General features: G+C 40.5%; 1 protein-coding gene across 2 annotated transcripts; it reads left to right on the top strand.

Annotated features, from left to right (window-relative positions):
* The first annotated feature begins 13,480 nt into the window (after positions 1–13,480).
* Positions 13,481–69,700, top strand: CDC5L (cell division cycle 5 like). Of its 2 annotated transcripts, XM_070418492.1 has the most exons (16): positions 13,481–13,630; positions 16,442–16,545; positions 17,846–18,007; positions 19,075–19,202; positions 20,798–20,897; positions 27,088–27,306; positions 29,210–29,354; positions 30,990–31,178; positions 35,652–35,800; positions 39,067–39,229; positions 41,326–41,490; positions 43,132–43,212; positions 43,498–43,740; positions 47,247–47,444; positions 59,430–59,642; positions 60,352–69,700. In XM_070418492.1, the coding sequence occupies exons 1-16, from the start codon at positions 13,586–13,588 to the stop codon at positions 60,454–60,456; spliced, it is 2,409 nt and encodes an 802-aa protein (XP_070274593.1). In that variant the 5' UTR covers positions 13,481–13,585; the 3' UTR covers positions 60,457–69,700. The 2 variants fall into 2 exon arrangements, with proteins under 2 accessions (XP_070274593.1, XP_070274594.1); XM_070418493.1 differs by lacking the exon at positions 47,247–47,444.
* Positions 69,701–72,089: the final 2,389 nt, after the last annotated feature.

Here is a 72,089-nt window from a genome sequence, read left to right as displayed (position 1 = left end):
CCATGATAATAGGCAGTTCTTGAATGAGGATGGAACGCATTCCAAGGGTGACTCCCAGGTCCCGGGGCGTATGACTCCCAGCCAGGTTGGTATGTCCTTTCTTTGAACAGAAAGGGCAATCATAGTTAACAGTATAATTAATACTTCCCATAACCATAACTAGTCATCAATGTTATGTTTTTCCCCATAACACTGGGAGGAACAGATCTGTAGAAGTACCCTCTAGCAGTAAAGTAGGGGCAGTCCTGTTTTTTTTTTTTTATAATATGTTTTATTGATTTTTTACAGAGAGGAAAGGAGAGGGATAGAGAGTTAGAAACATCGATGAGAGAGAAACATCGATTCAGCTGCTTCCTGCACACTCCCTACTGGGTATGTGCCTGAAACCAAAGTACATGCCCTTGACAAGAATCGAACCTGGGACCCTTCAGTCCACAGGCCGATGCTCTATCCACTGAACCAAACCGGTTAGGCAGCAGTCCTGTTTTTATAGAGAAAAATAAAATAGTACTTTCACACTGAGTTATCCCTCTTACAAAATTGGTCAAGAAAATGCTTTAGGTAATAATTGGCTTTAAAATCTTATAGTTGTTAAGATATAATAAATAGATGTAACTAAAATGAGGGACTTATGATAAAGCTTTTCAGTAATAATTATAAATAATGTTAATAATAAAAGCCCAGTCACTCAAGAAGAGATTGACTATGCTCTCTGTTGGAGGAAAGGGCCAGTCATCCTTTTCCCTGTAAAAGTAGAGAAGCCTAAAAGAGAACAAGGGCAGACAGAGAAATGAGATCCCTTGTCCTGCCTTTCCCTCCCTATGTGACCGGGGGACAATCTGAGGGAACATCCAAGATTTACAATCCCAGCCTCCCCCTCAGGAGGAGGGCTATCCTGATAAGGCTCCAACCAGCCCTGAGGCCTCTGCACCAGCAGGAATCAGCTTTTCTAGGTTGTGAAAGGAGTTGGAGCCGTGTAAAAAAAAACAACACAAAACAGAGTTAAAACCTCTGCTGGAAGACCCACGTGGCCTAGCTGACCAGCTAGACCCAGTTTTGGGCCCACAAGTGTATACATAGACCCGAGTCAATGTCTATCTTGGGAATGCTATTCTCAGGAAAAGAAGGGGGAGTGATTTGAAGGTCGGGTATGTCTATCTGGGAAAGGGAGCATATGGGTCACGGGAAAAAGGAAGGGACCCCTCACTGAGCCTTTAGATCCCAAGGCCACATTCTCACCCGCTTCCCAAAGAACATTTCTTTCCTTAACAGTTCGGCTACTATCAGAGGCCGAACTCATCACCCAAACCTCAGCATGTTATCTCTAAGGAAAAATGTGGCAGTTTTGAATCCAGGCAGCTAGAGGTCTGGGAACTGGCTGCGGGGCCTGGGGCCTGCTCCCTCCCCCCCCCCCCCCCCCCGCCCTTTTCGCCAGCCTCATAGGGTATATACATAATTTTCCGAAGTCTTTGATAACTTAAGGCTTTGTAGCATTGCTGGGTTAAATGATAAACATCTAAATATTTTGAAATAACAGGATATTGAAACATTAGTTAGTCTGAATTTGCCTCTTAGTGAAAATATAGAGGATGGATTTGAATCTATTAATGAATAAATCTATTATTTTATTTGAAACTAGAGGCCCGGTGCACAAAATTTGTGCACAGGTAGGATCCCTAAGCCTGGCTGGCAATTAGGACCGATCTGTGGGGTGACCGGCTGGGAGATTGGGGGCACCCGCCTTGGCCGGCCTGGTGCTGCCTGCTCACCAGCCCCACCCCCTGCTGCCACTGCTGGTCGCCTCCCTGTGCGGGGTGACCGGTGGGGCAATCTGGGGGGCTCCCACTGGCACCCGCCTTGGCTCGCCTGAGGCCTGACGGCTGGGGGAAGCTCCTGCATTGAGTGTTTGCCCCCTGGTGGTCAGTGTGCATCATAGTGACCTGTCGTTCTGCCATTTGGTCTATTTGCATATTAGGCTTTTATGATGTAGGACTAGAGGCGCGATGCATGAAATTTGTGCAAGGAGTTCGTCCCTTGAAGCCCCGGCTGGCCCTTGCAGCCCTGGCTGCCTCAGCTGGCCCTCATATCCCCGGCTTTGTCCAGAAGGTCATCCAGATGGTCATCTGGAAGGTCGACTAGACAGTCATTCTGTTGTTTGGTCTAATTAGCATCTTAGTGCTTTATTATATAGGATATCTCTTAAAATGTGAATGTATTGCTAATCTGAGGAATATTAATTACTTACATGCCACCTAAAAATTAAGTTTTTAAGGGTTTAGAATTCTAAAATTATGGTTTTGGTACAATAGAGAAAGCATGAGGCATGAAAATACATTTTGAAGGAGAAAGAAAGTGGTTTCTAAAGCTGGTTATTTAATGTGTGTAAAAAAAATGTTGAAAAGAAATTGCATAAATAATACAGGCCAGTAAGCGAGGATAAGTAGAATAGGGAAATTGAAATAGTTAAACAGCAATTTGGAGCCATCTAGTAAATCCTATCTTCCCTAAACCAAGGACACTTAAGAGTAAATGATTTGCATTTTGCCTCCCTAAACAGAGAGTAAATAGCTTATATCAATGTACTCAGGGAGACTGATAGCAGAAATCCAATTAGTGTCATTTGCTGACTGCACCCAAGGACAAATGAAGTTAGAAAATAAACCTTATTTTGGTTAGTCCTTTTCTGAAGCAAAAGTTCTATAAATTATTATATGTTATATTAATCAGATATTTTTTAAAAAGTAAGCTTAATTGGGGGAACTGGAGTTTTACTAGCTTATGTTTGTGTTTAATACCCTCTGTCACTTTGAATGCTATATAATCTTTTGGTAGAATGGGTTTGACAATCTTCCTAGGGTTTAAATTTTAGTCAAAGTTTTTTTGTTTTTTTTTTTTACCTAGAGTTGGCTGCAGTTGATTCCCGTGGGCTCCGGAGTGACTCAACATCTTCCTACAGTGGAAACTAAGGACTAAATTTCTTAAGAACTATGTACTAGGTATCTCTTCTACTTTAATCTCTCTCAGGTTCGAAGGCCTCCTGACCCAAAGCCCTCTTCTTGAGTTTCCGGTTCATCACCATCGACCAGAAGACTATGTTTGTTCTAATCAAGACTTGGAAGGGAAGCAAGTTGGAACCCTCCTGGGAAGGACCCTACCTGTCTTGCTTACCACAGAGTCTGCTGTTTGGACTGTAGAGTGAGGTTGGACCCATCACACATGGGTTAAGGGCGAACACAACTCAACTTGAACGGCCATACCAGGACAATATCCCCTTGAAATTGATTCTAAAAACTGTGAGCTGTCTTAATAACCATCATGTACTGAGTTCTATTTGCTTTAGGGATCTGGAAAATTGCAGGGGCTTACAATGTGGGCTGGAGAAAGGTGTACAATCTGAACCGTGCTTACCCAGTTAAATTAATGGTTATAGATAACTTTAATGACTTGAATATTTCAGCTCTTAGGTCAAAAGATTGGCTAGGACTAGACTTAGGAATAGATGTCACAGGACAAGATCCCCTAGACCAGTGGTCGGCAAACTGCGGCTCTTTGGCCCCTTGAGTGGGGCTCTTCCACAAAATACCACTTGCGGGTGTGCGCGTACAGTGTGATGGAAACTTCGTGGCCCATGCGCAGAAGTCGGTATTTTGTGGAAGAGCCACACTCAAGGGGCCAAAGAGCCACATGTGGCTCGAGAGCCACAGTTTGCCAACCAACCACTGGTCTAGACCACTGCCACCGCCATGCAAATAGAAGTAGGATATACGGGAACGAATGCCTGGGTGGAATGGATTAAATATTCTCTACGTGCCCTAAATAAAAGCGACTGTTATGCTTGCGTGGCAGGAAGGCTAGAGGCCCAAGTGGTCCCATTTCCACTCGGATGGACCTCAGACAGTAATGGGATGGAATATGTGGTTGCCTTGTACCAGGAGGAAACTGCCTGGGGAAATGCTTCCTGTAAGACTCTTGCCCTGTTGTTCCCATTCAACAGAGGTAAAGAGCAAGGACCCCCAAAACGATTCGGTCCTCATCCTCCCACGTAAACTATAACTCCTGCCTCTCAAGGGGTGGGGGGTGTGTGGGGGGAACAGTATTCGGAGTTTATGAGAAATTTATCCAGATGCGTAAATAGCCAAGTATCCTCAGAAGCCAATCATGCTGCACTGTCGATACCCCGTGCTGATGTCTGATGGTGTTATGGGGGACCCTTACTTGTGGCTTTGCCCAGCAAATGGAGTGGAACTTGTGCTCTGATACAATTGGCTATCCCTTTCACTTTGATATATCGTAAACCTTTTTCAATGGACAGACTAGGAAGAGGAGAGAGTCCAGGAGGCTCCTTTGATCCCCATGTATACACAGATTTCATTGGGTTTCAAGGAGGAGTGCCAAAGGAGTTTAAGGCTAGAAATCAGATCACTGCAGGATTTGAATCTGTCCTGTTCTGGTGGCCACTGTAAACAAGAATGTGATTGGATTAATTATATTTACTACTAGAGGCCTAGTGCACAAATTCATGCACCAGTGGGGTCTCTCGGCCTGGCCTATGGGATTGGGCTGAAACTGGCTCTCCAACATCCCCCGAGGGGTCCCGGATTGGGAGAGGGTGCAGGCCAGGCCGAGGGACCCCACTGGTGCATGATTGGGGTTATGGAGGGATGGGGGAGGTTGGCCAGCCGGGGAGGGACCGCAGGAGGGCTCCAGGGTGTGTCCCGCCCGTCTGACTCAGTCCCAATCGGCTGGACCCCAGCAACAAGCTACCCTACCGGTCAGAGTGTCTGCCCCCTGGTGGTCAATGCATGTCGTAGTAGTGGTTGAGTGGCCTTGGCATATCATTAGTATATTATGCTTTGATTGGTTGAATGGATGACCGGACACTTAGCATGTTAGGGTTTTATTATCTATAATAATAAAAGCATAATATGCTAATTAGACCAGACGTCTTTCCAGATGTCCTTCTGGACGACCTTCCAGACAAAGCTGGGGCTGCGAGGGAAGGCTGGATCCCGGGTGCCAGAGGGAAGCCAGTGCTGGCAGCCGGGGGAAGGAAGGCCTACTCTTGCATGAATTTTGTGCATCGGGCCTCTAGTATGGGCTTGTTACTATACTTGAGACACAGTTAAAGGCATAGCTGGACAGCTAGATGCCACCAGCAGGGTGACCTGGGAGAATAGGTTGGCCTTGGATCTGATTCTGGCAGAAAACAAAGGAATATGTGTAATGTTGGGGGTCAGTGTTATATAGTCATCTTGACAACACAGCAGACGGACCATCACTGAGGCCCCACATGCAATGGCAGCTTTAGGCTGACGAGGGAGCTGGAGCTTGGGATTGAGGATCCTTTCTCTGATTCACTAGAGCCGTGGTCGGCAAACTGCGGCTCATGAGCCACATGCGGCTCTTTGGCCCCTTGAGTGTGGCTCTTCCACAAAATGCCATGTGCGGGTGCACACGTACAGTGCGATTGAAACTTTGTGGCCCATGTGCAGAAGTCGGTATTTTGTGGAAGAGCCACACTCAAGGGGCCAAAGAGCCACATGTGGCTCGTGAGCCGCAGTTTGCCAACCACTGCACTAGAGCGATGATTTGGAAAGTGAAAGGGAGTGATGGTATCCACGTTCACCCCTGTGATTAGGATTTACAGCGATGGGATATTACATCATCCCATGTATTATCCAAAGGTTAATTGAAACTGTATTGACCAAACAGCAACTTAGTCTTCTCCTACACTGTAGAACAGGGGTCCTCAAACTTTTTAAACACGGGGCCAGTTCACTGTCCCTCAGACCGTTGGAGGGCCGGACTATAGTTTAAAAAAAAACTATGAACAGATTCCTATGCACACTGCGGTGGCAAAAACACCCAGCGGGCTGGATAAATGTTTTCGGCGGGCCGCAGTTTGAGGCCGCCTGCTGTAGAGCATGAAAGTCAATGAATGTTAGGTGAGTTTGAAGAAAAGAGTTTAAATAAAGAAAAGGGGGAGTTGCAAGAATAAACAAGTCATCTTTTCTGTCAAAGAACAGTTTAGACAGCTGCCATTTTGGCCGCATGACTTGCAGCTCTGTTGGGGGCCACCATCTTGAAACGGCTAAGGCCAACCCCTCCCTTTGAATTAGCCAATCGAGAAAGACTGTGCTCCTGAGCTCCAATCAAGAGTGAGGAACAGGTCACATGCGTCAGGATTAAAAAGCCGAGCAGACCGCCTGCTCCGTGTGCGCGTGCTCCCAGACCACCTGCTGCACATCCTCCTGCAGGAGTGAAGGTGTTTGCCTTGCTGCCTGGCTCCTGAGTATGCTTTGTGTTCTACCAGGACCCCTGGATTGGGGGGCTCGCCTTATTTCTTACACTAAGGCACAAAGGCCAAATGGGAAAAATATGTTATAGCTGTTCCAGCCCTTTCTTCTCCTTTTTAAAAATCCTCACCCAAAGATACTTCTTTATTGATTTGAGAGATGTGAGAGAGAAACATCAGTTGCCTCCCATATGCGACCCAACTGGGGATTGAATTGGAAACCTGGGTATGTGCCCTGACCAGGAATCAAACCCATGACCTTTTGGTACATGGGATGACACTCCAACCAACTCAGCCACACTGGCCAGGGCCCAGCCCTTTCTTCTATCTCGGCACAAAGAGGTTGAACTTCATGGATACGAAGATCCCCTTCATCTCACTTTAGGTTCTTTGATAAATAATAATGTGTGTGCACAGGTGTGTTCATTTTTACTTTATCCAACTGAAGTTTGGAGGTTTAATAAAAACAACCTTTATAGGACATTGACAAGTAAATTCATTAGGATACTTACATTGCACATAAGGTATTCTACTTTCAGATCCTGAGAAAAATGAAAAAAATGGCCTCTGTAGATTAGAGGGAAAATTGTTATACAGCTGGTGGCACCAAAGTCCAAATAAGCTAAAAGAAGACAATTCCAAGACTGATTCTATAGTCTCTGCCAACTACATTTTCAAAATATTAAGTAATTAGGGTATTAAACTTTTAAAATTCCACAAATGACTTAGGGATATTCTGCATGAGTCCATTGTCAATAGTTCTAGTTTCAGGTATTCAGTTTAGTTAGACTGTTTCCTTCTGCTCTTAGGTGTTTGGCCAGGTAGCTCAGTTAGAGCATTGTCCCGGTACACCAAGGTTGGGGGTTCAATCCCCAGTTAGGGCAAATGCAAGAAACAATCAATGAATGCATCAATAAGTGGAACAACAAATCTCTCTCTCTCTAAAAACCAATTTAAAAAAGCAGGTAGGTAAACGCCTTGTTTATAGGATTTGGGTCGGTGAAGTATTTTAGTGTTGGATACTTTAAGATCATGGCAGTGGCTTACAGAGTTCCTTTCCTGGCTGAACAATCAGGAGCGAGTGATACCTCGACAATGTGCCAGACATGGGTGATGCACCTTTAAGGGGGATACTGGCCAAGTTCCCAGTGGGCTCTGGGAAAGGATGTGGGAGCCTCTTTGAGATGCCTGGTGTCCTTTCCATGTTGGGAAACTCCAGGAGGGGTTATAGCCTGACCTCACACTGGGGGAGGGGGCCCTGGCTTGAGGAGCCAACACCTGGACTTGGTACAAAATACATACATGACAAGTAAACATTTCCTGTGCATGGACGGACTCAGCCTCATATCAAATAAGAAACCCTATACCCAATGACTTGTTTTCTGAGGAAATGTATAGAGAGGGACCCTATACATTTGTGTAAGTGGTTCACTGCACAGGAGACAAATGGAGTTGAAGTCTTGCACACTGCTCACCAAGTGGTACATCCAAGGGACTGCCTGTCTACAATGTGAATTGTGTCCCCTCGAGGCATGCATTGTACACCCACTTCCTCATTCACCCAAATACGTTCCTCAGAACACTGGGATACTCCATTAAAAATGAACAAGTCTTGCCCTAGCCCAGTGGTCTGCAAACTGCAGCCCCTTGAGTGTGGCTCTTCCACAAAATACCACGTGGGGGCACGCATCCAGGGACTCCCACACAGCCAGGACCTGCCTGTCTCTCTGTACCTGTTTAAGATATAGTTTAAGATATAGTTATAGTTTATAATGTTCGATTCCGGTCAAGGGCATGTACCTGGGTTGCGGGCACATCACCAGTGGGAGATGTGCAGGAGGCAGCTGATCGATGTTTCTCTCTCATCGATGTTTCTAACTCTCTATCTCTCTCCCTTCCTCTCTTTAAAAAATCAATAAAATATATTTAAAAAAAGAAAAAAATAGTTTAAGATATATAGTTTATAATTTATAGTTTATAAATTATAAACTATAAATTATCAACATGGGATGATAATCCCCAGTTGGGTTGCATATGGGAGGCAACTGATGTTTCTCTCTCACATCTCTCAAATCAAAATATAGAGAGGGTGTGGGGGCAGCTTCCAGTGGTGGTGGTGTGAGCATGGGTATGATCATCCGGCTAGAAATGTGTTCTGGCTGCATGCAGTGTGGGCGGCAGTAAAAATTGGGTTTCTCTTAGAAAGGGAGGACAATGAATGCATGAGGCTTAACTGTGCTAAAAATTATTTGTTTATCTGAAGTTTAACTGGGAGTTCTATGTTTTAATTTGCTAAATCTGGCAACTTACAGCCGAGGTGGCACAAAGGAGAGGGATTTGATGGCTAACGAGGAGGTAAAAGTGGCTAGACTCGGAGATGGCTTGGATATGGGTGGGGGAAGGTATGGGAGAAGGAGAAGTGGCCAAGGTGGATAGTGCTGTTGCCAGGGCAACACGTGGAGTCTAGCCCATGTGGTATCTTTTAACCTAGAGAAGGATGCCCTCTATGTGGACAGTCCCTTGGATATACCACTTGGTGAGCAGTGTGCAAGACTTCAACTCCATTTGTCTCCTGTGCAGTGAACCACTTACACAACCTGCAGCCTTGAGCTATTCACTGAAACAGGAAATGCTGTGGGGAAATACAGGTTTTCTTGGGGGGGAGGGGAGCTCAATTTTGGGAAGTTGAAACTGGGGAAACTGTGACACACACAGGTGAACTGTCCAGGATGTCGTTGGGCATCTCAGTCTGGGGTCTCTTACATGCATGTGAAAAAAGTCTCCTGTGAGAAATGAAATCCCAAGCCTGTACCATGTGGATGCAGGGTCTAGATGTAAATTGCCTGACTGGAATATCAATCCCAAACTGAGCTCAAAAAGACACTTAAACTTCTGAGGGAAAAGCATATTCTGAGAAAAAGCAAATTCTCTTTGGGAATGCTCCCTCCCTCCCCCATCTCCCCTTCAGGGCTCAGTGGACTCCTTAGAAATAATACCCATGAGCTCTAGCTGGTTTGGCTCAGTGGATAGAGTGTTGGCCTGTGGACTGAAGGGTCCCAGGTTCGATTCCGGTCAGGGGCACATGCCTGGGTTGTGGGCTTGAACCCCAGTAGGGGGTGTGCAGGAGGCAGCCAATCAATGATTCTCTCATCATTGATGTTTCTATCTCTCTCTCTCTCTTTCCTCCCCAAAATCAATAAAAATATATTTTAAAAAAAGAAAGAAATAATACCCATGAAGATAAGTTTCTGAGAAAAAAATTATAAACTATAATTGGACCCACCACAAGGAAATCTCGGTAGCTGAACTGCAAGCCAATTAACATGACTAACCACGGTTAGTAATATGATACAAATTACCAGCATTTAGAGTGCATGAAATTCCATTTCACATTAATTTCTCCCAATACTAGCTGAGGAACTTCTAAGTGGGAGGGAGGGGTTGAGGGGTGGCAATCTGGTAGATGGGGTGGGGGCTAGAAGACGTGTTTTGAAATTCTATTTGCAAAGCAGCATAATGTTGCTACTTAAATTCCATCTGTTTATTGGTGGGGGAGGGGCATGGAGGTTAAGATTATAGGGGTGGCTGACCCCAGTCCCTAACCATGCCTTTTTGTCACAGGTTTTTGACTCTAATTTTAGCCCTTTCTTGGACAGTTTCTTGATGGCAAAAACTGGATGAAAGGGAAACTAAATTTTGTTGTTTTCTCAGCTAAGCGTAGTTAGCTCAGTCAGAACCAGCTCCCCAGAAAGGGATGAGGGGTGGGAAAGTGGGGGTAATGCAACCTACAAAACCCTCCCGCTTACATCTCTCCTTACCCCTTATAAACTGATGGGCCTCCAACCTCCTTTCTCTGGGCCAGAGCTTCCCAAACTGTGTTTCCTGCATATCAACAGATATAAGAAAAATGGTTTCCAGGGTCAAATGAGCTTGGAAATGTTAAATTGTAAAGGGAGTGTATTCATTTCTTAGGGCTGCTATAATAAAGTACCACAAACTGGGTGGTTTAAGACAGGATATATTCATTCTCTCATAGCCTTAGAGGCTGGAAGGCTGAGATCAAGGTGTCAGCAAGGTTGGTTCCTTCTTGGAGTGCATTCCATGCCTCACTCTTAGCTTCTGGTGCTGCTGGCAATCCTTGGCATTCCTTTGGCTTATAGACCCATCTCCAACTCATGCCTCCTTCACATACTGTTCTCCCCATGTGTCCACGTCTTTTATCATTTTCTTTAATTAAAAAATATTTTAAATCTTCACCCGTGGATATTTTTCTATTGATTTTTAAAGAGAGGAAAAGACAGAGTGAAATATCGATGTGAGAGAAACATTGATTGGTTGCCTCCTGCACATGCCCCGAGCTGGGCGGCGAAGAAGCCTGCAACCGAGGTATGACGTGCCCTTGATCGGAATCGAACCCCAGGCCCTTTGGTCCACAGGCCGACCACTGATTCAAACAGTCTAGGGCAGTGGTCGGCAAACTGCAGCTCGTGAGCCACATGCGGCTCTTTGGCCCCTTGAGTGTGGCCACGAAGTTTCAATCGCACTGTACGTGCGTGCCCCCACGTGGTATTTTGTGGAAGAGCCACACTCAAGGGGCTGCAGTTTGCAGACCACTGGGCTAGGGCAAGACTTGTTCATTTTTAATGGAGTATCCCAGTGTTCTGAGGAATGTATTTGGGTGAATGAGGAAGTGGGTGTACAATGCATGCCTCGAGGGGACACAATTCACATTGTAGACATGGTAGATCCAATTTTCTTGTAATAAGAGTGTCCTGTTCTCAAAACAATATTTTGTGACAATTTTCCCGTAGGTGTCAATAAATTGCCTTGAAGAAGGGGCACCTTTTCTAGTTGATGCAAAGGTGACATATGGTCCTGAGTGGGATGGAGAAGCCATCATCATGGACTCTTGGATGTTAGATCTGAAATGGCTCTTGTGAGATGACTGGGTTTGTTGGGAATCTTGCTTACGAATAATAGAAACCCAACTCCAACTGGCTAAAGCCAAAAGGGGAAGTAATCATTGAACTTCAGAACAGGCATGCATCCAGGGACTCGCACACAGCCAGGACCTGCTTGTCTCTCTGTACTCCCCTCCCTGCTCCTCTCAATGCATCTGGCTCCTGCTGTCTTTCCTTCCTAGCTGACATAGTCCAAAAGATTTCGGCAGATAGCTCCTGGGTGTCACACAGTAGAGATTCATAGGCCAGCAGAGCGAACAGCCTCTTCCAGGTTCCGGTGTCAAAATTCCTGGGAGGAGACTTAATTGGCTCAGTTTTGATCAGATCAATCACATGGCCAGTATGTGTGTGTTGAGAGAAACACATAGCAACTGAGTGATGTTGGGGATGGAGTGGACAAGAGGTAAAGGTCATACATCCTACAGGGGGTTTCTGGCACAACCACGGATCACTGAAGGTTGCCATTAAAAACAAAACAAGACACCTTTCTTTAAAAAAATTTTTTTAATTGACTTTAGAGAGAGAAAGGGAGAGGGATGTTGGGGTCCATCCCCAGCAGGTCCAGGGGTTCCCAAAGGTGTGGATGGAGTCGGCAAAGAAGGAATGACACGGAGGCAGCTTTCAGTTGATCATCATAGCCAGGTTCCGTGTTTATTGTCCTGTTACATCTGTATTTATACCAGTTGATTTTATTTATTTATTTTTTAAATAAAAATATATTTTATTGATTTTTTTACAGAGAGGAAGGGAGAGTGATAGAGAGTTAGAAACATCAATCAGCTGCCTCTTGCACACTCCCCACTGGGTATGTGCCTGCAACCAAGGTACATGCCCTTGACTGGAATCGAACCCGGGACCCTTCAGTCCGAAGGCCAACGCTCTATCCACTGAGCCAAACCGGTCAGGCTGATTTTAATCCTATCCATTCTATGCCAAAGGTTAGGGCCTTTCTTATCTCCATTCCAAGGTTACTCTATTGTTCTATTAAGCTACAAGGAAGTAACTGAAGGAGATTATCCTAAGTAAAGATTATGTAGCTTAAGCGTGATTGTTCGTAGTTAAAGTGATTAATTACCCGCCTTGCACTTAGTTAAGGGGTTTTACGGATTTATTCCCTTCCTTATTTCTGTTAATCCTAACTCCAGGGAAAAAATCCTCAACTGGGGAAACAACCTTTCTTGGGGAGGTGGGCTTGTTTAAAACACATAGCGCTAAGAGGGGGAGCAAACATATTAAGAACAGTATGCCATATACTCCAGGACCCTTGAAACATAAGCTGTGCAGATGTTTCTTCCCTGCAGCGACTGTGTCAAGCAGCAAGGGTGGACTGGCTTCCGGCAAATTCCCCCATTTTTACTTTTTAAATGACAACGCGTATAAATCAGCGGCCACCTCTCGGATTGGGTTGTTTAAGATTCGGAAGAAGACTTGTTTGTGACTTTGCCAACAGGTCAGTCCGAGTCTTAACCCTATATTGGCTCCTCACTGGGGAGGGGGGGGGCGGGGGGGGGGGGGGAGAGAGAGAGAGAATTGATTGGCTGCCTCCTGCTCACTCCCGACTGGGAATTCAGTCGGAAACCAGGCATGTGCCCTGACTGGGAATTGAACCGTGACCTCTAGGTTCAGGGGTGGACTTCAACCACTGAGCAGCACCAGCTGGGCTACAGCTGCCACATTTTTTTTTTTTTTTTTTTTTTAGCAGTTATTATGTATCAGAGACTGTGCTTGGTTTATGAGATTTAATCCTTAGGACAATCCTATGAGGTTGGTACTATTATCTCTACAGGTTAGGACATTTAGGCTTCAATAAGCGACTGCCTTTTCCTGAGTCTTCTGTGCATACATTCCTATTAGTTAAACGCTTAAGCAAGTGCTAAATGGATCATTAACAAAGATCTTTTTAAACCCACTGGGCTGAAACTCCACGCGCGTGAGGTTCCCACTCTGCCATTAGGTGACGTCACGACCAGTCCACCCCTACGTCCCTTGCCGAGAGCCACGGCTGACCTTTTGCTACCTCCGCGTTGTCCGCCAATCAGTTTCGGGTGTGCGCGCGGCGTCCCGCGCTGCAGCCGGAGCGGCCTCACGGTTTCCTGCCGTCCTCCCGGACTGCCGCCTGCACCAGGCTCCGACTTTCCTTTCCGGCCACCCGAGTTCTCGCGATACTGGCCGCTTGCTGCCCCGCCCACCGCCTTGCGCCTGCGCAGATCTTCAGATAGCAGAAGGTCGCGCCTGGAGAAAGTGGAGGCCTGGCTTCTCGTGGCCGCGGCGCCGTTGCTACCTCTCGGAAGCTCCCCTCGGCCGCTTGCCGAGACACCCGGCCGCCAAGATGCCTCGAATTATGATTAAAGGGGGCGTGTGGAGGAATACCGAGGTGAGTCCCCCTTTCCCGCCGTCCGCTGCCCTTCGCCCCCGCCGGCAGCGTGTGCGCAGGCGCGTGGAGGTCGCGGAGGCGCGGAGACCTTGCAGGGTCTGCGTGGGGGCGGCGCCGGGCGGACCCTCCGCGCCTTTCCCGGTCCCCGACCCTGTGTTGTCTGAGCACCTCCAGGACAGGGACTGTGACTTAACCACCTGGGTACCTGCCAGGCACTTGCTAGGCCCCCAGTGAACATCCTTTGAGTAGAGGATGCACCCCCCGGCCCCCCAACACGGAACTCAGTCTGGAGGGGGGCGGTAGGACCTCAGCGAGAGTTGGTCTTCTGGGGGGCACCGTGCCTTTTGTTGATGCTCAAACATAAAGTGCCGTGGCCACAACTTTGTTTCTATTTTGACTTCCGTGCAGAGGGGAAGCGGCTCGAATGCCGGCTTTGAAGAGCCCGTTTGTCTCTCTTGTTATCTGTTATCTAGGCGTAACTTTGCCAGTCCTCCCGACAGACCCCAGGCGTGTCTCGTCCTGTCGTTCCTCAGCCTGGAAAGAAGGCAGATGGGATAAACTGATGACAGTAGTTTCGTTGCTTCCAGAAATGTAGTGGATCATGCCCGTGGTGAGCCCGTAGAGCAGCGGTTCTCAACCTGTGGGTCGCGACCCCTTGGGCGGTCGAACGACCCTTTCACAGGGGTCGCCTAAGACCATCCTGCATATCAGATATTTACATTACGATTCATCACAGTAGCAACATTACAGTTATGAAGTAGCAACAAAAATAATATGGTTGGGTCACGACATGAGGAACTGTATTTAAAGGGCCAGAAGGTTGAGAACCACTGCCGTAGAGGGAGAGGAAAAGAGAAAGGAGATGTCAGTGCAGTTTGTGTTCAGAGTGCACGAAATTTGCCCGTTTCTGGAGCACATCGTATCTTTTCATGAGCTGTGTATTTGTACATCTTGTGCTTTCTTTAAATAATCCTCCTCCTGCTTGGCCTCTTTCCGACCATCCTTCAAGATCCAGTTCAGAAACTCTTCTTGGAATTTCTGCCCATTTTCCTGTAAAAAAAATTAGTTCTACCCCGAGAGTTCCCATCGCCCCTCTTTCATCCGTTTGTTATAGCTTGCTTTGACCTTTTCCAGGGAACACATCCTGCTCTGTGATGCTGGGCAAGCTTCTTAACCTCTCAGAACCTCAGTTCTCTCATTTTTCTAATGATAATCATTAGTATTCTTTCAGTAAGTGCTGGTTGCTATTGCTTTCCCCCAGCAGACAGCATTGCAAGAGGACCGGATCTTGGTTTCCCTAGAACCTAGGACAGGAACCAACATGATAGTAGGTTGCTTAGTAAAATGTGCAATGAATCTAGTAGGTAGAAAACTGCTAAACGGGTGGGCAAAAGTAGGCTTACAGTTGTGAGTACACAAAACAGTTTATTCTTGTATTGTTATGTATTAATTATTGTACTACTTACTTGTATTACCACTTTGTATACCTATTTTTGCTCATGCCTGTATATACTAAGTTGAAGGAGTGTTTAAGTATAGCAGTACTACAACAAAGTTACAAGTAAAGTCAGCCACCAGACAACCTTGCCTCACAGCTTGCGCAGAGGGCACCAGGCTGTTTAAATTGGAGAAGAGATGACTTCTGGGGGACAGATGTACAAAATCTCTTAGCAGCAGGATTCCTCTGCAGTGGCCGGAGCTCTGAAGTCTTTTGAAGTCTGATGATGGGAAGGTGCGGTGGGATGGAGCAGCTCATGTGTGAGGTGTATAGCTCAAGTGGGAAAAATCCTAAAAGCAAAATGCCCAAGTGCATTAATCTATGGCTTTTATTACCTTTGGTGTCTGTGGCTTATCTTGCTGGGCTCCCTTGAGATTGGTGAATTCCATATAAGAATGGGTACCCTGGTGAAATAATATCTAGAGGCTGGAGGGAGAGCCAACTGGTGAGGTGGGAGAGAAATAATTCTCAAGTTACACCTGGGTGTGTATTCAGAGTGGGGGTTATGGGACTGGAGAGCAAATGATATTCATAAACTGGAGGCAGGAAGCCTGGATTGGATAATGGAGTTACTAGAGTCTTAGGGCTGGGCTTGTCCTATTGGATTCTCTTTCGCTAAGCACACAAGACCTGGTGTCGGTAGGTGTTCAGGAAATGTCTTTTGACGGAATAAATGTGTGAATGAACTGTACTCTTTTGAGGAGAATGACATATTGGAGAATATTTTTTTGTTAGTCTCTATCAAAAGTAGGGTTTCTCAGTTTGGGCTGTATCTATCCCAATTTATTATGGGGTGGGGTGGGGTTCTGTGTAAGGGAGGGTAGACAGCCCTTCTAAGAGGTGTCTTCTTAATTTCTTGCATTTGGCTGGTTCTGGCTTTCTGTTTATTATGATAGTAAATGAGGACTTTGTACCTTTTTAAAAAATCTAGGACAGTGATTTTCAATTTTCATCTCATGGTACTACTAAGATTCTGAAGCACACCAAAAATTATATTATTTTTTGCCAATTTGACACACACACAGAAAGTATAATTTTGATTCATTCACCCCAGACAGCTATTGTTATGCTGGCTGTTGTCATTTTTTTATTTGGCAATCTAAGGGAAAAGAGGTCAGTCCCTCTGACTAAATAGGTATTGCATGTTTTAAAAATTCTTGTGGCACACTGGTTGAAAATCACTGATCTAGGAGGTGTGTGTGTGTCTTTCTTTTTCTTTCCAGAAACCCTGTTAGAGTTCACTTAAATTTTGTCTTTTCTCACTTGGAATTTTGTGATTGATTATACTGTTTTTCTTTGACAATTTTTTTTAGGATGAAATTCTTAAAGCAGCGGTAATGAAATATGGGAAAAACCAGTGGTCTAGGATTGCCTCACTGCTGCATAGAAAATCAGCAAAGCAATGCAAAGCCAGATGGTATGTATCAGTTAGTGAATGGAAAACAGAAAACAACTTTAATTATTTGAGGAAAATGTCAGTCTTTGACCCTTACCAAAGAAAGAAGGCGTTGTGATATAACAGAAAGGATGAAGTGGGAGATGGTAATTTATTTTTTTAATTATATTTTTATTGATTTCAGGAAGGGAGAGGGAGAGAGAGATAGAAACATTAGTGATGAGAGAGAATCATTGACTGGCTGCCTCCTGCATGCCCCTTATTGGGGATCAAGCCCGAAACCCAGACATGTGCCCTTGACCGGAATCGAACCCGGGACCCTCAGTCTGCAGTCTGACACCCTATCCACTGAGTCAAACCAGCTAGGGCGAGATGGGAATTTAGATTTAAGACTTAACTGTCACTTGGTTTCTATGAACTTAGGCAAGGCATTTTTCTATCCTCTCTATTCTGCCCTGTTTTATCCCATTTGGGGATAATACTTGGCTCTAACTGGTGGAGATAGGAGGCCCAAGTGAGTTAATGTGTTTGAGAGTGCTTTGTGAAGCATAAAATAAATCTGCTTTTAGGTAAAGATGGACTCCAGCTTTTAAGTGGATTGTGCTCCAAAAGTTTAAAAGTTGGTTAGAACTTTCTTCCCCAAAGGAATGAATGATAAATAATGGTTAACTTCTAGACTGGCTCACAATAGTTGAGTTTTCTCATATTACAGTTGAAATTTTGTATATTTGCTACCCCAAAATGTAGCAAAACCCATCATACACCTGTGGTATCCCCTTTTAAGTCACAAGGTAGTGGACACATTAAACTTTTTACATGTGTCCTTGGCATGGATGATCTGGCCCCAGCCTTGACCTATGTGGTACTAGGATCATATTTTAAATTGTACAAGAGGGACCTAATTTCCTAGGGACCTGAGTAGGGGAAAGGCTCATAATGTAGGGATTGGACCTTAAAGAGGAAGATGGTCCTCAGCCTGAACAAGTGGTTCTGATTTCTGCTTCTCTTAGTGGCGCTAAGTCCCTGCCTGATGTTTGGTAAGGGTTATATCTTACTTGCTAGCCTCTCATCCAGCTAAATAAACTGGATGGAAAAGGTGGGTTGGGTGGGTTGGGAAAGACAGATAATGACAATAGTTCACTTAAATTTAAAAACACCAAACAAAAGCAGTGACTATTCTGTTGTAAAAAAACAGCTTTTATAATTGAAGGACGAGAGTAACCTTCTGTTTTCAGACCCTAGAAGTCAGTATATCTAATATGTAAACAGCATGTTCATGCTAGGTGACTGATTAATGTATAAAATTGTATATTTTTAATAGGTATGAGTGGCTCGATCCAAGCATTAAGAAAACAGAATGGTCCAGAGAAGAAGAGGAAAAACTCTTACACTTGGCCAAGTTGATGCCAACTCAGTGGAGAACCATCGCTCCAATCATTGGAAGAACAGCTGCCCAGTGCTTGGAACACTATGAATTTCTTCTGTAAGTGGATCTCCAAAAGCAGTATTAAAATGTGTGTGTATATCTTCTGAATGAGTCTGAATAAAATTTTAGCATTTTCTGTCTTTAAACATTTAATTACAGATTTGAGTAAAGATAAAGGAACTAAAGCTATTGGATGGTATACTCCAAATCTCATATGGTTGATCAAAGTGTTATTTACTCTGTTATATCCTTTTTAAAGGAATAATTTAAAAATATACAAACCATACATGTTCATCATAGAAAACCTAGGGAAAAAGTAGTAAAACAAATAAAAATCACTCATAATCACTGCTGAGAGTTAACCATTGCAACATTTTATTTCATCACTAATAGTGTGTGTGTGTTTCTTGTATAACTACTGCATTTGTGATTAAGGGACTGCTTGGATCCTATTTTATAGTGAATGGAAACACTGAAATTAGAGGTAATTTTAATACCATTTCTTTCAGGTGAAGCAATAGCAGGAATGCTTTATTTTGTTAATGCCCATTCATTGGGGTTATCTTTTTTTTAATTGAATGTATTGGGGTGACATTGGTTGATAAAATTACATAGGTTTCAGGGGTATAATTCTACAACACATCATCTGTATATTATATTGTATGTTCACCACCCCAAGTCAAATCTCCTTCTATCACCATTTATCCTCCCTTTACCCTTTACTCCTCCCCCCAACACCTTTCTCCCTGGTAATCATCATACTTTTGTCTGTCTATGAAGATATTTTTGTTTTGTTTGTTTGTTTTTGCTTAATCTCTTCACTGTTTTCACCCAGCCCCTCTATCCTCTCCCTTTTGACAGCTGTCAGTCTGTTCTCTGTATCTATGAGTCTGTTTCTATTTTGTTTGTTAGTTTAATTTGTTCATTAGATTCTGTATGTAAGTGAAGTCATATGGTACTTGTCTTTCTCTGACTGATTTATTTCGCTTAGCATAATACTCTCCAGCCCATCTATGCTGTCCCTTTGGGTTTTTGAAAGAAAATAGTTCCAATGCTAGGAAATTTGGTATTTCTAAGACTAAATGGTGTGGTAGAATTACTGACTCATCTGGATTCTTTTCTAGGGATAAAGCGGCCCAAAGAGACAATGAAGAGGAAACAACAGATGATCCACGAAAACTTAAACCTGGAGAAATAGATCCAAATCCAGAAACAAAACCAGCACGGCCTGATCCAATTGATATGGACGAGGGTAAGTGTATGCTTGTGAGGAATTTATTTCTTTGGTAACTTGCACACTTCTCAGGTTTCTTTTTAACTCTTTTAATTCCTTCCTAAACACCTCTGACTTTTTAGCATTCCACTTCAATCTGATGTTATTCTGTCTCATTTTAAATGTGTCCAGTCTTCAATTATAGAGTATTTATACTCTATAATTTTTGAACAATGTCTCTTTATCTCCTCATTTTTCAATTCATTTAATAAGGTAAGCAATGTAATACTACTGGACACATTGCCTGGAGACTAGAGGTAAGCCCTTGAGATCCTGTATTATACCCATTCTGTGGAGAGAGCCAAGAAGTCAGGCTATGGGCTCCAGTCCTACTAACTACTTCTTTGACTTTAGGCAGGAAACTTAATCTGCGGATAAGCACTACCACAAGACTGTGATGGATATTTAGGATGACTCCTTGAGACATTGAATCCAGAATCAGAGGAACTGGATTTTAGACCTATGTCTGCCATTTATTAGCTGTTTGACATTAGGCAAGTCATATAATATCTTTGAACTTTAATTCTATTTCCTGCCAGATGGAGAATAATATCTATCTTACAGGATTGTTTTGAAGTATTCAATGAATATTGAGTTTTTAAATTTGTTTGAGGGTAGTGGTTCCCAAAGGCTTACAATGGCTGGTCTGGCTGCATTATTGTTACATGGGGAACTTTTAAAAATATAGGTACTAGAACCTCCCCTGGAGATAACCGAGTCAGTAATTTCAGGGTGGAGGGGTGACCCTGGAATCTGAGATTTTTCAAAGTTCCCTTATGAGTTCATTGGACAGCCTTGAATAGGAAATGGCCTAAGGCATCAGTAATGAGGAGAGAAATATGTCTGAGGAAAAAAAGGTGTATCTAGTGAAGATGATCAGTTCCTTTATAATTAAACTATAGGCCTGGTGCACGAATTCGTGCACCAGTGGGGTCCCTTGGCCTAGCCTATGGGATCGGGCCGAAACAAGTTCTCCGAGGGACCCCACCAGTGCATGATCGGGGCCAGGGAAGGACATGGGAGGTTGGCCAGCCGGGGAGGGACTGCAGGAGGGCTCCAGGGCTTGTCCAGCCCAACTCCCTCAGTCCCGACCAGCTGGACCCCAGCAGCCAGGTAGCCTACCAGTCAGAGCGTCTGCCCCCTGGTGGTCAGTGCACATCATAGCGACCAGTCAACTGTCCCCAGGTGGTCAGTGCCTGTCATAGCGAGCGGTTGAGCGGCCTTAGCATATCATTACCATATTACTCTTTGATTGGTTGAATGGGTGACTGGACACTTAGCATATTAGGCTTTTATTATATAGAATAGTAGTTCTGGAATATTTCACAATTTGTGCTTTGCCAGTTAGTAGATGGTAATGAAGGATATAATTATAGCCACTTTTTAATGAAAAGTTGCTAGATGCTTTTTCTAATTTCATTTTACTTAGCTCTTCTCAAAATACCTGTTATGTAGGAGTTGTTGTATTTATTTATAGGAGATGATTTTTCTCATCTTAAGCACTAGAGTATGTCTCTCACATACCTTGCTTCTGTTGGAGAAGAACTTAGTTTTTCTTCTCTTTATTTTTGTAGATGAACTTGAGATGCTTTCTGAAGCTAGAGCCCGCCTGGCTAATACCCAGGGAAAGAAGGCCAAGAGGAAAGCAAGAGAGAAACAGTTGGAAGAAGCAAGGTATGGTTGTTTCCATTCATAGTTGAACAATTAGTCTGTGCAGCCTTAGTCTGATAAAACTGCATGATTTATCCAACCCTGTTGATGAGTAATAATTAGAATTGTTCAATTCTAGTTTTGGTAATATTCTTTATTGCTTTGGAAATGTCTTACTTTTCCCCCTAATCATTTCAGAATATAGAAAAAAAGACAGATTAAAAGTTTTTTTTGGTAAGATATGGCAGAAGTAATGCCCAGGTAGTCTACTCAGCATGTTGGATTTTTCTGTTAGCACAGGAGTGCTTCTTTGTTGTAGCCATCTTGGGGTCAGATGGCTAGAGGACACACAGGCTATATGACTTTTGCATGATTGCCAGTTAGTTTCTCTCCTTGATTAGTTTTGGGCAGGCACTGATTTAAAACAGGAAACTTGACTGAACTTAGAGTTAATGATCCTTAAACCATATTTTAGACTTTCACAGAAATTTTTATTTAAAAAGTGAGTTTAGTGTTGCCCTCTATTCAGGTTTTCTCCACTTTCCCCTTCCTTTTTCCTTTTGATGAGAGCCATGATTGACATAATTCGTAATAGCCCAGAAGTGGATAAAGGGAAGACCTGAACTGTATAATGCTTATTAGCTTTTGGAGTTTAGGCATTGTAATAACTTCCCTAGCCTACACAGCTGCCTTTTATGGTCCCCAAACCAGGAAGTGCTTCCTCACCTAATGACTAGCATTGTGTTGATGGTTTTCCCAATAATGGCTTTGTAGTGCCAGATCCTGGGATGGAGGATTATTTCATGCTTGAGGATGCTTGTTGGCATAGCTGGCCAGTCACTAGCCCAGAATAGTTACGTATGATGGGAGAATGACTGGGCTAGGACAGGAAGCAAAAACCAAGAGGAGGTACTAAAATTTCTGCCCAGTCTCAGCCACCTTTCTGTATATTTGTTAAGATTAAATAATTTGAGTAAGGTTGAAAAAAATTACTTTTCCATTTTTGTCTGTGGTTGGTTGGGAAACATTTTTTGAGCCTTTTAACCATGTGGATTGGACTCAGGATGTGGCAAGTGCATATATGAAAAATCTCCAAGTATGGCTGACATTGCTTGCTTTAATGAAAAATTTCCAGCTTGAGCTCAGCCTGCATGGCTCGATGGTTGAGTGTTGACCTATGAACTAGGAGGTAACCGTTTGATTTCTGGTCAGGGCACATGCCAGGTTGCAGGGTTGAAATGTGCAAGAGATAGCCGATCTATGATTCTCTCTCATCATTGATGTTTCTATCTCTCCCTCTCCCTTCCTGAAATCAATAAAAATATATTATAAAAATTTTCAGCTTTAAGCTTACCTTACACCTTCTTGTAGATTTTCTTGGATGGTCTACACATCTTTATAATTTATTTTGCATGTACTAGTATATCAGAGATTTTCAACCTTTTTCATCTCATGGCACACATAAACTAATTATTAAAATTTTGCAACATACCAAAAAATATATTTTTTGTTGACGTGAGCAAAAAAATAGGTATAATTTTGATTCATTCACACCAGATGTCTGTTATTGTGTTGGCTGGTGTCATTTTTTAAATTTGACAATCTAAGGCAGCGGTTCTCAACCTGTGGGTTGTGACCCCTTTGGCAGTCGAACGACCCTTTCACAGGGGTCGCCTAAGACCATCCTGCATATCAGGTATTTACATTACAATTCATAACAGTAGCACCATTACAGTTATGAAGTAGCAACAAAAATAATTTTATGGTTGGGTCACAACATGAGGAACTGTATTTAAAGGGCCAGAAGGTTGAGAACCACTGATTTAAGGGAAAAGAGGTCAGTGCCCCTGACTAAGTAGTCAGGTAATATATATTCTAAAAATTCTTGTAGCACACTGGCTGAAAATCGCTGGACTAGAATGGCCTGTATGCAAAATGCAGTGCAGGACTATTTAAATGCTAAATTACTTATCTGTTTTATAGCTTAAAGCTTTTTATTGATTACAAAAATAACATTTTTCCTTCAGTACTGTTCTATTTTCTTTTTGGGGCATGGTTGATATAATGCTATAGAGCTTGGCTATATTCACTTAATATTATATTGCAAAGGTTTTCTAATGTCATTTGAAGTCTTTATTTCCTTTATTTAAAGCAGGGGTGGGGAGCGTCTGGTCTGTGGGCCATATAATGCCCGCAAAATCATTTGGTCTGGCCCTACTAAGGCATTAGGGGTGAGTTAATAAAATGTTTGACCAAATATAGCAGACTAATTTTAAGGTGATAATTTTTTATGGCCCGTGAATGATGTTATAAATGTCCAAATGGCCCTTGGCAGAAGAGAAAAGGTTACCCACCCCTGATTTAAAGAATGAAGTTATTTTAACTTTTGAAATGTGTCCTTTGAAACCTTTTTCTTTTTTTTTATTATATAGGATTTTATTGGGGTGACATTAGTCTACATGAACATATAGGTTACATGTGTGGGTTACTAAAACCTTTTTTAATATACATGTATATTTATGTGTATGTACACACAAAATAACATATAAGATTAGATCAAACTATATATAGTGTTTTTTTTTAAAAATTGATTCTTAGAAAGAGAGGAAGGGAGAAGGATTGGGAGAAACATCTGATCGGCTGCCTCTTGCATGCCCCCTACTAGGGGTTCAGCCGGCAACCTTTCCATGCACTGTCAACACCCAACCAACTGAGCCACACTGGTCAGGGCCTATGCATATTGTTTTGATGAGAAGTCAGCTGTTAATTTTATTAAGCTTCACTTGTAAGTGTTGAGTCATTTCTCTCTCTTGCTGCTTTCAAGATTTTCTCCTTGTCTTTGGCTTATAGCATTTTTAAAATATGTTTCTGTTTGTGGATTTCTTTGTTATGTTTATCTTAGAGTTTTGAACTTTATGGATGTGTAGGTTAATGGTTTTCAGTAAAATTGGGAAATTTTCGTTCATTACTTCTTGAAGTATTTTGCTCCCTTTATTCCTCTCATCTTTTGCTATTCCTTTTGTGTATATATTGGTGCACTTAATGGTGTCCCACATTTCTGTGAGGCACTGTTCATATTTCTTCATTCTTTTTTTCTGTTCTGCAGATTGCATAATCTTTAAGTTTGCTAATTCTTTTGTCAGTTTGAATCTACTGTTGAACCCTTCTATTGAAGTTTTCATTCCAGCTTTATACTTTTCAACTCCAGAATTTTCATGTGGTTCTTTTTTTTTTTAATCCTCACATGAGGATATTTTTTTTCCATTGCTTTCTAGAGAGTGGAAGGGAAGGAGGAGAGGGGGAGAGAGAGAAACATGGATGTGAGAGAGAGACATCAATTGGTTACCTCTCATATGTGCCCTGACCAGAGCTGGGGAACTTGGAACTGAGGTACATGAGGTATGTGCGGTATGTGTTCCCTTGACTGGGAATCGAACAGTGCATGGGCCGATACCCTAATCACTGAACAACACTGGCCAAGGCTTCTCTTTACTTCTTTAATCATTGTTTCCTTTTGTTCTTGGACAATATTTATAATGGCTCCTTTGAAGTCTGTCTGTTAAATACAACATCTGGTAGCTCTCACAGACATTTTCTGCTTATTTACTGATGTATGGGTTATGCTTTCCTGTTTCTTTGCCTATCTCGTAACTTTTTGTTGAGAACTGTAGAACTTAGAGGATATATTATAGTAATCTCGGTACTGGTGTTCCTCACACCTTGTTATTGTTATTTGCTTGTTTACTTGTTTGGTGACTGTCTATTTAGTACAGTCTGTTCTCCCCTTCCTTCATCTCAGAAATGTGAAGCCTCCGATCTTACTCCTCTTGGGTATGCCCACAGTCACCCTGGGGTAACATGGTTTTGACAGGACTTTATTTGACACCTTTTTTCCTGGGTACACCCAACTCTAAAATTACTAGCTGATTGCTTTATTTTTTTCAACAGTGTTTTGGGGCATAAATTACTTCACAGACTGATCCAATCAAATTTGGGCTCCTTTGAAGGGATAGTTTCTGGGTTTGATATTTGTTGTGACCCCAGGGGCCTTCTCCCACCTGTCTCTCTGTTTCTCTCTGGCAAACTAGTGGGCGTACTGTTTAGGCTATATAGTCAATAACAGTTTCTTCCCAGTTACTTCACCCCAACTTTCACTGTTTTTGAGTACTCATAGGCTTAACCCCTCCATGCTGTGTGGAGTGATTTGGAGTTTCTGTTTTACTACTGCACTCAGATGTGCTTGTCTGAGTGACATCCTTAATTTAGGAGCTGAGTGCTTGGTGAGGCGGTGAAGCACTCCAGCTTCCCTCAGCCTGCCTCTCCCAGCATGGAATGCTCATTTCACAGTCTGGGCAAAGGCAATTGGGGCTCTAGTGTTCTCGGAAGCAATGTGGGCAGAAGAAGGAAGCCAGGACTTCTCAGCTGCTCTGGACGGGACTAGCCTCAGCAGTAGGTATCTGGAGGCAGGATGAGAAATGCTGCTCCTGGATTAAAAGCCCTCCTACTGGGAGCTGGAGAAGAGACCCAAGAAGCTTGTGTTCTTGGCTGCACCAGTGGAGTTTCCATCTCCCTGAGCTGGGAGGAAGGAAGAGAAGGAGTCTCACTTTTCTTACCAAGTTTTAGTAGGTTTTCTTGAATAAATGTTTCTTCATTTGCTGTATCCCCTTAGGATCCTTTGCAGAGACTTAAAATTATTTAAAATAAATTTTTTAAAACTAATTTTTGTCTGTTCTGCTAGAGTGGGTCTACAGAGCCTCTTCAAGCTGGAAGTTGCTCCTATACTTGATCCCCCCCCTTAATATTGTGAATAACTTTCTCACCATTAAATCATTAAAATTATGGAATCATAAGAAAGTACAAATAAAGTAAAAAATTAAATAAAATTGCAACTTCCAGTGATAATCACTGTTAATATTTTGGTGGGCATCCTTCACATCTCCCCACACATATATTCATTAATAGATACACATATACTATTACATGTTGCTCTGTAACATGTAAACTTTGAAAGTTTTTACATGCAGTGTGTCTTGGGCATCTTTCCATGTCAAAATAGATTTAAAGACTTTTTAAAGGTTATATGGATGGCTGTATAATATCCTATCTTATAGCTGTGTATAAATTCACTTAACTAGTTTCTTACTGTTGGATGTTTAGATTATGCTAGTAATCTGCCATTAGAAATAATGCTTAAAGGACAGTTTTATAGCTAAGTCCTTGTTCATGCTCTTATTTCCTTAGGCTAAGGTTGGGTTAAAAAAATGTGAAACACATTAGTGTTTTAATGTATATTTCTAAATTCTCTTTGGGGAAAGCTACACCAGTTTACTTTCTTAACTGCCAGTGTGGGAGAGTGTCTGCTTTTTAGCACCATTGCCATTAAAACAAGACAAAAAGCTGAATGCTAGTAATTAGAAACACAGAAATTGTACTTGTTAATTTAATTCGTGACTTTAAAAATATTAGTTAAATAGACCTTTAGTCATTTCAGCAATTTGTATTTTTTTTTCCTTAGTGAACTGTTTATTTCCTATTGTTTATTTCAGTTGGGTTGCATAAATTCTTTATATCTAACCATTCCTAATAATTACAGACATTTTCTCTATTATTTGCTTTTTAATTTTGCTTTATGATTTTTTAAAAATAGTGCTACAGCCCTAGCCGGTTTGGCTTAGTGGATAGAGCGTCAGCCTGTGGACTGAAGGGTCCCAGGTTCAATTCCGGCCAAGGGCACATGCCCGGATTGCGGGCTCGATCCCCCCCAGTAGGGGGCGTGCAGGAGGCAGTCAATCAGTGATTCTCTCTCATCATTGATGTTTCTATATCCCTATCTCTCTCCCTTTCTCTCTGAAATAAAAAAAAGAAATTTCAAATTACAGTTAAAAAATGCATAAAAAATATAGTGCTACAGAGATATAAAATTTAAATTTTAAGCCTTTGTTCTTTTCCTTTGTCTTTCATTTATATTTGGTGAGTACATTCCCACCCAGAGATAAGATACATATTTATTTATACATAGTTTCTTCTGATTTTAATTTTGCTTTTGTGTGTGTGTACTTTAAATTGAAACTGAACTTTATTTTGGGGAATGGAATGAGGTGAGGATTTTATTTCTTTCTCAAATAACCAATTAGTTTTCTTAACACTATTGGATAATCCATCCCTTACCCATGGCATATGATTTTTAAGGTGGTCTTGTGTTCTTTTTCTTCAGACGTCTTGCTGCCCTCCAAAAGAGAAGAGAACTTCGAGCAGCTGGCATAGAAATTCAGAAGAAGAGAAAAAAGAAGAGAGGAGTTGATTATAATGCTGAAATCCCATTTGAAAAAAAGCCTGCTCTTGGTTTCTATGATACTTCAGAGGAAAACTACCAGGCTCTTGATGCAGATTTCAGGAAGTTAAGACAACAGGATCTTGATGGCGAGCTAAGATCGTAAGTGCCTTTCTGGTTTTGAAAATGGAAAGGTACAGTAGGAATTTTATGGAGGACCAGGTATTATCCTTGTCAGAGTCAGATTTTTATTATTTAGCACAATGTAGCCCATGTATGCTTTTATTTATTTAATGGGCTCACGTTTCTGAGAAAAATCAGTCCTGTGTTTGGCATAGAATGCTCTTTGGAGCTCTTGAAATGTCAGCACTGCTCTTAGTGAACTGTCTACTCACTGAGTCACAATCTTAATTTAAGATTTATGTACTTTTGTAAATAGTTAGTTGTTTTACTAATAGCCTGAAGGAATCTGTCAATATCTGGTTTATTTTGTTTTTTTGTCTTGCATTCTACAAATTGGTACTTAGTGGGGATAAGTAGGTATATTTATAAAATGTTTGAGGGTACAGAGGGTTTTGCCTATTTCAAGGGATTTTTAGAGTTTCTTTAATTATATCTGAAAATTGTGGGGAGAATCATTTATGATTGTCAAAGATTTTTAGTTTTTCATTTCCTGATTGACATATTATTTCTATTGCATGAATTATTACTAAACAACTGACATTAGCCACTGTAAAACAGGGTTTTCTTGTATATACTCCATTATATTTATTTCTTAAATTAGGTAGCTTCGACAAATAAAGAGCTTAAAGATGAAAACATTTGAAAGGAATAGACTAGATGGGGAAGAGGATGGCACACAGTAGGGAGGAGGCATTCCTGGGCTTCAAAAGTCTGCCTTGAGCCCTGACCGGTTTGGCTCAGTGGATGGAGTGTTGGCTTGCGGACTGAAGGGTCCCGGGTTCGATTCCGGTCAAGGGCATGTACGTTGGTTGTGGGCACATCCCCAGTATGGGGTGTGCAGGAGGTAGCTAATCGATGTCTCTCTCTCATCGATGTTTCTGGCTCTCTATCCCTCTCCCTTCCTCTCTGTAAAAAATCAATAAAATATATATATAAAAAAGTCTGCCTTGAGCCTGTCTTTCAGTTTCCTAATAACTTTTTGGTGTAATTTGTCATGACTTAAATATTCTTTTTAAAAGTTTTGTGACTTTAAAAAGTCATAAACAAGTGAATAAAAGTTTTAAAGGGAAATTTTAAAATTCACAATATTTTAATTTTATTCTCTTTATATAATTGTTTTTATTTCTATATACTTTATCATTTTTCTATGTACACATATTTTATATAAGTATATGATATAGGAATCGTTTTATGTTGTTTTGATGTTATACGTAATGTTTAGCTTATAGTCTTTATAGTATACTAGAGGCCCGATGCACGAAATTCGTGCAAGGGGCTCAGCCCTCGCAGCCATGCTGGCTGCCTCTGCCTCAGCCCTTGCAGCCACGGCTTAGTCCGGTGGGTCGTCCAGTCTAATGAGCATATTGTGCTTTTATTATTATAGATAGCTTTTTTTAAAAAAAAATCTTTTTATTCATTTCAGAGAGGAAGGGAGAGGAAGAGAGAGAGATAGAAACTTCCATGATGAGAGAGAATCATGGATCAGCTGCCTCCTGCACGCCCCCTACTGGGGATCGAGCCCACAATCCAGGCATGTGTCCCTGACTGGAATCGAACCGGGGACCCTTTAGTCCGCAGGCTGATGCTCTATCCACTGAGCCAAACTAACCAGGGCTATAGATAGTTTTAATAGTTAATACTTAAATTACTTAGCATATTGTTTTCTTAATAATTCTGTTATTATTCTAAGTCCTCATTCTTCTTGAATTAGTGGGTAGGTAATGGTGTAGGAACCAACTTTATATATAGTTTTTGTCTGTTAATTAGTAATTTTCTTAGAAATGGGATTATTTTGTTCAAAATGAATGAGTACTTATATGACTTTCAATGTTATTGCCTTTATGTAACTTAAAAATCTCTTCTCTACCTTGATCCATGACAGTGAAAAAGAAGGAAGAGATAGAAAAAAAGACAAGCAGCATTTGAAAAGGAAAAAGGAATCTGATTTACCATCAGCTATTCTTCAAACAAGTGGTGTTTCTGAGTTTACTAAAAAGAGAAGCAAACTAGTACTTCCTGCCCCTCAGGTAATATGATAAAAGCATATTTTTCTTTGTGTGAACTCATATACTGATCATTTATTCAGCAAATAATTTGAGGCCTTATATGCTAAGTTTTTGTTAGGTGCTAGATGTACTTAAGAAATTCATGGCATAGCCCTGGCCGGTGGCTCAGTTGATTGGAGCCTCATTCTGCACACCAAAATGTTGCCGGTTCGATTCCCGGTTAGGGCACGTAACTAGGTTGTTGGTTCAATCCCCGGTTGAGGGAGTGTATGGGAGGCAACCATTTGATGTTTTTCTCTCACATTGATGTTTCACTCTCTCCCTTCCTCTCTCTAAAAAAAATCATTTAAAAAATTCATGGTGTAATTATATCAGACCTGAAACTGCTCACATGATTCAGTAATTGTCAACTTTTAGCAAGGTGTCAGGACTCTAGGCCTTTTTCTTGTGGCAGACCAGAATAAAGGTATTGTTTGACTTTGTGGACTTGAGGCTGCTTACTTTTAGTGAATGTTTTGTCATGTCATATTTATATTTCTGAGGCAATAGCAGTGAAAAATCAGTGTGGGAATTGTGAAGAAGAGAAAGAAACATTCCTTCACTCAGCTTATCACAGACTCTGTGCTTTTGACTTCATTATAGTTGGTTATTGGGGATATTGAATAAGCTCTTGTTTTTTTCAAAGACTCTGCAGATGAAAAATAAATTTATTTAGTTATTTTTTCCATAGGAGTGGAACCGACTAAACTCTTGTTCTGTTTTGAGTAGTACAGCTCTGTAGAATTTATTTATTTATTTAAATATTTTTAATGATTTCAGAGAGGAAGGGAGAGGGAGAGATTGAAACATCAATGATGAGAATCATTGATTGGCTGCCTCCTGCACGCCCCCTACTGGGGATGGAGCCCATATCGGGGCGTGTGCCCTTGATTGGGCATCGAACCTGGGACTCTATAGCCCACAGGCCAATGCTCTATCCACTGAGCCAAACCAGCCAGGGCTGGCTCTGTAGAATTTAGACAGTTTAGTGGAGCAGAGGGATGGACTTAGGAGGCCAACGGAGCTTCTCTCACCAAATGAGTGCACTGGCTGCATCAACACAATGTTCTTTGGCACAAGCAAAATAATTTGCCAGATGCTGCCATTTCTAGTAGTGATTTTTCTAAAATTGATATTTTGCCTATTATTTTTTTTTCTTAATACTCCTTAGAATATGTAGTTTGGTAAAATTACTAAGATAACATACTTTGATTTTCTTAGGGACCTTGTGGATGAGTGGACTCTCTGTGTGATATTTTAATTGTTTTTCAGTCATCCCCCCTCCCCCCATATGATAGTTTTGTACAAACACAAGTTTTTGGTATATTAATATGTTGCTTATTTTAAAATATTTTTAGTGTGGAAATACACTCAAGACTTCGTAGCTTGATACATGGAATTCCCCCCTTCACCCTCTGCCACTCACATTATATAGGAAAGACTTAAAAAAACTGTGTTATGGAAATTTTCAAATCCACAACAAGTAAAGAGAGTGGTACAGTGAACCCTGTGTACTCATCACACAGCTTCAGCAGTTTATCTTTCTGGAATATGGGCGTTTTAAGTTGTGTTGTTTTCTGGTTAGAATACTGTTCACTGTGATAACTTTATTTTTAGATTTCAGATGCAGAACTCCAGGAAGTTGTGAAAGTAGGCCAAGCAAGTGAAATTGCACGTCAGACAGCTGAGGAATCTGGCATAACAAATTCGGCTTCCAGTACTCTTTTGTCTGAGTACAATGTCACCAACAACAGCATCGCTCTTAGAACGCCACGAACGCCAGCTTCTCAGGACAGAATTCTGCAGGTAAGCTGTCATACAGTAGAATGAGCCTTTTCCTTTTTGTTATTGTAAGGATTATGAAGCAGAACACTGAATGGTTTGGTTTTGTTTCTTTACAGTTTGAAACTGAATCCTGAATGCATGGATCCTAGAGATTTCTGTAGTAGGGAAGCTAAATCAGCAGATTCAGTAGTTAGGCAGTTTTCTTCCTACATTTATTAAGTCTTAGTTTTTGGGGTTTTTGTGAAGCTAGCCCTTCTATCTTCATTGGTCTTTAGTACCTGTCAGTAAAGCACTGCATTTTAAATGTTGCCTAGCAATCCTAGAAAGAAGTCAACTGTGTGTGGTCAGTAATTTTTAAAACTTCCCTGCATTTCTGTACTTAGCTTGGCATAGGCTGCCATCCTCCTTCCCTCTCCTTAACTCCTGAGGTATACAGCTCTGTGTGTTTCTACAGTGTCTGCATGTCAGAGAATAGCCAAACCTAACAAAAGACCATTGAGTCTTATTACCCTTACATCTTATTTTCTTTTCTCTAATGGAAATACCGTTTTAAGGTCTTGATTCAGGAGTCAAGTAGTCCTGTATGGCTTAGTAAGAAAACAGTTGTGTCCTTCATCACTTGTTCTCTAGAGGCACCAATTACAATTCTCTGTTTTTATTAACTTATTGCTAAGATACTTGTTATATGTTGATCCCCCCCCCCCCCCCCCCCCCCGAGTTTTAGGCATTATTTTCCAACCAGAAGTTGAACATGTGGCTCCATTACATCCTCTGCCTCTATCATTCATACACATTCTTTCCATTTCCTCATTCTCCATTATAGTTATACTAGAGGTCCGGTGCATGAAAATTCATGCACTGTAGTGGGGGGGCGTCCCTCAGCCCGGCCTGCCCCCCTCACAGTCCGGGAGCTTTCAGGGGTGGGAGACAACCCAGCGATCAGGGGAAGGCGACACCTCATCACACCTCTGCTGCTGCCACTGCCAGTAGTGCAAGCCTTGGCCGGCCCTGGTTACCTGAGCCTCGGGTGGCCCTGGGGGGCTGGGGAGCTGAGGGGACTGGGGTTCTCCGGAGGCAGGCATGCAGCAAAGCTGAGGGGACTGGGGGTCTCCGGAGGCAGGCGTGCAGAGGCTTGCTGTGTGCCTGCCACCCCGGTGGGGCTGAGGGGACTGGGCGCCGCCATCTTGTGGCTGTGGGCATCGCCATCTTTGAGGGCTGGGCAATTAGCATATTCCCTCCTTATTGGCTGTGGGCACCACCATCTTTGAGGGTGGGACAGTCAATTAGCATATTCCCTCTTTATTAGATAGGACTAAAGGCCAGATGCACGAAATTTGTGCAAGGGGCTTGGCCCCCACTGTCCTGGCAGCCATGGGCCTCTTCCTTAGCCCCTGCCTGCTGCGGCTTTGTCCGGAAGGACATCCAGTCTAATTAGCATATTACGCTTTTATTATTATAGATAGTTATATCATAATTTTGGTTAGCTCCACATTCATGGTTTATCTTATGATTATGTAAACCATAGTCCATTATGAGCCACAAAGTGCCTTATAATTACTACACAGTATTTTTTTTTTTTTAGTTAATACTTGTTTTATTCTATTGTTAAATTATCTGATTACTTAGTGCTAATTCAACTCCAGACTATACATTAACTGTAAATCTCCTGTAATTTAGGTATTCTTACCTTTTTGAAGAAGACTTTCCCCAAAATTCTGAATGTTCTAGTCTGGACTGATTACGCTTAAGACCTTGTTTACAGCTCCTTCTCTTGATTTCTTTTCACTGTCACCCTAGAGTCTCTTGGATGTCCTCTTTCCTGGCTCCCTGTCTTTGGCTGTCTTGGCTTATTTCCTTGTTAGTGAAGCATACCCTTCAGTAGCTTTCTGAGGAGGTGTTCATTGAAGATGGAAGTTTTAAGACCTGGCATATCTGTGAATTACTGTTCTACTTTCTTATATAATTGGTAGTATAACGGTTTAGAATTCCAAATTGAAATGGTTTTTGTTCAGTTTTGAAGGCAGTGCTCCAGTGTCTTCTAGCTTCCATTATTGCTGTTGAGACCAGTGCTATTCAGGTTAATAGGAAACCAGTGTTTTTCTTTTTGTGGAAGTTTATATGCGCTTCTCTTTTTCACAAGCATGCTTCTTGGTGTGGGTCTGTTTTTAACCATTGTGCTAGGTACTCTGGATCTTTGCATTCTGGAGACTCATGGCCTTCTATTCTGGGAAGTTACTGTATTTTGAAATTTAACAAAATTTCCTCCCTTTCATTGATCAGTTTTCTCTATGAACTTCAAATTTTCTTATTTGTTTCTATCTGGTTTTCTGTCTTAATTGCCTTTTTGACTTATTGCTAGGAGATTTTCTGTATTTTATTTTTGTTCAGTTATCATACAGTGGGGCCTTGACTTACGAGTTTAATTCGTTCCGAGACCGAGCTCGTTAAGGAGCTCATTAACTCAAATTACTCTGTCAACTCAATGCAAAAAATCGGCCGAGAGACAGCTGGTATCTCAAAAAACTCGTTAGTCGGGACACTTTGTAAGTCAAGCCCCCACTGTATTTTTAATTTCCAAGAGTTCTTTTTAAAATGTGGTCAATTTTTTAACATTGCATTCTTATTTATGAATATCTCTTATGTCTCTTAGGCTATTAATGATGGTTTTGTTTTTATAGGTTTTCTTTTCCCTGCATAGTTTTTAAATTCCTTTTGTTAGTTTTATTCTCTATCTTTCATATGAGATGTTTCCTTAAATTTCTTCTGATCTTTGGCTCTCTGCCTATATCTAGGGGGTAGAGGTGGGACAATTAAAACTGATTTGAAGTTCCTTAAATGAGTGTGGGGCTCCTTGACTCTAGGCTTACTTGTGGGCTGAACCTGCTGGGGTGTTTCACTGGGGAAGTCTTGATGTCAGTATTTCTAGATCTTTTTTCTTGGGTTAGTTGGATTCCCTAGAGAAGTAAGTAGCTTCCACTCTCCTGCCTGGAAGGCATCAAGCTGGCCAGCCTTTTGGGAACCTAGATGGGGAAAAATGCTTTGTACTTGGAATAGCAGAAAGAGCACATACAATTGATAATGTGAAATGTAAGGTTGTTTTCATTAATAACAAATAACGAATTAAGCCTTGCTACAGTTATCTTCATTTGCCCCAGAACTTGGTGGTTTAAAAATTGTTATACTCATGTTTTCTGTGGGTCAGGAATTCAGAGAGGGCATAGAAGGAACAGCTTGTGTCAGCTCCATGTGTCTAGGGCAGGGGTGGGCAAACTTTTTGACTCGAGGGTCGAAATGGGTTCTTAAACTGGACCGGAGGGCTGGAACAAAAGCATGGATGGAGTGTTTGTGTGAACTAATATAAATTCAAAGTAAACATCATTACATAAAAGGGTACGGCCTCTTTTTTTTTAGTTTTATTCATTTCAAACGGGCCAGATCCGGCCCGCGGGCCGTAGTTTGCCCACGGCTGGTCTAGGGCCTCAGCTAGGATGACTCAACATTTGAGGTTGACTTGATAGTTAGGGGGCCTGGAATCACCTTTTCATGTTTGGTGTTTGCTTCTGGCTGTGCTGGGAATGTGGAGTAAATTTACGCGTGGTCTTGCCTTTCTCAAGGTGGCATCAAAAGTTGAACTTCTCCCGTAGTCTCTCAGTGCTCCAATGTGAGTTGTTGTAGTGAGTGTGTGGGAAGCTGCATTTTTTTTTTCTTGCCTTGGAAGGCAAGCAGTGTTATTTAGCACTGCGTTCTATTAGTTATAAGCGAGTCCACCTAGATTCGAGAGGAGGGGATGTAGACTTCACCTCATTATGGAATGAATGTCAGGGTTGGATTATAACAAGAGCATGTGAGATGAGAGATAATGATTTGACTATCTTGAAAAATAACAATCTTACAGACCCTAAATTGGGTATTAAGATACTTGTAGGTACAGTGATAGTAATGAATACAGGCTTATAGTGGAGGGACTGAGTTAAGCAAGACTTCAGAAATGAACCTGCCCATGTGAGTTTTCTTACGAAATGATAGGCCAGCTGGTAGTGTCTTCACTTCCTAGTGCGAGAATCAGGTTCAAGAGGCTAATGAAAACTAGATATACAATTAATTAATGATAACACTAGATTAAAGTTTAGTTGTTCTGACATTTAGTCCAAGCTCACTTTGGGAAAATTGAATTCTTAGTTCTTTATGATTATAAAGAGGTTTGGCACAGATAGTAGGAGAAGCTTTTGGATAAATGGTAATGCCATATATGAGGCCACAAAAGCATTTCTTAACATATAAAAATTTGTTCTTAAACTTCTGAGGTGCCATGTTAGGTTGACAGAGGAATGGAAGTACTGAATCTGCCATGACCTAGTAGTCATTTTCTCTTTTGGTTTTAATTGAGAAAATGTATAAGAATTTTGTTTGTTTTAAGATTTGCATAGTAGCACCAGAAGCGAGGATTCTGTCTTCTGTCTAAACTGTTGAAATACTTTTTTTCTCATTAACCAGGAAGCCCAGAACCTCATGGCCCTGACCAATGTGGACACCCCATTAAAAGGTGGACTTAACACACCTTTGCACGAGAGTGACTTCTCAGGTGTGACTCCGCAGCGGCAGGTTGTACAGACTCCAAACACAGTTCTTTCAACCCCATTCAGGTATCTATCTTCTATCCTATCTAATAATAGAGAAACATGGTAATTAACCGTAACTTCGCTACCCTTCCCATCGGCTAATCAGCAAGATACGCAAGTTAACTGCCAACCAAGATGGCGGCCGGCAGCCAGGCAGCTGAAGCGAGCAGGAGGCTTGCTTTCTCCAGTGACAGAGGAAGCCAAGGTTCCCCGCCTGCCGCAGCCCAGCTCTGAGCTCCGGATGCAACAATGTTGCAATTATAGAACCTAAACAAACCCCAGGTACCTGCTTTCAGCCAGCGTGGCCTCAGAGCTTAGAGTGGCCAGTGATGGCAACAGAGTTTCAGCCGGCAACGGCCTCAGAGCTGGAGCCGGCTCTCAGCTCCAGTGACAGCTATAGAAGGTAAATAAATCCCAGAATTAAAAAAAAAAGAAAAAAGGAGAGGCTGGGAGCTTCATTCGCCCACCAGCCTAAAAACAGCCCTCAGCCCCTCACCCAGACTGGCCAGGCACCCCAGTGGGGACCCCCACCCTGAAGGGGTGTGACCAGCTGCAAACAGCCATCATCCCGTCATCCAGGCTGGCCAGGCACCCCAGTGGGGACCCCCACCCTGAAGGGGGTGTGACCAGCTGCAAACAGCCATCAGCCCCTCATCCAGGCTGGCCAGGTACCCAAGCGGGACCCCCACCCTGATCCGGAACACCCTTCAGGGCAAACTAGCCAGCCCCCACCCATGCACCAGGCCTCTATCCTATATAGTAAAAGGGTAATATGCAAACTGACCCTAACAGCAGAAGGACTGGGAATGACTGGTCACTTGACACACACTGACCACCAGGGGGCAGACGCTCAATGCAGGAGCTGCCCTCTGGTGGTCAGGGCGCTCTCACATGGGAGGAGTTCTGCTCAGCCACAAGCCAGGCTGATGGCTGCCAGTACAGTGGTGGTGGTGGGAGCCTCTCCTGCCTCCTCAGCAGTGCTAAGGATGTCCGACTGCAGTTTAGGCCTGCTCCCCGCTGGCAAGTGGACATCCCCCGATGGCTGCCAGACTGCCAGAAGGATGTCTGATTGCCATCTTAGGCCCAATCCCCCGGGGAGTGGGCCTAAGCCAGCAGGTGGTCATCCCCTGAGGGGTCCCAGACTGTGAGAAGGCACAGGCCGGGCTGAGGGGCCCCCCCCTTACCCCCCGAGTGCACAAATTTTTGTGCACCAGGCCTCTAGTATATATATAAAAGGCTAAGCGACTGTCCGGTAGCTATGACATGCACTGACCACCAGGGGGCAGACACTCAACGCAGGAGCTGCTGAGCTGTGGTGACTTAGCAGCGGTGGTTCTTGGGTGACACACCCCGGAACCAGAGAGGAGGGAGCCTGATTCCAGGGTGCACCACCCGAGAACCGGCCTCTCGCAATCCGGGACCCCTTGGGGAATGTTGGAGACCTGGTTTCGGCCCAGTCACTGCAGGTCAGGCCAACGGACCCCACCTGCCAGAGGGACCCTGCTCACTTCACAGATGCCCTTCGAGCCGTGGCACCACCCCAGGTGTGGTCGGCTGGGGAAAGACCATGGGAGGTTGGCTACAGGGTGTGTCCGGCCCCTCTCACCCAGTTATCCCCCCCCCCCCCCCATTAATTTCCTTCCAATGTGAACGAATCCATGCACTGGGGCACTAGTTATAAATAAGCAGATGTTTTCTCTTTTAGATAAACTTGAATCTGAGAACTTGGACAACATGTTTCCTTTAGTAATGTTAACAGAGTATGGAAATAGTGATCAATTTGTTTTCTTGACTTTTCCTCACTCAGTAGTAAATAACATAACAGTATCCAGGAAATGGTTAAATACTATATGGAGCTTCCTTTCCGCAGTTTCTGATGCTAACACCTTGTTTCCGAATACGTTTTATCTGATTTAAAAGAGCAAATAAATCCATTATTAATAATCATTTGGTGAATTTGATAAAAATTATTATTCTTTTTATGTATGTACTACTATTGCTTTTCCCCAAACATTTTATTATGGAAATTTATAACATGCAAAGAGGTTGAAATAATGGTAAAACAAACATCCCTACACTCACCACCTAGGTTTCTATAGTTGTTAACGTTTTACTGTATTTGTTTTATCACATATCTATTCATCTATCAATTCATCTTATTTTAATGCATTTCAGAATAACTTGCTGTATCAGTTTATTTCACTGCTAAACACTTCCTTGTGTATATCATTAACTGGAGTTTAGGGTTCAGTATCTGTTTGTAATTCTTTTGTTTTAAGCTACTGTGTTTTAAAGAAGAATTTTAAAAATACAAACGTTATAGAAGCAAGTTGTATTAAAATGGAATTTGAGCTTTTAAAGGTTGGAAATATTTGGGGTTTACTTTTAATTTTAAACATTAGGGTATGTCCTCCCACTGGTTGTTTAGATAGAAAGCATCTGACTATTACAGCCCTGCATGACAGCACAATGAAGAACCATTGGCAGCCAAATCCTCATTTAATAACACTTGCAAGGCTTGTAAGAGAGCCTAATTCCTCTTTTTTCTGTATATGTCTTGTCTCTCAACTACATTGTAAGCTCCTTGGGGGCAGGGACCATGTCTGATATGGTAACACCTCACCTCACCTCTGGGGAACAGCTCTCTGGCAGCATTCACTTGTCTGGAACACAACCAAGATACAGGAAGTAAGCAACCAAAATAAAAAAGGCTTGGACAATTAAAATTTAAGTTGCAAAGTCTATTAGGATTTTATTCCTAAGAGATTCTCTTAGCTCTCACTCAGAAGTGTTCATATTTAGATATGATTCCAAAAGAAAAAGAAATGTAAGGAGAGGAACTACTTAGAGTATGCACACTGATGATAATGATGTTATAGCTAATAGAGGCAGGCATAGAAATGATAAGAAAAAGGCCCTGAATTAAAACTGAGAGTCTGGGGTCTTTGTGGTGGCTCTCCTTTCTGTCTCCTGTATGTTCTTAGCTACTGTACCGTATCAAGAAAAAGTTGAAATAATGTTTGGGGGACCTATCTTAGGAAGGCAAGTAATATCAAATGTAATGACTTTATTTGAAGTCATTAAAATAAAAATACTGTGTGTAAGTAATAAGCTAGTTGAGCCAAACCTTTATATTAATCTAGAGATCTAACCTAAAACCAGATTAGGGAGACAGAATTTCTGGAATTTTTATTTATTGTTTACCTTGTAAAATAATTTGTGAAAAGCATTTGAAAGCACAATACAAATAAAAGCGGTACTTTTATTAATTAGAATTTTTGTCTTTCTAGGACTCCCTCTCATGGATCAGAAGGGCTGACTCCCCGGAGTGGGACAACTCCCAAACCAGTTGTTAACTCCACCCCGGGTAGAACTCCTCTTCGAGACAAGTTAAACATTAATCCTGAGGATGGAATGGCAGACTACAGTGATCCCTCTTATGTGAAGCAGATGGTACCTGTCAATTCCTGTTTAATACTCTTAAAAGAAAATTTTTTTTTCTATCTTATGGCTGCCAAATTAAAATGCCCTCCCTCCCCAGTCAGTGCATATTACTTATTTCTTAAGAATCTACACACCTATGGATGTCAGCAAAGGAAAATGATTTGCAGTACTTAATCTCATGCCTATTTTTTCTTACTCTTAAAATGTTTGTGAGTATTGATTATGTCGGTAGTAATACTTGTATCTTTTGTGATTTTAATTTTTATCATTTACTAATCAATACTTGAATGGTACATTTATTTTTATATGTTTTATTATTATTTTAAAAATACTTTTTAATTGATTTCAGAGAGGAAAGGAGAGGGAGAGCGAGAGAAAATCATTGATCAGCTGCCTCCAGCATGTCCCACACTGGGGATCAAGCCCACAACTCAGGCATATGCCCTGATCAGGAATTGAACTGTGAGCTCCTGGTTCATAGGTCGATGCTCAACTTCTGAGCCATGCCAGCTGGGCGATACATTTATGTATTTTTTTAAATTTTTATTTACATAAAATAAATTGTTAGTTTTGAACACCTCAAATCAGATTTTGACCCTTGATTCCTGTTTGCTCTCTACTTCTTCAAGGACAAATCTATATCTCAAAGCAAAGTTAATTTGAAGTTTATTGCTGATCTTAATAAAGATTTCTGTCATATGTTTTGAATGGTGATGTAGAAAGGTAATGATAAAAATGAAGGTTGGCCCTAGCCGGCATGGCTTAGTGGATAGAGTGTTGGCCTGTGGACCAAAGAGTCCTGGGTTTGATTCTGGTCAAGGGCATGTACCTTGGTTGCAGGCTTCTCCTAGACCTGAGCCCTTGTCGGGGCTCATGTAGGAGGCAACCAATCTCTGTGTTTCTCTCACATCAATGTTTCTCTGTCTTTCTCTCTTCTACTCTCCCAAAAAAATCAATGGGAAAATATTCTTAGGTGAGGATTAACAAACAAACAAAAATAATGAAGGTTGCAGTTTTGCTCAGCCTATGATAATGCTTTTATTACATCACTATTAGGCCTTATTATGATGCCACAGGAAATCATTGTGAGATATTTATAATAAGTTCTAATGATGTTGGCCTGTTTTCAGTTTACAAATTCTAACTTCATATATAGATTTGGTTAGGGAGGGTTCTTTTAATGGTGAAAATTGATATCAACTAATGCCAACTCTGAATGGCTACGTAAGAATTAAACAAATGAAATATACGTGTGCAAAGCACAGATCTGGACACTTCTAGGGATCTAAAGTTGAGTAAAGATGTCCTTTGTCTTAAAGAAGTTTATACTCTGGAGAGATTGGCAGTACTAAACCAAGTTAAAAAATAATTGTAATATAAGAACAGAGTAAGCTCTTTGAGTAAAACCAGCATGCTTATTTAGGGCGGCCAAGGAAAGGAGTAACAGTTGGTTGGGAACTAGTAAAGCCTTCATTGACAAGGTACGTTCAGAAGGAAGGTGGTGGCTGTTCCAGAGGGAGGTCACAACATGAGTAAGTGTGGAGCATGTTTTTAGCAACTCATCATGTCTACACCTAGCAAATGTGTAATGGAGCAGTGGGGAGTGAGATTGGAAAGGTGAGCTGAGGATATACTGGGAAAACTTTGGGCCCATTGGACTGTTTTTTGGCTTTCATATGACCTAGTCTTTCTATTAAAAATATACGTACACACACACACAAATTCAGGCATCTTTTCAGGTTAGATTTTATTAGTCCAGGGACAAATTGACTTTTGAACTTGTTCTTTTGATTGCTATTAAATTTGTGTCAGCAATGTTTTCCTTAAATGGAAATCCTGAAGGACTTTTTTTGCCCTTGTAGAGGTACTTCCCAAACCTTCTATTAGAATATGCTAGAGTAACTCCCACTGATTCCAAATTGATTTGTCTTAATGTAGGGAAGAACCGGAGATAGAAATTTAAAAACTTGTCTCAAATCTGAAGTTAGGGATCATTTTTTAGAATTAAAATTAGGCTAATTATATTTTAGGAACTCATAAAATATTGGTTGGTTACTACTTAAAGTATATGAATTGAGAAGGATTGATTTTTTATTTTTCTACAGGAAAGAGAGTCTCGTGAACACCTCCGTTTAGGGTTGATGGGTCTTCCTGCCCCCAAGAATGACTTTGAAATTGTTCTACCAGAAAATGCTGAGAAGGAGCTGGAAGACCGTGAAATAGATGATACATACATTGAAGATGCTGCTGACGTAGATGCACGGAAGCAGGTGGGTAATGGTGCTGGAAAGGAAGGAAGTGTGGGTTTGCTGAATGTGTCCGTGGGCTGAAAAGAATGGCCATTAAATGTCTCAAGATCTCTACCTATGAGGTTTTTCAATATTTAAAAAACCCTAAAGTAAATTGCTTACATCAGTAATAATATATACCCACATCCTATATAATAAAAGGCTAATAATATGCAAGTCGAATGAATGGTGAAATGACCGGTCACTGTGACGCACACTAACCACCAGGGGGCAGCGGCTCAACGCAGGAGCTGCCCCCTGGTGGTCAGTGCACTCCCACAGGGGAAGCGCCGCTCAGCCAGGAGCCTGGCTCACCACTGATGAGCGCAATGGCGGTGGCGGGAGCCTCTCCCGCCTCTATTGCAGTGCTAAGGATGTCTGACTGCCGGCTTAGGCCCGCTCCCTGCTGTGAGCCAGTCTAAGTCGTCAGTCGGACATCCCCCGAGGGCTCCTGGACTGCAAGAGGGCATAGGCCGGGCTGAGGGACTCCCGCTCCCTGAGTGCATGAATTTCGTGCACTGGGCTTCTAGTAATTAATAATATACTCAATATCTTGATAGGCATTCTTAAAATGTGCTATCATCTATCTATCTGTCTATCTGTCTGTCAATTTAAATATCCTTTGTCAAATTCATTATGCTTCCTTAAAATACACATAAGTAGTCTTTTAGACATTGCTTTTTACTCTAGCCAAGAGTTACTGATCAGTCTGAAAAACAAGTACATTTTGGATTGGTTGAGTAAATGGTTTTAGATCAGTGTACACTAATAAAAAATGTGGATTTGGAAATTTAGAGAGTGTGCCAGAATAATAATAGTAACATTTTGTATTAATATATCTTATAGTTAATTACTTTCTCATTTGCACATAGCAACTTGGTGATGTAAATAAAATAGCTTCACTTTAGAAATGAGGAAACAGGTGCAGGTGAATTAAGTTAACCTTAGCAGGTCTCATGGCTGGAAAGTGGTGACTCTTGAACTGAAACTGAGATTAAGTGACCCCTTTTAGGAATTCTTGCAGCCTAGTTCAGGATGGTTTTGAAGTTGAATAATTTCATCGGATTAGAGTGAGAATGGCATCATTGGAAATCGTATTTTAGAGGAAACCACATGAATATGCTTTTTGGTGGGAATATAGGGTAATACTTTTTGTGTTTAGTTCTTTTAGTGACTTTGAAATACATTTAGTCAGAAATGTTGTGAGATTCTAATGTGCTATCCCACATGATTCATAATTTGAGAATCAAACACCTTCATTGGCTGGATTTTTAAATTTAAAAAAGTAGCTTTGGGTGAATGAAAAGGGTTGTGTTGCAGAGAAATAGTCACCTCAAATTTGAGGATTCTGATTTACACAAGGAAAGGATAATTATCTGATGGACACAGCATGTAAATTTGGAGCGTACTCTGGTAGTTGTTGGAAGTTCTTAATTTCTGTTTGACTGAGAGAACGAATAGATTAATTTCTGTTGCCTTATATGGCCTTACTGCAAAGTTACAGATGTCTAGATCTTTAGCTCTTGAACATATATGTTCTTATAGACTGAAGTGTTTTTAACTTTATTGAAGTGTCTTAAATACTGTATAAGGGCAATAATGGATATAAAAATAATTTTTTAGGCCATACGAGATGCAGAGCGTGTGAAGGAAATGAAGCGAATGCATAAAGCTGTCCAGAAAGATCTTCCAAGACCATCAGAAGTAAGTGTTAGGATTTTTGGCTGGGGAAGTTTTAAGTTTTTTTTTTCATGTGATTGATTTCTTTTTAATATCATTCATAAAGTCTTATAAAACAAAATTTTATCTACTGCCTAGAATATAGTACAGAATTTCTCAGTTCTAGTCACTGGAACAAATAAGTATTTAAAAGGGGAAAAAAAAGAGGATTTCTTTCGAAAATGTATAACTGCTGTTTATGCTAGAACAAGTAATGTTAGTATATTGCAGTGAATATGTTTGGTAATTTTACTTATTTTACAATTTTAGGTAAATGAAACTATTCTAAGACCCTTAAATGTAGAACCGCCGTTAACAGATTTACAGAAAAGTGAAGAACTAATCAAAAAAGAAATGATCACAATGCTTCATTATGACCTTCTACATCACCCTTATGAACCATCTGCAAATAAAAAAGGAAAAACTGTAGGATTTGCTACCAATAATTCAGAGCACGTTGCCTATCTGGAACATAACCCTTATGAAAAGTTTGCTAAAGAAGAGTTGAAAAAGGTATGATTGAGCGGAATATTTCTCTTTTGAGATTTAAGTAGTTGTTTGATGCTGTGTATCATGGACAAATACTAACTTCTTTCCCCATACTGATATTCATGGGTATTCTCCTCCCCCTTCCCCCCATCCCAGTGTTCAGCGATAGGTCTTTATTATATCAACACTGGCTCTGGTGATGGTGTTTTTGTTTCATGGGTGTGTACCTGATTGACAGTTGCTACAGCTCAGCTATGTCTCTGAATAGAATTGAATGCCTTTAATACTTGAACTTCATTTATTTAGACTAATATAAAATACAAGAATATATTAAAAATGTTTTCAGTTTAAGCTCTTTATCTATTCAAAGAAAGGAAATATTTTTTACTGAATTTATTTCCCTCACATGATTTCTCTCTGTCCTTTTGGATATAAAGAAAGAAATATTTTCTTGTATGAAGTCTGTCCTGCCTCTTCCATATTATTCTTTCTGCTCTGACAGAGCAAACAGCTGTGAATAGAAATTGTGAATTTCTATTGTGTGTTAAATACTGTATAATGGCAATAGTGGATATAATGGATTTCTATTGTGAATAGAAATCTGTACAGTGGTGTAAGAAAATACAGTTGGTTTCATGGTTGGAAGCAGAGTGGTCATTAGCTTAAAAGTCTTTATCTCTGAGGGGCAATGATTGGAATGGCTTAAATGTAAAACAAATAAGATTCTTTTTTTCTGTCTTTTCTCCTGCACTTTTCCTCTCCCTCTTTCTTTGTCTTACTTTGTATTTTTCTTATTGTATAAGTGATACATATTTATTATAGGATTTTTAGAAAATAGAGAAAAGGAGGAGGCTTTAGATTATTTCAGAATTTGCCCCTGATTCCTGAGTAACCTCGACTTACTTTTTTTAAGTGAGTGCAGTTGGAACTTGACATCTGCTGAGTGACTCTGCTGCAGTAACCACATCTAATTATTGAACTGGGGTTGAGAATTAGACAATGAACTTGATACTTGAAGAGTTTTTTCTCTTTTTAGAGTAAAAACATGAGGGAAGATGGCATTTAAGAAATAAGCTTTTCTACACCCTAGCTGGTTTGGCTCAGTGGATAGAGCGTTGGCCTGCAGACTGAAGGATCCCGGGTTTGATCCTGGTCAAGGACACATGCCTGATTGTGGGCTCGATCCCCAGTTGGGGCATGCAGGAGGCAGCTGATCAATGATTCTCTCTCATCATTGATGTTTCTATCTCTCTCTCCATCTCCCTTCCTCTCTGAAATCAATAAAAATATATAAAAAATAAATAAATAAGCTTTTCTAAATTTATTGTATGTATGGACACCTGAAATAAGGAGCACATCTGCCCTGGCTAGTGTGGCTCGGTTGGTTGGAGCATCATTCCATACACCAATAAATTTCGGGTTCAATTCTCAGTCATGGCACATACCTAGGTTGCAGATTTGATCCCCGGTTGGGAGAGCGTAGGGGAGGCAGCTGATTGATATTCTCTCTTACATCAGTGTTTTCTTCTCTTTCTCTCCCCCCTTCCTCCTCTCCCTTCCTCTCTCTCTCTAAAATTAATGCATGTCCTTGGGTGAGGATTAAAAAAGAAAAAAAGGATCACATCATTGCTAATAGAGATTCTGTAGGGGATAGGTTTTAATACATTTTTTAATTAATAATTTTCTTTTGTTAACCCTCACCTGACGATATTTTTTTCTTTTTTAAATTTTTTTTAGAGAGAGTGGAAGGGAGGGAGTGGGGGGAAGGGAGAGAGAGAGAGAGAGATGTGAGAGAGCGACATTGATTAGTTGTCTCCCGCACCTGCCCCATTCGGGTCAGTAGGGGTTTGAACCTGCAACCCAGGCACTTGACTAGGAATGGAACCCGGGACCCTTCCCTGCTCGGGCTAATGCTCTAGCCACTGAGCACACTGGCTAGGGCCTAATGAAATTTTTGAAAGTAGTAATTGTAAATAGTGTTTTAGAATTATTCAAAACCATTATAAATTAGTTTAAATATTTTTTCATATTTTATTTATAGTCCTATTTGTTCCAAAAAGATTTAAAGCAGCTATTTATCTAGCAGATTATTATTTTATTTTAAGTTCTTTATTGTTGAAAGTATTACATATATCTCCTTTTTTCCCTCATTGACCTCTCCCCGGCCACTCCCACCCACCTATTTAGCAATTTCTTTATGGACAGTTTAAAGATTACGTAGGTGTATTCTCTCCTAATAATGATAAGAGCTGAACTTGTAAATTTTTATTATGTACAGTTTCAGAGTGGGATACCATTTCTCTTACCATAAAGTGTCAACTTTTCACTAAGTGTGTTAACATTGGTTTGTTTCCATTATTTTCCCTAAGAGGTATTGTTTAAAAGTTTCTATTCTTGCCCTAACCGGTTTGGCTCAGTGGATAGAGCGTCGGGGGCATGTATCTTGGCTGCGGGCACATTCCCTGTAAAGGGTGTGCAGGAGGCAGCTGATCGATCTCATCGATGTTTCTAACTCACGATCCCTCTCCCTTCCTCTCTGTAAAAAAATCAATAAAATATATTTTTAAAAAAGTATCCATTCTTTAGCTTACATAGACGTGATTTTTATATTTTTTGTTTAAAATTTTTTGTATGCTGATCATTTCTCTTAATTTTACATATTTTGATCTGTTTATTTTCTGATATTACTTAGAATGATTGAATGCTTTCTATAAAGCACAAAAAGTGATTGTCACTTTTTCATGAGCCATGAAGCAAAGGGCTGGAAGAAGTTCATGTGGTATGCTCACAGAATCTGGGTGTCTGGTGTTGAGCTAGGCACTCTATTAAAGCTGTGGTTTGAATCCAGGCCTGCACAACTCCCCCCAACCCCCTCGTTCTTAGTGAGCAAAAACTGGCCTATGATCCATCAGTATTTGACTTGTGCCCCCAATCTCATTCTCTAGCAATGTCAGGGACATTTTTTCAGATGAGAACAAAGGCATGTGTAAAAAAATGCCTAATTCCATGATCATGTGTGAAGTCCCTCATGTAGATAGAGGTAGTAGAGTGGAAGCCTTGGTGGTGTTTGGCTTGAGCATGATCCTGCTTTGTCTGCTAACTAATGATATGTTTTTGAACAAGGTGTTTCACCTCTTTGAACCTTAGTGTCATCAACATTAAAATGAGGTTAATATTGACTACTTTCTAAGATGGCTGTGGTATTTGGAGATAATATACACAAAACTATTAAATTCAGTTCCTGGTACATAGTAGACACCTGAGAAATGGTAGCTGTTGTTATGAGTGAAGGCAAAGGATTGTTTATATTATTGGAGCTACATGGATGCTTGGCTTTTCAGATCAGTCTGCATTGACTTATAGGCTCTCTTACTCATTTTACTTAGGCATTTTTACCCTTCCAAGAAACAACCAGTCAACTAGAACTCCTTGCCTTTGTCCAAAGGAGGAGGAAAAGCAGTCTTTAAAGCTCCCAGTTGATGGCAAGTCTTTCTAATACTCAAACTTATTGAAATTATTATCTTAAACAGGCCCAAGATGTTCTGGTACAGGAGATGGAAGTGGTAAAACAAGGTATGAGCCATGGAGAACTCTCAAGTGAAGCTTATAACCAGGTGTGGGAAGAATGCTACAGTCAAGTTCTGTATCTCCCTGGGCAGAGCCGATACACACGGGCCAACCTAGCAAGCAAAAAAGACAGAATTGAGTCACTTGAAAAGAGGCTTGAGGTTGGTATCCATTAACATTCTAATTTAAATGTACTTTGATTGAAATAATGAGCCAAGTAATACCCCTGGAAACAACTTCAGAAAAATAGACCTGAGGTGATTTGCCTTTGCAATTCTTGAGGGAAAACTACACTGAAGTGTTTGGTACTCTTTGGCTTTCTTTTTTCATTGGATTTTCATGAGTTGCTGGCCTTCATGATGAAGAGTAACCTCCAAGTTGGTCACAGGTCAATCAGAACCTTTAAGATGTGGGAGCAAGGAGCCAAGACATTAACACTAGCCCTAGCCAGTTTGGCTTAGGGGATAGAGCGTGGGCCGGTGGACCGAAGGGTCCCAGGTTTCATTCCAGTCAAGGGCATGTACCTTGGTTGCAGGCTCAGTCCCTGGCCCCAGGTTGGGGTGCAAGTGGGACGCAGCCAATTGATGTGTCTCTCTCACCTTGATGTTTCTCTGTCACTCTCCTTTCCTTCCACTCTCTCTAAAAATCAATTGAAAAATATCCTCAGGTGAGGATTAACAACAACCATAATAAAGTTAACACTAGTCACTCAGAACAATGTAGATCAATGCCAGAGTAGCTTGTTTTCTCTAAGAAGGAAACTCAGTGGTTCCAAGGAGCCTTTTTCTTTTTTTTTTTTTAAATATATTTTATTGATTTTTTACAGAGAGGAAGGGAGAGAGATAGAGAGTTAGAAACATCGATGAGAGAGAAACATCGATCAGCTGCCTCCTGCAGATCTCCTACTGGGGATGTGGCCACAATCCAGGTACATGCCCTTGACCGGAATCGAACCTGGGACCTTTCAGTCCGCAGGCCGACGCTCTATCCACTGAGCCAAACCGGTTTCGGCCCAAGGAGCCTTTTTCTATAGCCAAAAGAGCACATTTAGCTCTAGCTGGTTTGGCTCAGTGGACAGAGCGTCGGCCTGTGGACTGAAGGGTCCCCGGTTTGATTCTGGTCAAGGCCACATGCCCCTGTTGCGGGCTCGATTCCCAGGAGAGGGCATGTAGGAGGCAGTCGATCAGTGATTCTCATCATTGATGCTTCCATCTCTTTCCCTCTCCTATCAATAAAAATATATTTTGAAAAAAGCACACTTACAAAACTTTGATACCTTTTGTTCATCCTCTGATTCCTCTGAGTTTGTTACAGAGAGAGCGCCAAGTTGGATTATCCAGACAATGGCTTCCATGATTTTTCATGTTTGTGAAAATGTTGAAATGTACCAGATGGGAGTTTCATTACATGTGGTTTCTTAATATTGTCTGCATTTTTTGAATTGCAGAATCCGTGTAGGCATTTTGCCAGTGGCATGCAAATTGTGGTTCATGGACCACTAGGCTGCCTTGTGGATTCTTAATGGTGGTCTTCAGGGATGTTTCTGAGGCCAAGTTATAATGGGAAGGAGAAAGGGTGCTTCATGCAGTCACATTATGCAATTTTCTCTTATGTGATTGCCAGTTTCTCTTTACAGCAAGCATATTTGAAAATATTTTTATTTAGGGTGAACATAAAACATGATAAAATTACTGGGGTGGTCAGGGCTATGTAGGGCTAGGGAAATGAGCAGGAAAAAGGGAGAAAGCAATACATTTTTAAAATTCTGGAATGTAAGGTCTTTTTTTTTTTTTTTCCTTCTCACCCAAGGAGAAAGAAAGGAAGGGGGGGGGGGGGGACACAGAAACATGATCGGTTGCCTCCCATATACACCTCGACTAGGGTTTGAACCCTCAACCTTTTGGTGTATGGGATGATGCTCCAACCAGCTGAGCCACCTGGCCAGGGTATAAAGGTCTTTTTAATTAAAGTATAGTTGACATACAATATAATATTAGTTTCAGTTGTACAACATAGTGATTTGATTTTTATGTACCTTACAAAGTGATCATCACGAGCAGTCTCGTGACAATCTATCATCGTACAAAGTTACCGTGATATTATTGATTGTATTCCCTATCTCTGTTACATCCCTGTGACTTACAAGTTTGAATTATAAGTTTGTACCTCTCAATCCCCTTCATCTTTTTGCCCATCCTCTCATCACTCAACCCTCTGGCATCAATCAGTTTGTACTCCGTATGAGTCTGTTTTGTTTGTTCCTTTGCTTAGTTTTTTAGAGTCCGCTTATAAGTGAAATGTTTGTCTTTCTCTGACTTATTTCACCTAGCATATACCCTCTAGGTCAGTGATGGCGAAACTTTTGAGGTCGGCGTGTCAGCATTTTGAAAAACCCTAACTTAACTCTGGTGCCATGTCACATATAGAAATTTTTTGATATTTGCAACCATAGTAAAACAAAGACTTATATTTTTGATATTTATTTTATATATTTAAATGCCATTTAACAAAGAAAAATCAACCAAAAAAATGAGTTCATGTGTCACCTCTGACATGCGTGTCTTAGGTTCGCCATCACTGCTCTAGGTCCATACATGTTGTCACAAATGGAAAAATTCCATTTTTTTTCTGTGGCTAAGTAATATTACATTACACACACACACACACACACACACACAAATATAATCACATCGTCATTTTAAAAAAATATTTTTTTTTATTGCCCTGACCCAGCAAACCGTGACCTCCTGATTCATAGGTCAACGCTCAACCACTGAGCCACACCAGCTGTCTGTCACATCATCTCTATCCATTCATCTATGGATGGACACCTATGTTGCTCCCATATCATGGCTGTGGTAAATAATGCTGCGGTGAACAAAGGAGTGTGCATATCTTTTCAAATTAATGTTTTCATTTTCTTTAAATAAATGCCCCAGCTGAAATTGCTGAACTTTATGGTAGCTCTATTTTTAATTTTTTTGTGGAACCTTCATACTATTTTCCATAGTGTCTGTGCCAATTTACAATTTCACCAACAGTTCACATAGGTTTCCTTTTTTCTACATCTTAACCATTGTTACTTGTCTTTTTGATGACAGCCATTCTGACAGGTGAGATGATATCTCATTGTGGTTTTTATTTGCATTTCCCTGATAATTAGTGAGGTTGAGCCTGTGTGCCATCTGTATGTCTTTGGAGAAATGTCTATTCAGGTCTTCTGCCCATTTTTAATTGGATTATTTTTAATGCTGAATTTTATAAATTCTTTATTTATTTTGGATATCAACCACTTATCAGATATCTCATTTGCAAGTACCTTTTCCCATTTGGTAGGTTGTCTTTTTGTTTTGTTTTCTTCACTCTCCAAAAGCTTTTTGGTTTAATGAATCCCATTTGCTTATTTTTTATTTTGTTGCCCTTGCCCGCCTGAAGAGACACATCCAAGAAGAAAAAGCAATATCTTTTTATTTGAAGTTATTCTAAGTTTTTATTTTTAAGATCACATGTATAGGTATGTAATGGCTAATGTTTGTGAACCTCTTTTATCATTTAGTGGGAAATTAGAATTTGTTTTTGAAGTAATTCTCATCGTGGATGGAATCCTAGCAATCCAGTGTTGCTGGTTATTCTGGTTGTATTACTAACTTCCAGCAGGGTGTGCTGTTGCTCTGTTTTAATTCACAGAGTCAGGGAAAGTAGAACATCAGTGGTTAAATTTTATGTTTTCTGTTGTGTAGGGTTCATTTCTTATAAATGGTAGTTAGTGTAATTCTGATCTAAGGTCAGCATCATAGCTGATTGGAAAGCTATTTGGAAGCTTCTTGTAACATTTATATATAAATACTTAGGTCTCTCACTTAGTTAGAAATTATCTCATTTGAGGTGGGTAAGCTCTTTTCTGCCTCAAATGGTAAGGACATTTTGTGCTGTTTAAACTGCAAAAAAAAGTTTTTTCCTAAATCTCATTTACTTTGTTGAGGCACTAACTTTCATGACAGCAAATAAATGTGTCACAAAGTGAGTGGTGCCATAAAGTACAGTAATTTTTATGTCTATGTCGAATTGGTCTTGTGAGTTTTGAAGGGAAAAGTACAGAAAGAACCACTGCTGTTCTTTTGGAGATTTATTTGGGTCATTTATAAGCCACCATTAAAAACATGTGGTTCTCTTTGTTCATTTCAGTACCAGGAACTGGAATCTTCCGTTGAACTATTTTTGTTGAAGTATTGGTGATTTTGGAAGAATATTCATAAAACAGTTTGAAATAATTTTTCTTTTCTTGACTCCTGGATGTTGTTTACCCAACTAGTTACTTTTAAAGGATATGTAATGAAATCCTTTAATTTAGTAAGCTGTGCTTATTTCAAATGAAAGTTCATTAAACCTTTAAAAAGAAGAAAAGAGACTCAAAAACCCAAGTAAACAATTCCTCATTTTATTTGTATCCATCCCTAATTCAGAACTAGGTTTGTCTGAGCTTATTTTAGTTTTTGAAGATACAATTCTACTGGTTTGAAATACATAAATATTTTATTTCAATTGTGGTAATTCTTTCATCATTTCAGTTGATTGCTAAATTATAAACATTATTCAAAGTTTGTTGTGGGGAAGGAACTCCAGTTGTATTATACAAACTAAAAGCTATACTTAAATTATCCTTTCCACTCTTAGGTTCAGGGAGATAGGCCTTTCTGTGTAAGCACAGTGTACCATAGCAGTCAGTGTGTTTGATTTTTGATGCCATGAACTTTGGAACAGTGCATTTAAATTATGGCTCTATCATAGTATATCAAGCATGATGAAATCCAGCTTTGTCGTGGTTGGTGTCTCCTAAATGGATTAAAAAAATATACCCAGAGATTTCTATTGGAGTTAGTCTTTGAACTGTTTCTCATGATTAATATAAGATAGTCATTTAAAACTAATAGAACCACCTCAGGTTTTATGAAGAATGTGATGGGTGGTATAAGAGTCTGTTAAATCAAATCAGAATGTGGACACAAGTCAGAAGTAAGTGGGAAAAACTTCTGAATTATAACCAAGTCCATGTATTTTATTCTGCTTTGGAGGCAGAATCAATTTTAGAACCTTGCCAGACATTTGTGTGTAAAATAAGGCAGTAACAGCAAATAGAAATGACAGCTAATATCAGAAAAGGAAAAGTTAGAAAGCATGGCATGTTGATGCCATTGAAATATGGTGGCAAAAAGCCCTATGAATTTTAATAGCTTCTGTGAGGGCATTTAGGTGTATGGTAGGAGGGTAGAGCGATTGCTGTTTATAGAGAAACCCCAAATAAATAAGAAAAGCTTAATTTCTGTTCAGTGTCATGTTTTTATTTTTTTAAAAGAGGGATGGCTATAATTGTAGAAAAGTTTTCACCAAATGGTTAAAAATAAGAGCTTTAGTACTTTATTTAATCACATGTTCGGTGAATGTTACTGGGCATCTACTATGTGCCAGCCTCTGTTCTAGGCCCTGAGGTACAGCAGGCAACAAGGCAGATGAACGCTCTGCTCCTGTGGACTTCAGTTATCTGGGAAACCTTCATGTGGAGGACCTCCTTTTCTGACGATGCCAGATAAATGAGTCATTACTGTATTTGGGAAGTGCAAATAGAATTTGAAGTGTTCTAATTTGTTTCCACTTTAAGTGGAAATAGGAAATCATCTGAAGACATAATTATTTTGAGTGAAATAATTTCCAGTAGGTGCAAAAGTGAAATGAGAAGTCTGAATTTAGGCCTGCTATTAAATTTAATAGTATTTGAAATAGTATCTAAACTGCTGTGTTTAGGAAGTTTGGCTGAAAAGTAGATTTTGTCATGTTAGCTATAAAAATGGAAAGGCTTTCCTTAGAGGTGGAAACTAGGTCCAGAAGTAATACTTCTCCCTGTATTTTACTGGCACAGTCAACTTAGTCAAGAAATATTATGTAACATTGACTTCTTGGAAATAAAGTAACTTAAAGAACACAGATAACACATTTAAAATTCTTCTCAGTGTATTTGTAGAACTCTTTGAGGACCCCTGCCTTTACTGAATGGTTATGTTTCAGCAAAATTGGCTGCATAATGGATTCCATTTTCTCAGTGACTTCCATTATTATAAAGTCAGATGTTTCAGTACAGGAAAAATATTCCCTTAATACTTTAAATAGTGAGAACTTAGGGTAAGGATTAAGTTGGTGGACAATTCTGGGTGGAGGACTATATGTTGTATCTCAGCAGGCTTATGCTTATATTGCTTTGTGAGTGTGTGTGTGTGTGTGTGTGTTGGAGGGGGCGGGCGGAGGGTGGGGGAGGGAGGCAAAGGCTTCAGGAGAAGAGTTCTCAGAACTTTGGAATGCTCTGTTTCTGAAGTTCAGGTCTACTGTGACCCCTAAAGGCACTGGCAGATGTCTTGGTTGTTCGTAGCAAGAACTCTAGAGCTAGACCAGAGATCTCCTTGGTACATCTATGTTGCTTCTGCTATGCCTCAGTATTGGGTTGAATTGGTTTCACACACTTTATGTTTCATTTCCTAACTTGTGCAAATGTCAAGTGCTAGGCCACTTGATTGCTTTGTTGGTACATTCCTGTCCTGCAAAGGTGTTTAGTAAGGTTTTACTTTACTGCTTAGCTTGCTTTTCAGGAGTACAATCTGACAGTTGCTAACTCTGATAGATGTGACAATAATCACTTACTTGGACCTGCATCTCATCAATATAGAGAAGGTTTGTTGATAAAACTTAATGTTAAATAAGCTGTATAGAGATAAAAGAGCCACTCATGGACTCTTGTTTGCAAACATTTCGATGGTTGAACCACATCTTTACTACTATAAGATCATATTGCTGAATGATGGACTGGGAAGTGGAGCTGCCATTAACTCTGTATTTATTTTGGGTATCCTTAAACCTGCTTTTCCAGTGGTATAAAGTTATATTATGGGCCCCAAAGCAAGAGTTTCAGTGAGGGATGCTCTTAATGTTTCTGAACCTCACTGTTACAGACTTTAACTGAAGACAGTATTGGAGACCCAAGGATAATGTGTTTATTTTGGAATTACTTAAGCTTAGTAACCTTAACAAACTTAGTGAGTTTGAAAGTAACAATTACACTTTTATAAGTCCCATACAGCCTCCTTTTGTAATGACCCAAGGAAACACTTATGGTTCCACTGATTCATCTCCTGGGGACCATCAGTTTTCCATTGGTCTCTGGCCAGTCTTTTTTAGACAGTTTCTTTTCTATGCATTTAAAAATAACATTTGGGGTGCTTTTCTAAAAATAATACCAGTACTTTAAAGAGAAATTTAAAAAGAAATTTTAAAAATGAAGAAAAGAGCCTATCATCGAGACATAATCACAAAATGACATCTTGGGAGTGTGTACTTTTATATATGTGTGAGTACATATTTATAAGATTACATATGATAGGAAAAAAGTTACTATACATAACATCTGTGTGGATGAAAGGAGGAAGGTGTTTAAATTGGAATCATCATATATTACTTTGTTCACTGAATAGTATCCTCTATCTAATAACGAGGGAATATGCAAGTTGACCGCCACACAGGTGGTGGCGCCCACAGCGGAGAGGGGTTTCTGTAACACAGGATGGCTGCACCCACAGTTGGGTCTGATTTCCCGTAATGAGCAATCAGGGACCTGAGGCTGCGTGGCGCTGGGCTGGGGCAGGGGACCCCTTGAAGGATGTAGTAGTGCATGAAGCAGCAGGTGGCTGGGGAGGGGCCTGGGCCGGGCGCCATAGTGCTCCGCTCCTGCTCATCCTGGCCCCACTGTGCTTGCTGCTGCCACCACCACCGCTGCTTGGTAGTGTTGCCACAGAGGCAGGAGAGGCTCGCGCCACCACAGCTGCGCTTGCCAGCTGTGAATCCGGTGTCGGTGCCCATCGGTCAGCTGAGCGGCACTCCTGCTATGGGAGCGCACTGACCACCGGGGACAGTTTCTGTACTGAGCATCTGCCTCCCTGGTGGTCAGTGCACATCATAGCAACCAGTCGTTCAGTTGCTTAGGCATATATATATTAGTGGCCCGGTGCACAAATTTGTGCACATTAGGGAATTAATTAGAGGAAATATTTTAATATTGCTATTTGCCCTTTCTCTATGATAGAAGTGTCAGAGATGAAAGAAAATTAGTAAAATGTATATGAAAATATCGATCGCCTTAAAGTGGGAGGCCCAGGCTACCTGGCCGGGACTCTACGATCAATCGCTGTGCAGAGGGAGGACCCACCCACCTGCCACAGAGCCACCGGCTGGGTGGTTTGGGCTTCCCTCTTTGGGGTAATCAATTGTAGAGCCCCCCCACCCAACCCCCCATCGATTACCCCGAAGAGGGTGGCCTGGACCTCCCTCTTCGGGGGTGATTGTGGGGGCGATGGCGGCCCCCTGACCAATTGCATCGCACCCGCCTTGGCTGGCCTGGCGCCAGTGCGTGTCATAGTGAGGTCTTCAGGACGGTCATCCAGACAGTCGTTCTGCTGTTCGGTCATTCGGTTGATTTGTATATTACACTTATTATTATAGACTAGAGGTCCGATGCACAAAAATTTGTGCACTCGCTGGGGCGGGGGGGGGGGGGAGGGGGGTCCCTCAGCCCGGCCTGTGCCCTCTTACAGTCTGGGACCCCTCGGGATGACCACCTGCTGGTTTAGGCCCGCTCCCCGGGAGATTGGGCCTAAGATGGCAATCAGACATTCCTCTGGCAGCCCTCGGGGGATGTCCACTTGCCAGCGGGGAGCAGGCCTAAACTGCAGTCGGACATCCTTAGTGCTGCTGAGGAGGCAGGAGAGGCTCCCACCACCACCGCTGTACTGGCAGCCATCAGCCTGGCTTGTGGCTGAGCAGAGCTCCTCCCATGTGAGAGCACCCTGACCGCCAGAGGGCAGCTCCTGCATTGAGCGTCTGCCCCTGGTGGTCAGTGTGTGTCATAGTGACCAGTCATTCCCAGTCCTTCTGCTGTTAGGGTCAGTTTGCATATTACCCTTTTACTGTATAGGATAGAGGCCTGGTGCACGGGTGGGGGCTGGCTGGTTTGCCCTGAAGGGTGTTCCAGATCAGGGTGGGGGTCCTGCTTGGGTGCCTGGCCAGCCTGGATGAGGGGCTGATGGCTGTTTGCAGCTGGTCACACCCCCTTCAGGGTGGGGGTCCCCACTGGGGTACCTGGCCAGCCTGGATGAGGGGCTGAAGGCCATTTTCAGGCTGGTGGGTGACTGAAACTTCCAACTTCTCCTTTTTTTCTTTTTTTTCTTTTTTTAATTCTGGGATTTATTTACCTTCTATGGGTGTCACTGGAGCTGAGAGCCGGCTTTAGCTCTGAGGCTCGGCTCCAGCTCTGAGACCTTGGTTTGTTTGGCTTCTATAATTGAAACACTGTTGCAACTCCAACTCTGAGATCCTGGCTGGCTGAAAGCAGGTTTCTGGGATGGTTTAGCTTCTATAATTGCAACATTGTTTCTGAGAGTGCAAGCTCAGAGCCCGGCAGCAGCAGGCGGGGAACCTTTGCTTCCTCCTTCACTGGAGCAAGCAAGCCTCCTGTTCGTTTCAGCTGCCTGGCTGTCAGCCGCCATCTTGGTTGGCAGTTAATTTGCATATCTTGCTGATTAGCCAAGGGGAAGGGTAGCTAAGTTACGGTTAATTACCATGTTTCTCTATTATTAGATAGGATATTCTCATCTCCTTTTTGAAAATTGAATTTCACTCTTTTATTAATGGATATAATTAGCTCTAATTATATCAAGTGTCTTACTTTAAATGTGTAATGTTATAGTGAACTTTATTTAAGATTGTTAGAAATTTAGATCTGATACATATTTAAAGCACAAACTTCCTTCCATTGTAACTATATTTGGGAGGCTGGTCTGGTGACAAGTGAGCAATGTATTTAATCCTAGCTCCATACCAGCTTTGTTAGATGTTTGAAGAAGATTTTGAAGTGTATCTCTAAGTGCATAAAATGATTTAAAAATATTTTTTGAGAACTTTTGGTAAATCCGCTGTAAATGCAGTGACCTAAATCATTTTTTGGGAGAACTTTTGGTAAATCAGCCATAAGATGCAGTGCAAGCTTCTTAAGCAAGGATTGTTTAAGGGCTTAGAAATGTGAATCTGATTACATCAGCGTCTGGTTCTTCCTGAGTCTTTCTTTTTAAACAAAAAGGTTTTATAATCTGTTGAACACTACTGTTGTGTGGAGGGCAGGGGAGTTGGGGCTGATTGAAGGTAGTCTGTCCCATGTATGCATTGGCTAGAAAAAGTGCATTGAACAGTCATAGGTTGAGCCTATTATAAAATATATAGATGTCTTCTTTCACAATTTTTTTCAATTACACGTTACTATCAATATTTTGTACTAGTTTCAGTTGTACAGCATAATGGTTAGTCACCATATACTTTACTTACAAAGTGTTCCCCCCAATATTTCCAGTACCCACCTGGCACCATACATAGTTGAGATTCAGTATATATATTATTGACTATATTCCCTATGCTGTACTTTACATCCGCCTCACTGTTTTGTAACTTCCAATTTGTACTTCTTAATCTCTTTATTCCTTCACATTTTAATGATCAGATGGCAGATGTAAGATAACTAAGCTAAAATTGAATATTAAAAGCAGTATTATAGCCATAGCTGGTTTGGCTCAGTGGATAGAGTATCAGCCTGCAGGCTGAAGGGTCCCAGGTTCGATTCCAGTCAAGGGCACATACGAAGGTTGCGGGCTCAATCCCCAGTAGAGGGCATGCAGGAGGCAGCCAATCAATGATTCTCAACATGGATGTTTCTATCTCTGTCTCCCTTCCTCTCTGAAATCAATAAAAATATATTTTTTAAAAAGCAGTATTCCACTTTTAAAATATTTTTAGTTACTAACTTGATATACTTGCCTAAATTAAATTAATTTTCCCCATACTTGAATATTTTTAGTATAATTTTCATATTTTCTTGGAATCTTTAACACAATATATTTTTTTAATTTTTAAAAAAATATATTTTATTGATTTTTTACAGAGAGGAAGGGAGAGAGATAGAGAGTTAGAAACATCGATGGGAGAGAAACATCAATCAGCCGCCTCCTGCACATCTTCTACTGGGGATGTGCCCGCAACCCAGGTACATGCCCTTGACCGGAATCAAACCTGGGACCTATCAGTCCGCAGGCCGACGCTCTATCCACTGAGCCAAACCGTTTTCGGCTTTAGCACAATATTTTTTAAGAGAGTTTAAAGAGAAGAAATATTTGATATGTTAATAGCCGAGAGTTTTCTTTTTACATATATATATATACATATATATATATATCCCAATGCATGAAATTTGTGCCAGCAGTAGCTTTAGAATTTTGTTCAAATCTTTATTCTGTTAATTGTCCTTCTCCTGTTCTTTTGTGAGTTTATACATTTTTAATTCTTTCCCTTTAATTTTAGAATGGTCTGAGGAGGCATCTCACCTGTGCTCAATATAATTTCGTGGTGTCCTTTCACTTCTCAAAAATTAGAAAATTGTGTTGACAAATGTGATATTCTTTTTCCTTAATGGGTTATATGCCAAATTTAGAATTTTGACATTATAAAAAAATTTTATAGTTTGAGGAGTTACGGTTTGATCACAGCTATTAAAAATGTACATGTGTAATGTAGAAGTACATTTTTTTTGCATATCCTGCTGATTAGCCAATGGGAAGCGTAGCGGAGGTTTGGTCAATTACCATGTTTGTCTGTTATTAGATAGGATGGGCCACCTCTGCATGCTCCTAGAAGTACATTTTTGAGCTATAGGTGGTGAAGATGAGTCACTGCCAGTTCTAAAATCAGTGCAGATTAATGATAGCAGAAGTTATTTTCAGAAATAGAGATTACTCCGATTTTCCAATAATTTTCATAGAATTGCCATAGTATGAAATTCAAGCCTGCTTTGCCATAGAATCATGGGTGAAATTATTATAAATATTTTATTTAGGACTAATCTGTAAAATCCATCAGGTGCAAGACAGATCCTTCTTAAGCCTAATTTTGTGTTATGATAGCTGAAGTATAAGGAACTGTAGTGTGCTGCTGCTTTTAACCAATACTGCCTCTGTAGTCCTGTTATTTAGCCTGCTTTTCTCATGTGTGCTGATGTGATCTCCCCCCAGATAAACAGGGGTCACATGACGACAGAAGCCAAGAGAGCTGCAAAGATGGAAAAGAAGATGAAAATTTTGCTTGGGGGTTACCAGTCTCGTGCTATGGGGCTCATGAAACAATTGAATGACTTATGGGACCAAATTGAGCAGGCTTACTTAGAGTTACGCACTTTTGAAGAACTCAAGAAACATGAAGATTCTGCGATTCCCCGGAGGCTAGAGGTAACATTATTGCCTTGCAGCTTTGCTCAGAAAGAGAGCCACAGAGAATTACCCAGGGCTTTCCTATTTTTATTTCTTTCCTGTGCAGGGAGCTGATACTGTCTCGCTTTTTCCAGTGAGAGCCTAAACTTTCTGACCTAGAATTGCCAGGGGTTGGATGGATAGAGCAGGCCAGAGGCTTTTCCTTCACTAATTTTCTGTTTTGTGTAAAGATACATTATGAAATGGAATAAGTAACCTTGAGATTTTCCCCCTGAAACTGAATTGTATCCCATTCATAAAGCTCTCCAAGGTACATTAAACTGATGTCTTTTTGATTGGTAATTTTGGGTGCTGGGAATATAGATACTCATTCCAAAGCATCAAGTTGCTTTGGTCACATTTAACTTGATTTCCTCAGTGTACATGATAGCCCCTGCCAAGATAAAGTGCATTCGTGGGTATCAATAGGATAATAATGGCTTGTTTATTTGAGATAGAAGCAGAGACTTTACAAAATGATGGTAGTCATATGACTAATCAAAGAATGGCCTTAGCAGTATTTGTGTTATAGCTAAAGTAGCCCCTATTTTTGTTTCTCTTTGGGCAATGCTTGCCTCTTAAGAATCAGGACTGAACTCAGCTGTTTGTAGGATGATAAAGTACCATAGATCTTTTTAATTTTCATTACTTATGTGTGAAATAATTATTTAATATCTGTCTCTTCAAGTGTCTAAAAGAAGATGTACAGCGACAACAGGAAAGAGAAAAGGAGCTTCAGCAAAGATATGCTGATTTGTTGCTGGAGAAAGAATCTTTAAAGTCCAAAATGTGAAGCACAGTGTGTATTCTGTCACAAGATGAACTAATTGCTGGTTTTCGTACTCTGGAAGGCTGAAACTGATGTTTATCTTCATTGACAAATTTGCCCATAATCTGTGGTCTTTTGATTGTTTATTTTAAACGATATTGATCTAACACATTCTGTGTATAAAGCCTTTCACTCCACAGGACATTTTAGGGTTTAAATTATGACAATCATTCTTTTATCAGTGTCACATTTGGAAATTTTTTTTTCCAGTTTCGGCCTTTATTTTAAAAGCTTGATTTTTAAGTGCTGCCTATGAGTATACTCTTGAATAAAAACAAAACCTAAAAAATTGAGAATGTAGCCTTTTGTTTGTAGTAATTGGATACTTAAAAGTGCCCACAAACCAGCAAATATGTACTCTGTATCATATTTAATGAGTAACTCTGGGATAATCAAATGGTGAACTAGCATCTTAACTTAAATCTTAAGTAGGCAATCCTTTTGTGGCTTTGTTAGTTTTTACTGTTTTACCATAGAATGATCATTTGTCTGTACACTGACAAGATAGATTAACTTTTTAATACCTCTTCTTTTTTCTCAATATAATTTTAGGCACGATGTCTTCTCTGCTCAGCTACTTACATGTGTAGTTTATGGATTGGGGCTCAAAAGATTTCTTGACCTGTTATTTTCTTGTAAATATTTTTTGACAAAGGCATTTTAAAGATTAATTTCAACAAGGCTAGTAAACTTTAATTATTAAAGCTCTGTGTTTAAGTCAATCAGACAAATGTAGAATTTGGGGGCTGGATGGGTAGAAGTGAGAAGATTTAACTTTATAATAATGCATAGGAAATCATTTAGGACAGTAGCTGGCTGTAAGTTTCAGTATAGGCCAAAAATGTGTTGAACTCACCAAAAAAATTTGCCTAATCTTAGAATATTAGGGACTTAAAAGGGAGGGAGGGATACATTCATTCATGAGATATTTATTGTCAGAGTCCTGGGGATAGAACAATTAATAAAATAGGCATACTTCCTGTTTTGTGGCACTTACAGCTTATTTGACAATGACAGACAACTAAAATTTAAATGTTTACTGAGTGACTCTTATGTACCAGGAACTTTAAAGTGTTGAACAGTTATTAAGACACAGTTCTTGCTGTTACGGAGGCGGCATTGTGGGGGAGATAATAAATATGCAGGAAAAAATATCAGATCATGAACTTGAGATTCCATGCAGGGCATTAACAGAGTGATGAGAAATAGCAACTGGTGGCTGTTCTGGGTGGGATGATCAAAGAGCTCTAGGAAAGAACAGTTAAGGTCGGATATGACTACATCTTAGAAGGAGCCATCTGTGAGATTCAAGTAGAGCTCAAGGCCAACAAAGTGAAGAGCTAGCACAAAGGTGTGCTTGAGGAACAAAGTCAGTATGGCCAGTGTCCAGATGGCATTTGTATAAGGCCTGGTGATAGGGCCATACTTATAAGGCCGTAGGAAGGAATTTGGGCCTTATTCTAACTATGATGGGAAACTTTCCTTCTAAGCAAAGGAATGACATGGTCAGATTTGTTTTTGGAACATCCTGTGGCCCTACTGTGTGATCTCTCCCCAGGTTGAAAATAAGGAATCCAGTTAGTTCAGGAGCCTGGTGCAGTAGTCCGGGCACCCAGGAGCGACTCAGACTAGGATATAAGCAGTGCTGAGGGAGGCATGGAAAGATCTGAACAGCAGTAGTTCTGGCCAAGTCATAAATTTATATTTTCTTGGTATCTACTTATTCTAGTCCTTTCCTCAGTAATTTTGCCTGGGTTTTCTAGGAATTACTTTCATAGCTATGACTGACGATGTTCTTCTAATAGTCTTATTTAGTTTGTATTGCATGTTTTGTTGGTTGAATTGTTTAGAACGACATAAAATAACAACTATAATGGTATTTGTTTTGTTTTCTGACTTTAATGGGAACATCCATAGCAGTGTTTTACCTTTAGGTTTGCTGTTTTTAGTCAGATATTCTTCATCTAGAAAGGAAATTTCCCTCTATTTTTAGTTTTTAAAGAATTTAAATTAGGTATGGCTCAGGAATTTGGTCAAATATGCTTTTTGGGTATCTATTAACATAATTATATAATTATTTCATTTGATTTGTTGGTGACATTTTTGAAAATGAGAATACGTACCTTTATTAAAGCTGGGGCTAGGGAAACAAGGAAGGGCTTGGGGTAGAAGAAGCAAGAGGAGAGAGCCTAGGTGGCTGCCGTCGCTCTCCAGAGATGTCATAGGAAAGAAATGAGCCAAGACCGGGCGGCCTTAGCTCGTTGACAAGTCCAAGAAAAGGGCGGCCTTGGAGGCAGGTTTAGGGGGTTAGCCCAGGACGAGCCGCCACTGCCCGTTTCTCCCCTGGTTGCAAGTCTCATGGGGACCCTTCGAGTGTAGGAGATGCAGGACTGGGGGTGGGGTGGGGTGGGGGGGAAGGCGGGCGTGCTCCTGGAGGAAGAGCATTGTTGAGGACATTTTAACAGATTTAACAACATTAAACCAGCTTTGAACTCCTGGAATCAGGTAGAATAATTAAAAAAAAAAAAAAAATTTATAGTTTACCTGCATCTTATGTAGACTTGAATTATACCGATTTAAAATTGTTGATCTAATAATAGTAGTGAAGACTCACTTTGATTTCAAAATTTGAAGTAATACATATACAGTAAACCCTTGATTTAATGGACTTTGGATTTAACAGACAAAATTTCTAGTCCAGATGTCATATGTGAAGATTAACACCCTGTTAATTTTAAAATGCTTTTAACCAAGATTTGCTTATAAATAAATTAGCAGGTTATTTTGTTGTTATTAATTCACTGTTATTTTTAACAAATTTTAGCGGATAGGCCATATGTTGGAAAAAATACTGTAGTAATTTCACCGACATAGATAAATACTACATACCTACAACTATAGTCTACATATTTAAATCCAAGAATCACTGCTTGTAAACAACGTTCAGCAAATGATTAGCATGTGATCACACCGCATCAAGCAGGAAATTGGTTCTGTCATCACGTGATATGACTTTCTGCAGCAGTTTTCATATGGGGGCAGATGTTCTGGGTCCTAAGCCATGCCCCAGCCATGTGCATTTCTTTACTTGTGGTGACTGGTGAATGCAGTATACCGTAAACTTAAAATTACAGTAGTACATATCGAAAACTTTTCTGTGAAATTAAACTTTTCACACAAACTTAATTTTAATCACAAAACGTATCTTCAGAAGTAAAAGCAGGTAGACTAGCCCTGATTGGTGGTGCTAAGTGGTTGGAGCATGGCCCACGCACCAAAGGATCGTAGGTTCGATTCCTGGTCAAGGGCACATACTTAGGCTGTAGGTTCGATCCCCAGGCCTGGTCAGGGCATATGCTTGGAGGCAACCAGTAGATGTGTTTCTCTCATATTGATGTTTCTCTCTCTCTCTCTCTCTCTCTCTCTCCCCCTCCCCCCCCTTTCTCCCCCCTCCCCCCCACTCTCTCAAAAAACAGTCAACGGAAAAAATGTCCTTGGGTGAGGATTAACAAAAAAACACACAAAATACAAGGAAACTAATTTGTCAATTTTTTAATACCCATTTGGAAAACCTACTTTATTATATAATTGACTTTTGGCTTTAACAGTTACACCCCCTTGCCCAAATTAATCTGCTTTATTGAGGTTTTACTACTTATAGCTTAAAAAAGTGACCAAGAATTGCATTGCATAATTTCAAAACTGGCATCTCAGTACATTTGTAAACTGTTCCTGCTTTTGCCATATAGCAATACAGCTTCGGCTAGTAAACAAACATGCCATCATTCTTTGTTAGCGTCCTGTAAAGCTCCGGGTTCTTTACCAGCACCGTTCTGAGAGAGAGAGTCACATTTATCTATTCTCTTACAGGCATTCGTTAAGTGGTGGTGTTAAAACTAGTGTTGAAAAGGATGTTCAAGTCTCAGTAACTTTGGGACAGAAATTAAATGTGATCAAGATCTTTTTTTTTTTTTTTTAATATATTTTATTGATTTTTACAGAGAGGAAGGGAGAGGGATAGAGAGTTAGAAACATCGATGAGAGAGAAACATCGATCAGCTGCCTCCTGCACACTCCGCACTGGGGATGTGCCCGCAACCAAGGTACATGCCCCTGACCGGAATCGAACCTGGGACCCTTGAGTCCGCAGGCTGACGCTCTATCCGCTGAGCCAAACCGGTTAGGGCGTGATCAAGATCTTAAAGCAACTACCACTATGAGCAAGAGTCCTTTTTGAAATAGTAAAATAATGGTGAAATAGGAAAAAGCAATCTCAAAGAAAAAACACACTGCAGTGATTGTGGACTTTGCTGTTGCAACTGTGCACCCCCTGCTTTTACATTTATTTTTCTGGGAAAACTACTTTCAAAATACGTGGTGTCCTCTGGAATGCATTTTTCCTAAAATGTGACTGCCTTAATGGTACTATAGAATTTGATTTGCTAATATTTTACTTAGGAAAATAGCATTTTTACATGAGTGAGTTTGGCTATTGTCCAAGTTTTGACATAGGGATTTTGCTAGCTCTATAAAGCGGATAGGATAACTGTATATATTTTTCTATGCATTAAGCAGTTATATTATAGCACAGGAGTGATTTGTTCCATGAAATATTGAAGGATTGTGCTTATAAAACGAGTTCAGAGCCCTTTCTGGAAAGAATTTCTTGATAACTATCAGTTTCTTTTGTGACTATTAATATGTCATCTATTTTTAAATTTAAGTAACTTTAAAATTTTGTTTCCAACTGCATTTTCCTTTTGTGTTTATTATTTACTAAATTAGGTAATTTATACTTTTCTATCAAATTTATTTTTTTTGAAATGCAATGCATTTATTAGCATAGAATTTTAATAGAAAGAATAAAAAATTTCTATTAAATTTGCTCCTTCTAGGTTATAAAAAATTTACCTTAGTTCTACCACTTATTTTTTTTCTTGCTAATGGTATCTTTTTTCCCTTCAAAACAACCAGTTTGGATTTATCCAATTGTGATTTTCTATTAATTTCTCATTTTATGTTTATTATTTTTGTTTTCTCTAGATGTCTTCCCTATAACTTTTGAGTCTGATAATTATTTTTTTTGTTTGTATACTCATTAATACATTGAAGGCTTTTGTTTTTCCCTAACTTTAAATATGTTCACATCCTAGCTATGTTGATGAGTTTTATAAGTAGTTTATTATTGTTTCAAAGTTTTGGTTTATTAAGAATATTTAAAAATTTCTGTGTGGTTGGTTTTTTCTTTATTTTTCAACTTTTGCTACTTGTAGGGTTTTTTCCTTGTGGAAAGGAAATATGGCCTACATACTTTTTGCCTTTTAGAATTTATTGAGGTTTTGGGGCCTAGCATTTAAAAAAAATATTCTGTGGGTGTTTTAAACAAAGGTTTAATCCAGTTGTGTGGGACAGGTGAACATGTGTTTCACTTCATTCAACCACTTTAATTACATTATTCCAATTTTGTTTTGGTTATAAACTGTCATGGACTAGTAATGTTAGCTTAAAGTCTTCTAATATAGTTATTTCTCTCAATTTTATCTTGTTTTAGCTTTTGCTTTGTGTGGCTTGATACTATTATTTAATATAGATACTTGTGTCTGTTAAGTACAATTTATAAGGAAGACTTGCTAGTCTGTAAAGTTATTCTTTTTGTCCTATTAGTTATTTTGCTTTGAATTTTACTTCCTGGATATTAGAATATTTCTGTCCTTTTTTGTTTATATTTGCTTGATAAATTAATTTTTATCCTTTTATTTTTAACTTTGATATATTTTTTAGTTGTCTCTTAAACATCATGTCTTTTTATATTTCAGCACATTTGGAGAGTCTTTGTGTTTTATTAGGGAAGTCTAATCCATTTGCTTTCGTTAATTACTGACTTTGGTCTTCTGTGATCATGTTTTATTTTATGCTTTCTCACTGATTTCTCTTATTTCCTAAAAGCATTGTAATTTCATGGCTTTAATTTTCTTAGTGATTTGATTTAGAAAATACACATCCTCTTTTTTTTTTTTTCCTTTAAATCTTCACCTGAGGATATATGCTTTTATTGATTTGAGAGAGAGAGAGAGGAAGGGAGAGGGAGAAACATTAATGTGAGAGAGATGTCGATTGGTTGCCTCCCTGACCAGGAATCGAACCCACACCTTTCCCTGTATGGGATGATGCATCAACCAACTCAGCCACACCGTTATAAGCCCTCTTTTAAACTTTACAGATGATTAAGGTACCATTTAGGGTTCAAGACTATTCAGGAGAAAGAAAGCCTACCAAAATTTGAACAGGGAAAATTCAGTATGAAGAATTATTAACTAGTAATGGGATTGATTAACCACAAAGAGAGGCCAGTACATCTCTAAAGAAGGCAGGACTAGCAGCTGCAGGGAGCAGCCGTTACTTGCAGACTGAGGGAGAGGACCCAAGGGAGGGACAGGCTTGGACGAGCCCTTTTCCCTGCCCGCAAGGCTGAGGTTCGGGTCTCATTGAAGGGGATGTGTGGCCCACTGGATGCAGCGTGCTGAGGTGCCACCGTCAGGTGGCAGGCAGGGCGTCAGGGAAACGGTAGAAGTCATTGGCTGGGTGCCAGTGCCCTTGGGAAAGCTGCCTCTGGGGCCTGCACCGCTGGAGAATGTGCACCACTGGCTTTCACGTTGCCGGCAACACAGGCACATGCTGACAGTGGCTCAGTGGTAGCACGAGGGAGAAGCTCTGGAACCAGGAGATGGAGGCCCCTTTCCACCTGCAGTGCCCCTCCAGTGCCACCTAATACTGTGTCCACTGGCAAATGAGACATGTTTGTAGGTCACAACTCTAGTACCACAAAGCAGGGAACGAGGATGGCTTTGCAGCTGGCCCAATAATCATTGTTTTCCAAAATCATACTCAAGCCTGTATTTTTCTTAGGGGCTGAATAAGGAATGAAACCGTTGTCTGAACCACTTTCAATTCCATTAACGGCTCCTTTATACCATGGTAAGGGGACTCATTCTATTTTTAGTTGGGGAATCTCCAGGGAATGCGTGCTAGTTCACTATTCAAAGCTGTTTGTTTCATCGGATTGTTTCCCCTGTGGCCAATCTTTGGGTTTGGATTCAAACTTTTCATCTCTCTTCTCAGCCTCTTGTGCTCAGGGCATTCCTTGGAAGTGTTTCCTTGCTCCTTATCTTCCCTGCCATCCTACACTATTTCTTTGGGTACCCTTTATTCCACATTTTCAGCCAAAGATAAAAACAAGGAGTAACATTCAACAATATTCTCTCTTTAAAAAAGTTTATTTTTGTCAGTAATATGTGCATATGTTTTACAAACTAAATTCTGGGATGATGGTGATGGCTGGGATGTAGCAACCAAAAACCCCTGGACAACATTTACAACATAACTAGATGACAAGCTCTTCATCCCCATGAACTCCAAAATACGTGTGATGTGGATAAACCACCAATAGGCTGTGGAGTCTGTGCAGGAAAAATCACCTGATACACCTAAGAACAGGGGAACCTTAAAGTAGCCAATGGGTATTCATGGAATGAGTAGTAGACCAATTAGAGAACAGTGGCTAAAGTTTGCAGATAAATCAGCAACCTCAATGATGAACGTCATCATATTTCTTTTTAGGTAGGTCTAAACATTTCAAAAGTCTTCCTGTCTCAAGGCAAGATGTTTTTCCTTTGGGGAAAAAAGTACAACATATATGGGTATTAACATCATCAGCTATAGCATATTTGATAACTTACCGTGTTGATTTATGTGGTCCCATTTGGTAGCCACTAGCCATGTGACTGTGGAGCACATGACACATGGGGGGTTCACATTGCTGTGCTGTAAGTAACCGATTAGGAAGACAGTGTGAAAAAAAATCTCATTTTAAAATATTGCTTACATGTTGAAATGAGAATATTTTTGATAACTGGCTTAAATAAAATATATTATTAAAATTAAGTCCACCTGTTTCTTTTTACCTTAAAAAATGTGGCTAGTAGAACATTTAAAATTACATGTGTGGCTTGCAGTATATTTCTACTCACAGCACTGTTTTAATTTTTTTGTTATTGATTACTAATTTAATTCCATTGTGGTTTGAGAACATACTCTGGATGATTTCAGCCCTTTAAAATTTATTGAAATTTGGTTTATGACCCAGCATATGGTATGTTTTGGTGAATCTTTCTTGTTCACTTGAAAATGTGTATTCTGCAGGCTATAATGTTCTATAAATACCAATTAGGTCACAATGGTTGGTAGAATCCAAGTTTTCTACATCTTTAAATGCTTTTTTTCTCTCCACTTGTTCTGTAAGTTGCTGAGATAGGTATGGTGAAATAACCAACTGTAATTGTGAATTTGCATATGTCTCTTCAGTTCTTCCTTTTTTTTTTCTAAACAAGAGTTTAGAAATTATTGTCACATTTATGTTTTCTTATTGAATTGTCACTTTTGTCATTATGAAATGTCCTTTATATCTGGCAACATTCTTTGGCCTGAGTCTATTTTGTCTGATATTAATATTGCTACTCTAGTAATCTTATGATTAGAGTTTGCATGATGTATCTTTTTCCATACTTTTATTTTTAACCTCTCTGTATGTTTTAGTTAATGTGGGTTTTTATATGTATCATATTGTTGTTGGGGTAGACATGTATCTTAGACTGCTTGATATTCCACAGGTCATTAAGATTTTATTCTTTTTAAAAATTATTATTCTTTTTCTCCTCCATTCTTCATATCATGTTGCAGTTTTTTGAGTTTCCTGATTGCTTTTTTCTGCAATGTCTAATTTGTTGTTATTCCTTTGTAGTGAAATTTTCATGTCAGATATTATATTTTTGTCTTTAGCAGTTCCATTTTCTTTTTTACATAATTTCTCTTTATATTTATATTTTCTTTTACAACCTTGAACATATAGAGCATGTTTATAATAAGTGTTTTAATGTACTTATCTGCTTATACCATTATCTGTCATTTCTGGGTCTATTTCTATTGACTGATTTTTCTCCTGGACCCCAGTCATTTTCCAGTTCTTTGATTTAGTACTAAGAAAGATTACACACATTATGAATGTTACATTGCTGGCTTTGTTATCTTTGTATTGGGCTTTATTCTAGCAGATAGTTAATTTACTTGCAGATCTGTTTAATCCTTTTAAGGTTTGTTTTCTAGCAAACTGGCCCATGCCTGTTTTTGTAAATAAAATATTATTGGAACACAATCACGCTCATTTGTTACTTATTGCCTGACTGCTTTCACACAACAACAGCAGAATTGCGAAGTTGTAACAGAGATGATATGGCCTGCAAAGCCTAAAATATTTACTTGCTTGACCCTTACAGAAAAACTTTGCCTACCCCTGCTCTAGTGAAGTATTTATTTTAAAATGAATTTGTAGGCAAATATCTAAAAACATTCTCATTTTTAATTTCTACTACAGTAAATATCAACAGCTACGACCCACATAAAAACGTTTTGGGATCCTTAATTTTTAAAAGTAAAGAGGAATCCTGAGATTCTCAGAATCAAGTACTGTCGATTGAGATTAAACTTGTTGGACGTAAGGAATGTCTTCTGCTCAGAGACTCCGCAGCTCTCCCTGGTTTTTGATCAGGAGTGCAGTGTGCCCTGCTCTGCTGGGCCGTGCAGCCCACCTGTGCCGGGGGAAGGCTGGTGGAGGCTGTGTCTTGTGTGTGCAGTGAGTCACTGTTCTTGCCTTACTTGCATTATTGAAGTCTGAGGTATTCAACGTAAATAAGCAGTAGAAGCAACTGGCTAGATATTGTTTTATGTTTACTAATCCTAGAGAGGTGTGCAAAATACAGCCATGAGGGAACACTAAGCAATCTATATAATAACCCAGTGGTCGTAACGCTGTAATGACCAAAGACCGGTCACCAAGAGCTGCATTGATGGGTCCCGTGGTGCCAACGGGACTTGACGCTGGGTCTGGGTTTTGCATGATTTCGCGAGCTGGGCCCCCAGTTAATGCAATAAAATCTTATTTGCAGATGAGGTGACTGAAATCTAGGGAATGGATTTGTTCAAATAATGAAATTAATGTTCAAGCCAAGTCCAAGGTCTAGCCTTGTTTTTCCATTGTAGCCAGCACCATGGGATCTGAAATTTCAGACCAAAGTAATCCCAGAATACTTACTTGTTTTTAAGTAATAGAACTCTTTGTATTACTGTATGTAATGAAGCTGAGGGACTTATCTGGAAAACTGGCATAAGCTGAAGGTTTAAAGAAATCCACATGTTTGATTCATGAATAAGTTGGAGGTTCTTTTCTATATCTTGGGACTATAGTATATCGTCCTGATAACCTTTAAACTGAATTCATGGAAGGGCAATTGCCTTCCCACCAAGCATCTGCCCCCTTTCCCACTAAGAACATTTGGCTGAATGTACTGGAAAATTGTCCTGGTATTAGCAGTGCTACTTACAATAGCTGAGATCTGGGAACAGCCCAAGTGCCCATCAGTAGAGGAGTGGATAGAAAAGCTGTGGTATATTTACACTATGGAATAATATGCAGCAGTAAAAAAGAAGTACCACTTACCCTTTGAGACAGCATGGAGGGAACTGGAGAGTATTATGCTAAGCAAAATAAGCCTGTCAGAGAAAGACAACTATCACATGCTCTCACTCATATGTGGAATCTAATGAACACAATAACCTGGCAAACAAAATAGATCCAGAGACATGGAAGCATAGAACAGACTGAGGAATCTCAGAGGGAAGAAAGGGTGGGGGATGAAGGGGAACAATGCCGGGGGAGGGGACATCTATAATACTTTCAACAATAAAGATAAAAATTTAAAAATTGTCCTGGTATAATGACATGGCTAAAACCAGATGTTGGACAGGTTTTAGAAGCGATGCATTTGGCCTGCCTCTAGGAGGTGTATCAGAGTAGCCCCTGAGTGTAGAGCTATTCAAAATATGTGGGTGATGCTTACTCGACTACTCCAGTGAGAACTCTCTGCTTCCCAGCAGAAAAGGAAAGGTCTGCCAACTACAGTTTTGTGTTTAAAACTCCTTTCCTGAGGAAGGTGAAGTCAAGGAAACCTGTCCAGACTTAGGATTTGCTTGCCTAAGAAATCTAGGGAAGATGGTTTTTGACATCCATAGAGGTGTCTAGTGTCTGTCCCCAAAGTTCAGAATTGGCTCATGAAATCTGGTAGAAGAAGAAAGAACAGCAGCCTCGTGTTAACCCGATGTTCTGCTGGCAGGGAACTGAGGCTTAGTATGAAGGAGCCTTGTCTCTGATGAGTTAGGCGGAGCCCAGGTGAATGAATGAACAGCCTCTGACTATTACGGGATTGTGCCTGGGAGAATCGAGCTCAGAGGGAAGGTGAGGACGTTAGTGATGAGCCTGCAGGTGGGAACAGGCACTAAGAGGAATTTTGGGAAGTTAACCTGCAGAAGCTGTCATTGTCAGGGGGAGGGAGGATGGAACTAGTGAGTGAGACTGGGGAAACTTGTGGGAAATTATTTTTCAAGTCACGGGTTTGGTTTTATTTTCTGCTATTGCTGTGGTGATAGTCAAGTATTTTGTTCTTGCCTTTAATAAGAATCGGTCCTGAAGTGACATGCCTTGATGGCTG

Source organism: Myotis yumanensis, unplaced genomic scaffold (assembly GCF_028538775.1).
Source record: "Myotis yumanensis isolate MYYU_CA2020_CCGP unplaced genomic scaffold, mMyoYum1.0.hap1 SCAF_6, whole genome shotgun sequence".
NCBI lineage: Eukaryota > Metazoa > Chordata > Mammalia > Chiroptera > Vespertilionidae > Myotis > Myotis yumanensis.
Note: the sequence above shows the minus strand (reverse complement) of the source record. Positions and strands in the feature narration are given on the sequence as shown.

Excerpts from the sequence above, each read along its gene's own strand:
- CDC5L (XM_070418492.1), top strand. The coding sequence starts at position 13,586 with ATGCCTCGAATTATGATTAAAGGGGGCGTGTGGAGGAATACCGAG. Across the intron at positions 29,355-30,989 it reads TAGTACTTCCTGCCCCTCAG|ATTTCAGATGCAGAACTCCA; the intron begins GTAATATGATAA and ends CTTTATTTTTAG. Across the intron at positions 41,491-43,131 it reads ACGTAGATGCACGGAAGCAG|GCCATACGAGATGCAGAGCG; the intron begins GTGGGTAATGGT and ends ATAATTTTTTAG.